This window comes from Trichoplusia ni, chromosome 2, assembly GCF_003590095.1.
Source record: "Trichoplusia ni isolate ovarian cell line Hi5 chromosome 2, tn1, whole genome shotgun sequence".
Taxonomy (NCBI): Eukaryota; Metazoa; Arthropoda; class Insecta; order Lepidoptera; family Noctuidae; genus Trichoplusia; species Trichoplusia ni.
In genome coordinates this window covers 7,919,635-7,980,582 of record NC_039479.1, presented here as the reverse complement: position 1 = coordinate 7,980,582, position 60,948 = coordinate 7,919,635, and the positions used below count along the sequence as shown (strand labels likewise).

The following is a 60,948-nucleotide window of genomic DNA, read 5'->3' as shown; positions in this document are numbered from 1 at the left end:
CCTTATTTTAAAATACCAAGTAGTGCATAAAGCTTAAAAATAACTTAAACGTTGGATCTAGTTATATTCAGGGGCGATGAAAACCAGAATGGGTTTCCGATTCGACGCTGGGTTTATATGATAAATTATTTAATGTTATGGTTTATTTGTGGGCACTAGTATAAAAAACTAAATAAGAATCCAAAGACACGATTGTCGCGATCAGCATCTATTGAATTTTATTTATGTGGCAAGCAACACTTATCAACCGCTACGCGAAGTCGCGATTCGGCGCGCCGGGCTGTGTCGGCCATTACTTTGTGCTTTATGATGCTGTAGCGTGGCGTGGGTATATACCTTCAGTTCTTTTACTTAGTATTTGATCTGAACTGTGAGAAGTGTAATAAAATCATTTGTGGATAAAATGGGTGACCGTAAGTAGTATTTTCTACGCGTTTCAAGCCATGAATACATTGCAGCGATAAAAAAAAATACAATACTTATTTTTTTCATCAGCGGGTGATTATAGCAGTGGTTACTCAGCTCAATATTCCGTGCCACCTCCTGCTATGGCTTCTGGTGACAATAGTTACTCTGGTTCCGGACAAGGATACCAAAGCAGTTATTCTGCTGGCCAAAATCAAGATTGGAATCAACAGAGCTCTGGTGAGGTTATATCTTTTGATACCGCTCTAAGGGATGCTTTATAAAGTATGTACAGCTCTTTTATTTGGCATTAACGAGATGTTGTCAGCTTTAACGTCGTTTATTTAATGTCTTTTATTATGAGCGAATTATTTCCATGTCAGGCGGTGGTAACTCATATGGAGGTAGCCAACAAGGGGGCAATTATGGCCAGAGCTATGATTCGAACTATGGCAGTAGTGGTTACGATCGTAGCAACAGCAGTAATTACAATGTGAGTGGCGGCGATCGTGGAAGCAGTTACTATGGAGGTGGTGATCGCGGCAGTTCCAACTACGGTGGAGACAGAGACCGTGGTGACAGACAAGGCTATTCCGGCGGAGGCAACGGTGACCGGGGAGGGTATGGAGGAGGTGATAGAAGCTACAATAGAGATGGGGGTACGAGAGACGGGGGATATGGGTGAGTTTCATCACTTTTGTTTGTTATGTATGGTAATACTGAAGAATCCACACAACTTAAGCCTTCCCACTTTGAACAAGGCATTTGTGGGTGTAATTAACGTAAACAAAAAGAAATATTTGAATCTGAGCAAGTTGGGTATCAGGACATATTTGTATACTTTCACTTATTTATTCTGTTGTGGTATTTTAGTTTTAGTTTATGAAGCTTATAATAATAATAATTAATTTATGCACAATGTAGATTTTTATATGCTATTTCATGAAGGCTATATTTTAAAGTAGGCAAGGGACATAAAAATATAAGTTACAAAGTGATAAAAATGTATCATTATTTCTGTCATCCACTTATGGTGGATCAAATAAGTCCTAAATGTTAATTTCATGATATTATTTATGTTACATTTTGTTTTGTAGTATTGAAGGGTATTGTGTTTTTATAACAAAGCAAAGGTTACACTTTTTCAGAACTTCTAGGTTTGCTTATAAAAGATGACTGAAGACATTTTCCGTGTTTAGTATCCACACATTTAAGTAATTTTAGTTGTTCATGACCTACAAACACAAATCCACAAGCCATGCATCATTTCATTATCTATATTTATTTATAGCAAGAATTACAGAACTGTAATATTGTATGAGTAATTTTCCCCTCTAACATTGCAGGCTTACAATTTACTCACTAAAGATGCAAACTAATAACTTTATTTTGTGCCAAAGTACTGATCTCTCCTGACTTTCAACACATAATTTGTTTTGTTAAATTGTGCATCAGTATTTTAAAGTGATTCACTCAACTTGCTTGGATACAAATGTATGATACAAAAAATATGTGATATCAGGTATTAGTGGATAACTACCTGCTTAGGTATTTGATCTAGTAAACATCTGGTAATTTAACTGCAAGTTTTGACCTACTGCTTGAAGTTTTATTTTTAAACATTGTTATCATCATCAGCCTGAGTCTTCTTGTTACTGGATGTAAGTCTACTTGAAGTTGCACTGCACTTGGTCCCATCGTATGGTGAGCAATATTATATTCTACAAAAAAGTGGTAGCCATTTCCATGCAATAAATAAAAAACCATTGGTTTAATATATTTGGTGTGAATCAGACATGTAATTTATACAAGGAGGTACAACAAAATAAACATTCAGGATGAAGAAAAACAATCTAACAATATTTACTTTAGTGAGAATGAATTAAGTTAATTCAAAGTGACTGAATGTATAACGATACATACATTCATATAGAAGCATTATGAATGTGTATATTCTTATTAAAAAGCATTCAAGTACATACAGCAAGAGTATGACAGTCTGTACAATTACTGCACTTTTCACCTTCATTAAAATGGTTTAGATCCCGGATATCAGCATGGTGTGTTTAATAAACAACATATTTAATTGCGGGCAAAGGTTTTGAAAAGAAACTTGGTTGTTGTGCGTTCAGGTTGTTAATATCTTTGTTTCTTCAGTCACGTCATTTGAGTACAAAGTTTTTGGTGATGTATTGATTAGAAAATGTTTAATCTGTAGGTGTATGTATTTCTTTATAAATAGGGGCTAAATTTGTGATCTAATTACTTTTGCATTATACTTGCCATATTATGTGATGTCAAGTGTTATTAATTTTCATATATCAATTATGTGATTTTTCATAAAAAATATAAAATAATGCTACAAATAATTAATTAAACATGGATCATAATATATTATGTCACATAATTAAAAGTATTGTGTATTATGTAAGCATCATGATTATTTGTTAAAATAAAACACTGAAGTTGTAGTGGTCTATGAGAATTGGGTTTTTGAACTCAGAATATCTATTTGTTACACACTATAACATCTTAAATATTGTTAAATTGTGGTCTTGATGCGAGATCCTTTAGAATTGTTGATTCCATCTCCTTCAGCTTGTGTAATGAGTCACATCACCTTTAGTCTAATAGGTGATAACACTCATGGTAAGATGCTTATCAACCTTAATGTTTTAAAAACCCAACAAAGTTGTAGACAATTGCACTCATTTTTATTGGTTTATGAAATAATTATTTGGATACTCATATTTCACTCCCACAAAAATCTGGCCATCTACATTGTAGTCATTCAATATAATTAAAAATGTTGGATATATCTCTGGGTAGCTAGCCAACATTTTTTATTGTATGGCTAACTGCCCTGGACTATTGCTTCTATTGTAATATGTATATTATTTATATAATTGTAAGTCAACGTAAATAATTTAAAAGTAACTAGTGTCATAATAATTTCGGATCAGATGTCGCTACTAACCACCTGTTCCACCTTCACCTTGTTAAATGAAGGAAAATTTGAATGAGACATTAGAAGCGCCATCTGGATACGAAGCAAACACTGCATTATAATAATAGGTTTTAGGATATACAAAAAAAAATTAAAGGGAAATTATTTTTACGTGATCTCATTTACAACACTATTTACTTCGAAATTGGTTTACGTATTTAAGCTATCCTTTTATAATTTGTATTAAAGGTGCTAGCATGCATGTGTCGACAATTCTTGTTAAATAATAACATCATCAACAATGTTCTAAGATTTTTAAGGTATTAAACATTATGGTAAAGAAAAGGATGCAACACATGGACTAAGGGTGGACACTTTATAGTGTTCCTAGGTGTCAATCAATCTTCGCGGCCGTACAGTGTGTCCCCAGCCTGCCCAGTGTACTAAACGCTGTTCTTATTGTTTTAGTGGCGGCGGCAGGGGGGGTGGTTATAATAAAGGTAAAGCTCCTCGCGATGAGCGAGCGGTGCTGTTAACATTTTATTAATTTGTAATTATCTAAGGGCTGCCAAACCTGGTATTCTATTGGTTCGCTGGTAAATAAAACCTGTGGTTGCGTGCGTTAAACAAAAACTGCGTCTTCAGCGTTTTATATTTAAGGAATAAAACTAATTTAAGGGTTACAAATACAAAGTCTTACAAATCTGATGGTTCTTTTTGATTTGTAATTGTCTACGCTATACCCTCCTTTGGTAAAATTGACAAGTGTTTGAAAAGTATCTACTCATTCATAACATACCCACGGACTTAGCTCATAAATCTTCGGATTCTAGGCGCCCATTGCAATTATACTCAACAAAAAATAAAGATCAACAGTTGATTGAGTCGTCAGCGCATTAACTCAATGTATTAGATGTGGTCATAACTATTATGTGTTTTCGTGTACGTTTGCGAGGTAATCTAAATTACGCAATTAGGATTTTGGTTATATCTGCATGTTCTCCTGGTGAAACACAATTGACGTTACGTGTTGTTTCATTAACACAGCTGGTGTAATTATCTAAGATCTGCGGAATGTATTAAGTTTTATGGTCAACATAACACACCAGAAACATGTTTATCGTTTTGGCAGCCCTAACTGAAATTTGAATCAATGTGTTATTTGGAGTGGTTTCTACACACAGTGGTTTACTTTACCGATGCGAATATAAAGAATTATATGCTGTTGTGACGAGCTGATAATCTCACATTAGCACATAATCTTCAACACGTTATGATGTGGTCGTCAGATCAATATATATCCTATTTTCATGTGTACACAGGTTGCAATTTTGATCGTATTAATGGTTTAAAGGGATTGTGTGAAAACGAACTGTTTACGATTTATAATATTTCCTCAACAAAATCACGTCGTTTTTGGGTTAAAATATACAAACATATGAGCGCGGTAATTTTGAGAGTATAATAAATTGGTTTGTGTTAGATAAACACGGTATAGGCCACAAGAAACTTACGTAATGGTATGACAGGAACTAACTCAATTTTCACCTGCAGGTGGTGGCGGTGGATTTGGTGGTGATCGGGGAGGAGGCGATATGGTAACACAAGAAGACACCATATTTATTCAAGGCATGAACCCATCAACAACGGAAGATGAATTATGTCAACATTTTGGATCTATTGGGATAATCAAGGTATTACACAGTTTTTGTTTAAAAGCGGCATTTACATTTATGTGCTTATTGATACTAATTTTTCACTTTCATTAATTTATGTTACAGACGGATAAGAAAACTCAAAGACCAAAGGTGTGGATGTACAAAGATAAAGTATCCGGACAACCAAAAGGAGAAGCTACAGTCACTTATGAGGATTCTAATGCTGCATCTTCGGCAATTCAATGGTTTGACGGAAAAGATTTCAATGGAGCTACCATCAAGGTTTCACTCGCACAACGCCAGAATACTTGGGGTGGTAACAAAGGTGGTGGCGGTGGCGGCGGCTTCCGCGGAGGTCGTGGTGGCGGCGGCGGTGGCCGTGGCGGCGCTGGCGGCGGCGGACCTCGCGGAGGAGGCGGCGGAGGTGGAGCCAGTAGCGGAGGCGGCGGCGGCCCACCTTCAGGAAATAGAGCTGGAGACTGGAGATGCCCAAACCCCAGTTGTGGGAATACTAACTTTTCGTGGAGAAAAGCATGTAACAGGTGCAATGAAGAGAAACCCGAAGGTGCTGGAGGTGGTGGCGGACCACCCTCTGGCGGAAACGGACGTGGTGGTGGCGGCGGCGGCCCGCCTGGCCGCGGTGGGCGCGGCGGCGGCGGCGGCAGAGGCGGTGGCGGCTGGGGAGGCGGCGGTCGCGGAGGCGATCGTGGCGGAGATCGCGGTGGTGACCGCCGCAGCTATGGAAGCGGCGGCGGCAGCGGCGGCGGGGACCGCAGTGGGGGCGGCGCCATGAGGGGAGATGGCGGGTAATTATATCAATTTAGATAAGAAGCTTTTTTTCTTAAACTATATAATTAAGAACTATTAAAATGTTGACAGTGTGAGTAGTGATTATTTTGGGATATCTTTACATGTGACCTAAATTTATTAAAACATATTGTTGTTTCAGCAGCAGAGACCGTCAGAGACCATACTAAGAAGACATAGAATATTTCTTAATATTATGTCGGTTGTGTAATGAAGTGTTATTTTGACTAATGTTTACTGATCTACACTCATTCCGAGCTAAATTTTTAAATGATTTAACGACGTTACAAAGTATAAAGATAAGAAGTTATTGTCAATTGTTCGTAAACATACAGTAAATTTGCAATTTTATGCAAATATTCTTAAACACAAGGCGTATCAACAAAACAATATTATTTTTCTCAATGTAGCCCCTTAGTTGTTCAAATAAATCTCACTAATTTCACAATTGTGTTTTTAGGTAAGTCAGAATTTACAGATTAGTAAGAGGATTATTTTGACTGGTGGATAAGATTCTTTATTATTACGACGGTTAAGATATATTACAAAATATGTAAAAAATAGTATTATGTATTATAACATTTCATTCATTAAATAAGTTAATAATAGTTAAAAATGTGTTCTTTTTTTTTCTAACTTCAAAAGATTCTAAAAACACCCACAGTTAGTATAGTTTCCAATTTAACTATTAAGAAGTGCAAAGAGAACCACTGTGGCTAACCATGGATATTAAGTAAAAAATCGCAATCTTGGTGTTTACATACAAGAAAATACTAGTGTTAAAAGGAGATAGAATTTGTTCGTAAATAGGGGCTAAGATCTGAAAGTAATGAGCCAATTTACAAAAATCTTCACTGGCTGCAAAATTAGAGATACTAGAGCGGCCGCCCGCGGCTTCGCTCGTGTGGTATATCTGTGTAGAGCATAATCCTTTTTTTAAGTTCTAACAAACCTTGTGTTACTTCTAATCCCTCCTTGAATATGTGTGCCAAGTTTTATGAAAATCGCTTATTTATTTTTCGCGTGGAAGTGTATAGAACATATTAAATCTGATCGCGAATGAAGAATTATAACCACACGAATTGGTTGGACACCAAGATCGTTTACCTTTTTTAAGTACATAAACACGGAGTTTAAAAGTTAAACAGCAAACAAAAAAAACGAAAAATTTTTTGCAGAAACCTAACAGCAATCTATCGGAATTGCAACTTACTAATGTTTCGAATATTTATTTTCTTTTCAAAAAGCTAAAAGGTATAGGTAATGGTTAGATTTAATATTGATGAACAAAATTTATTTGTATTATTCGAACCAATCCTCCGACGTCATAAGTTTCATATCGTGGATAATGGATTGAGGGATTCCAGTTTAGTTTTAAGTGAATTATGAGGAAGTGTTGCAAGTCAGCAAAATTGCGGAATGCCTACTCTGTCTGAAAGGCGAACAAACAGACACTCATATAATGTTATAACATTAGTATGGATTCTTAATGCATAGAAATAAGGCCAACAAATCATCGACAACTGCTAATAAAAGTTAAATGGCCTTTTCAATTGTACCTTTGGCATAGGGTAGTACAGGAGACAGCATTAACTACCCTATACATGTAAGTTTTAATGAAAGCTTGATGTGCAATTAAATGTTTTATTTACAACTGAAAACAAAATATACGTATTCGTATTCAAGGATTTATCTTTGGTCTAAGTATAAATAATTTTCTCATGTAATTCAATACTATTTTTAATACATAACATTATTTATGTACAATAAATAAAAATTAGCTGCAGCGGTATTTCACTAACTAACGTTTCTGAAAGCTAAACATCTTAATAAGGACGAGACCAACGACAGTGGCAGCCGCAACTCCAATTCCCGCTTTCCACCATGACGAGTTGTCCCCCGTAAGGCTCGCAAAGTGCTTCAAATGTCTGAAAAACGAATTGTTAATGTAGGTATTATACATCTAATGTAAATGCAGCTTTTCTCAAAAGTAAGCTGCTTTTGTTATTACAAAAATAATTTTGACTTACTTGTGCTTGCTGAACAAAATCCAAGCAGCTTGAAATTGACTGACAAAGACAATTAAAATAACAGTATGGAATATCAAGCAATTGTCAAATTGTTATCAGAGACTTTAAGTCGGAGAAATTTTAGTCGCAATATAGTTCTGGAGGTGACTTCAGATTGTGTAACATCTACTGTACTTTATCCAAATTTTCAGAATTATACTAGTGTAATATTACATCATGAAAAATAATTTGGAGTGCATAAGCTTAACTCTTATTAACAATAAGTGTTTACTTACGGAAATGCAGCCATTGTAGCAAGTTTGACGAACACATCATGTTTATTTTCTCTGATGTTGAACAACTGTGGTGGCAGTAGTTGGTATTTATTGCAGAACACATCTGGCTGTAAAATGTACTCTTGTCTTGCAATCATTGCATCACCTTTTGTTCCAACTATTAACACGGGAATATGACTTTCTGCAAAATATTTCTGCAATAAAGAGATTGTATTAGAACCGTTCTATACAAATAAAACAAAAGAAGCAGTATAATCGTGTTAAGCACAGTACTAACAATGTATATCCTGGCGATATATTCAAAGGATCGACTGGCAGCAACATCATACACAAGACAAGCAACATCACAATTGACTTCATGAGGCTGAAGTGGATCTGAGACACGTGTAATTGGTATCTCTTTTAATACTAAGTACTTTTCTTGACCATATACCAACACAGTATTTATACAACAATTCTCTGATAAATTGCTGTCACCTCGTTCATTGGCGTGTGGCTTTATTTTCTGGAAAGAAACATGGTACCAAGTTAGAGAATAAGAACCATTATGGCTAGCTGTACATTTATGATGCCAAAAATGTCGTGGTTTAAGTTAATCAAGTTCTCTTTCCGTTTTTGAAAGAGCTGAAAGTTTCGACTTACCTTATGTGCTATGCCAAGAAAGCTTCGACATATGGAGGTTTTACCGCATGACCTTGGACCGATAACGTGGCATTGGTAGACATTACGACTCGATTGCTTTTTGGCAATATCGACTTTCTTTTCCCGAGTTACTGAAAAAGAAAGCCTGTCATATTAGTAACAGTTGCTTGGCTCGTGATCCAAGATTCAGGGTTGTTCCTAACTTGGTTTAATAGTAGCACAAAAGGATCACTTACTATGAATGGCACTTTTTTGAGTATCATTTTCTAGAAAATTAAAGCCTAAATAAGCAAGGTAGGCACTAGTATTCTGTAAATCAAGTAATGTCATTAGAGTCCAGCGACACATCCATCCTTGTAAAGTTAAGTAACCCTGTAAAACAGAAGAAATGTTTAAAACCAAGAAGCTTTTAACACATCAACTCATCCATAATCATTACAATAAATACATTTATATGTCAAGGCTGTTTATTGATAGTGTTTTATTCCAAGTAAATATTTTTATTACCTTGTCATTTGTAGGAACAGTATATCTCAAATTATGCCATGGTATTCTAGGGCAGCAAGAGAAAACATTTTTAAGTTCAGTGGGATTCAACATGCCATCTTTATCTTTGTCATACTTCTCAAACAATTGTGTTAAAAATTGTTGACCTTTGTATGATAGTTCAGATGTGCAGCCTACTGGTATCTTAATACTGAAACAATAAAATCACGACAAACATAATATTTTGGCATTTTGTTCAATTAAAAATTAATTATAATTAGGATCACTTACTTAGCGTACAAATAACTGTGAGTTAACTCCAAGCTCTCCTCATAGCCAAACTTACGAAGCACTGTCCATGTGGTTTCATTTCTACCTCTTTGAATAAATAAGCAATGCAAGAATATAAATCCTTTTATTGTTATACAATCATTTTCTATTCCACCGGCAATGTTCTGAGCAATAACTGATTTTACTTCATCTAAAACCTGAAAAGTAAAATATAATTCAGTAGTGTTATTGTATATGACATACTTTCATTTTTACAACATAATTAAGTAGGTGTAGCAATTGACTGCCATCAACCTTGAATACATTGCATATTTAATACCTGTAATTGCAAAGGTGAATCAAAACATTTCCTTTGAAACATTGTAACTTCATAATCATCTAGAACACCATCACCATCTAAATCGCAGATCTTAAATATTCTTGTTAAAGCTCTTTTGCACTTTTCTGTTAGCTGAAATAATATAGAAAATATAAATATTTTTTAGCCTTTCCTTAAATACAACTGAGACAGGGTTCAAAACTTAAATAAAAAAACATAAATTGGCAATAGTTACTTCTTGTTCTTCAATACAATAAATAGGATTAATTGGATGCAAGACAGCCTTTTGGGCATTGTAGAACATCTCAGAGACGTTTATCAGTGATTTTGCAGAACATTCAATACATCTGTCAACCTCAGGATATTCTTCTGCTATATCCCAAATATTCTGTAACAAGAATGTAAAATATATGTAAATAATGAGACATATGTTATTTACTTGTGTTGTTCCACATAAAATATAATGAATTAAACTTACATCAATTACAGAATAGTCAATTAGATCAATCTTGTTGCCAACAAGAATAACAGGCTTCCTGTATTCATCAGAGCAATTTTCTCGAACAAATGGCAACCAATAAGAAGCTACTTTGTTCAGTGTGTCTTGCCTATCCACTGAAAAAACTATGCATATTACATGAGCCCTCTCTATTTCTTCTGCCACTTGCTCAATTGTTTGTTCAGCAACTGAAATTATTAAATGCTATTAAATTATAATGGATCAAATTGTTGAATAATTTTGATATTTCGGTTGGCAAATCAGACAATATACAAAAAATACATTGTTTTTCTTAGATATTAGTCTTTCAATCAGGATCATCTCCACATTCTGTTTAGATCCTAGCTTCCTCTAATTCATTTTAGCAGTATTGCAGTGGCATACACACTGACAGTAAAATAAAATATTATGCCTCACAATAAATGTCAACACAGCTGGTTATGTAATCATTTGTTGTGTTTTGAAAGATTACAATAAGAGTACATCAGTAAAAAAACAATGTTGACAATAAACTTAATAAGTATGTGAAAAAATACAATGGAACTGCAAGATGCAATTGCACCAACAGATGCAATTACTGCATTTGTTTTGATAAAAAAAATGTACATCGTGCAAATAAGCACAAAAAGCACAGGACAAATAAATTTGGCATAGCTATGGTTCAATTAATAAGAAATATTACCGCATATATCTATAATGTTGGTTGGTACTTGCTCCGGCGTAACGTCTGCAGGAATTGTAATTTCCTCAGCCTTCGGCGGCACATGTTCAGTAAATTCTTCAGTCACTAAGGAGAGTATAAGTGATGTTTTACCCACTCCGGGTTCGCCTAATAGAAGAATCCGAACTGTACGAGGTATAGACTCGTAGACCATTTTGATGTTTATTTCCGAAAAGTGTTATATTACGTATAGAGACATTTCCTTGAAAGAAAAATATTAATAAGCTTAATTTTGTGTCTTTTAATTGTTGGTCACAGTAAACGTAGCCGGAATTTCGAAATTGATTTTGATGATCATATCTTCATTTTTTTATCAAGTCACAGAGTTCGAGCCTTAGGAGAATAAGACAATTACTGTCATTGTCACTGTCATTTTTCACACTTTTTGTTTTATTTATGTGATTGCCAGTGTACAAAATGTCAATGATCTATGAATAAAATCATAGCATAAATACGCATAAAACTGTTCGTAACGTACTCTTCTAGAATTAATTAATTAAAAGGTAAATATTTTTTTAATTTCATTCTATTGCATTTTTTTATGTTAAATTAGATTTGTTGTAAATAAATTAAGCAAAAAAGTTTAAAATTTAATAGAACTGTTATTTCACATTCCAGAGCAAAGATATCGGTTTGTTTCTCTGTCTACGTATAATAATATTCCACAATTTTTTACGGTAAAATACTTGGAAAGTTATACTGATTTGAAAAATTAAACCGATAATTTGGTATTTTATCTTTTGAACTCCCGCTCTCGCGTCGTTGGATGCAGGTGGCAATGAACCGGTCGCGCTGGAGAACGTATGGAGAGGCCTATGTCCAGCTGTGGACAGCTATAGGCTGAGAATGATGATAATGATGATGAAATCCCGCGCCTGACGCTCCTCTATAAAATACCTACCTGTCACAGCTGTCATGTCACGTAATAGCACTAATAGCTGATATAGCTGTCAAGTGTCATTCCTTAGAGCATGTGTTGCCGGTTTTGTTCGTTTGTTGTGGTAAAACGGTGATGTGGTTATGTTCTTCGTTTTAAAGAAAATTAACCATAGGCTTACTCATACTGTTGTCAATAATATAAGCTATGGTCTTTGTTCTTTTATAATAAGAGTTCTTTGACCATGGGAGAGATCAACAAAAGGCAGAATGATTGGGATTCTGCTTCAAAGGGTTCGCGAGATCCCGTCAAAACTCTAGAGGTACAAACACTCTATCACATCTTTATACTATATAATTATTTAATTGGAACTAATGAGCACACCAGTCTCAAATCAAAATCACCATGCAAGATAAAATAAGACAGTAAAGTTTCAAAGTTTTTTTTGTAGAAAATTATACAGGCAACTGAACTGCCGAAATATCTAATCTAATATATAAAGTGACCTAATTTGTACGTGTTTTCTTTTAGGATAAATGGAAATTGGTTCCATCCTTTTTACAAGTCAAAGGCTTAGTGAAGCAACACATTGACTCCTTCAACTATTTTATCAATGTGGAAATTAAGAAAATAGTCCAAGCTAATGAGAAAGTGTTTTGTGATTCTGACCCTTTGTTTTACATAAAATATTTAAATGCTTATGTTGGGACTCCAGATTTAGAAGAAGGTTATAATGTGACCAAGCCAACTACTCCTCATGAGTGTAGGCTTAGAGATATGACCTATTCAGCACCCATCACTGTGGATATAGAGTATATAAGGGGCAATCAAAGAGTAATTAAGAATAAACAACTCATTGGAAGGTAACTGCTTGCATATAATTTAATTTAGTAAAGATCCACTTAATGCATTTGTTTACTGATTGTTTTGTTATGTACTGATCTCATCATACAATTTGTAGGATGCCGTTGATGTTACGTTCATCAAATTGTGTGCTAACTAACAAGTCCGATTTTGAGCTAGCACAGCTAAATGAATGTCCACATGACCCAGGCGGTTATTTTATTATTAGAGGTAATATGCATATCTTATTTTTATTTTATTTTAAGTTCTAGACTGTACTGCACTATCTCACTTCTTCAAATCTAATTCTCAATGTTGTAACATTAAGAGGTGGTGATAGGCTAATTATTCTATTCTTAATTTACATCATATTTAAACAGTACTCATTACTTAACCATTTCACATTCACTCAGGTCAAGAGAAAGTTATATTAATTCAAGAACAGTTGTCAAGGAATCGGATGATTGTTGATGAATTTAAAGGAGCCATACAATGCCAAGTAACTAGTTCCACTCACGAGAAGAAAACTAGAACCAATGTTATTGTGAAAAACAGCAAATATGTTTTAAGACACAATGCTTTGTCTGATGTAAGTTTATCCAAATATGAACAGTTACCTTCCCAGAATATGAATGTGCATATTATTTTATGAATTCCTAATTACAATTATTTCATTTTTGAATTATATATCTACAGGACATTCCTATTGCAGTAGCCTTTAAAGCTATGGGTATATGTAGTGACCAAGAGATCATGCAGCTTATTGGAACTGATGACACATCTTTGAAAAAGATGGCACCCTGCATCATGGATTGTCACAATCTGAAAATATTCACTCAGAATCAAGCTCTAGCATATATTGGAACTAAACTTAAAGTCAAAAGGTAAAACTCCTTAGTATTCGAATATTGGCATTTACCTCAATATAATATTTATTGTAATGTTTAATAATAATATAGACACTGTTATTTTTTAGTTTGATAGCTGTTAGTATACATAATATTATTTTTGCTTATTGAATTGTAGGTTTCAGTCAGGTGGTGCTAAAGTTCGAACTCCCGTCGATGAGGCTCGCGACCTTCTGGCTACAACAATCCTTGCTCATGTTGTAGTTGAAAACTATAACTTCTATGTGAAAGCAATTTATTTAGCTATTATGGTGAAAAGAGTCATTGAAGCTGAGACCAACAAAGCTGCCATAGATGACCCTGACTACTATGGAAATAAGCGACTTGAATTAGCAGGCTCTTTGCTTGCTTTGATGTTCGAAGATCTCTTTAAAAGGTTCAATTGGGAATTAAAATCGATAGCCGATAAAATAATACCAAAAGTTAAAGCAGCACCTTTTGATGTTGTGAAGCACATGAGGCCGGATTTAATAGCTAACGGGCTGTTTGCCGCCATTTCTTCCGTAAGTAATTCTACCATTTCATCAGATTGTTCAATATAATAAATATACTTACATAATGTTATAAATGTTACCTTTGTAGGGAAATTGGACTATCAAAAGATTTAAAATGGAAAGGCATGGGGTCACACAAGTTTTAAGTCGTCTTAGTTATATTTCCGCTTTGGGTATGATGACTCGTGTGAACTCTCAGTTTGAAAAGACTAGAAAAGTATCCGGGCCTCGGTCCCTACAGCCTTCGCAGTGGGGCATGCTGTGTCCGTCCGACACCCCTGAAGGTGAAGCTTGCGGTCTCGTAAAGAACCTTGCGCTCATGACACATATTACTACGGAGTGTTCGGAAGAACCTATAGCGAGGCTGGCACGTAATGCTGGCGTTGAAGATGTAAGACTTTTGGGTGGCGAGGAAATTAATCATCCTGCTGTTTACGTCGTATTTCTTAATGGTAAGGCACTTTATACTCAACCATATTTATTGTCAATGAAAACTTAAATGTACAAGTAAATTAAAATGATAATATGATTATTTTAGGTAACATACTGGGGGTTTCGAGGCAGTACAAAAGGCTTATAAAAGTGTTCCGGATGTTCAGGCGCCGCGGTCTTATATCGTCTTTTGTATCAATTTACCCAAATCATAATCAGAGGACAGTTTACATTTGCAGCGACGGTGGTCGACTCTGTAGACCGTATATTATTGTAGAAAAAGGCTACCCATTAGTACAACAGTTTCATATCAATGAACTCAATAGAGGATTAAGAAAATTTCAAGATTTCTTATGTGACGGTCTTATCGAATATTTAGATGTAAATGAGGAAAATGACAGTCATATTGCTACTCTTGAAACTGAAATAGATCCCTATGTAACCACTCACTTGGAAATCGAACCTTTCACTATTTTGGGCGTTTGTGCCGGGCTGGTCCCGTACCCCCATCATAACCAGAGTCCTAGGAACACCTACCAATGTGCTATGGGTAAACAAGCTATGGGTGAGTAACTGTAAATCAATGTTTATATTTTAAAACAAGTTATGCAACTGTTTACATTTTATGATCTCTACATTTCAGGCACTATTGGATATAACCAAAAAAATAGAATAGATACACTTATGTATAATTTAGTTTACCCTCAATGTCCAATGGTGAAAACGCGCACCATAGAATTAACGAATTTTGATAAACTGCCAGCTGGACAAAACGCTACAGTTGCAGTTATGAGCTACAGCGGTTACGATATTGAAGATGCTTTGATCCTCAACCGAGCATCTATCGACCGAGGATATGGCCGATGTCTCGTTTACAAAAGTGCAAAAACAACAATGAAGAGATATAGTAACCAAACTTCAGACAGAATCTTGGGGCCTTCAAAAGATGCTGCCACTGGTAAAGTTATAAAACCGCACGACATTCTTGACACGGACGGTATAGCTGCTCCCGGGGAGATGGTTGAGAATAGACAAGTATTAATTAACAAACAAATGCCACCTGCTACCTTGAACCCTGTCACCCAAGGCCAACCGCAACAAGTGGACTACAAGGACGTCCCTATTACGTATAAGGGTCCTGTTGAATCTTACATTGAGAAAGTTATGGTGTCATCGAACTCTGAAGACGCATTTCTTATCAAAATATTGCTGCGACAAACAAGAATTCCCGAGATCGGTGACAAGTTTAGTTCACGACACGGCCAGAAAGGTGTAACCGGCTTGATTGTACAGCAAGAAGATATGCCATTTAATGATCGAGGTATCTGTCCTGATATGATTATGAACCCACACGGATTTCCTTCAAGAATGACAGTTGGGAAAACGATCGAACTGTTAGCAGGAAAAGCTGGCCTTATGGAAGGAAAATTTCACTATGGTGTGTAAAATATCCTGTGTGTTGAATATCTATGACCTCTTCATTTTTGCTTATTTACCTCTTGTTTGTTATTGATAGGTACTGCATTTGGCGGTTCCAAGGTCCGAGATGTATGCGCAGAGTTAGAAAAACATGGATATAACTATCATGGCAAGGATATTTTTTACTCGGGTATAACTGGAGAGCCTCTGGAAGCGTATATTTATTCTGGTCCAGTAAGTATCTAAATATTTTCCCATTTAGCATCTCAATGAAAACCTTTACCCACTCTTTGGAAATCCTTGTCTTTTGTAGTGGGAATCTACTATAAGACAAAGATAATATAAAAAAATATAAATGTTACCTCATAATTTTCTAAAAATAAACAGCATTTTGGTATTTTAAACAAAATTTGAATTCCAGGTATATTATCAAAAACTTAAACATATGGTTCAAGACAAAATGCACGCTCGTGCTAGAGGACCCCGAGCTGTCCTCACTCGGCAGCCAACTGAAGGCCGATCGCGAGATGGTGGCTTGCGACTCGGAGAGATGGAACGAGATTGTCTCATTGGATATGGCGCAAGGTACGTAAATGAAAACAGCCTAATTTATAAATTGAACTAGTGTAAAATAACACTTCTAACGCATCTACAAACCACTCGTATATACCTATACTTTGAGCTTCACGTTGAATACTTTAACTAAGTTATTAAAACATTCAGCGGTTTATTCACGCGTATTTATCGGGCTAGTCCGACTAGATTCAGATCCAACCGGAGTACTTAATCATGAACGGACGAGGCGGGTCTCGAGTCAAAATGCACCTTGCATCACTTAATAGGGATCATTCTCACGATAGTAAGACGTATTCAACTAAGTTGTCAACAATGTGTTTATCCTTGTCCTTTTTTACCCTTTTCGTTGCACATTGAACTGCCTAAACAAACATTGCTATTTATTTGAATTATAGTATGCTGCTGATGGAGCGTTTGATGCTGGCGTCGGACGCTTTCAGTGCAGACATCTGCGGCGCATGCGGTCGGCTGGCGAGCCGCGCCTGGTGCCACGCCTGCCACTCGTCTGCCGCTGTCGCCAGCGTCGAGATGCCCTACGCCTGCAAACTGCTCTTCCAAGAACTAGCCTCCATGAACATTGTCCCCAAGCTCACTCTTAACTCTTTGCCAGTCTTGTCAGCTAAGTAAATTGATATTATGCTCCATCCGTTGAGGCACTTAACAAAGTTAATCTCGGTATGTCTTTTATACAAACACATTAAATAAACAAACGAATGGGCTATTTCATTTCAGTTGTGTATTTGATTTAGTAATAAGGTTGTTTTACAATCGTTATAGTCGAGTTGTCTTGTTTCATTTAAAATTTTAGACAAGTTACACACTATGATCATAACCTTTTTCAAATGTGTAAATACATGGGGTTAATACACAGATTGTACGGTAAATGTCCCTCATAAATAATGCAACTGTTACAGAGCAGATACTCATAAGATAGAAGTAGCTTGCTTACAGATGTTTTGTTTTTGTAATGGAATTGATAAGCTTAATATTAAACTGTATTATTTACCATTATAATTCTGAATTATATTCGTAAGTACGGAACTCCTTCAATTTTTTTAAATTCTTTATGTATTCATTTGTATCTGTGAAAAGTTAAACAATTGTTTCATTGTTGTAGTAAAACTAAAAAGCCGGTTTAGTGAATATAGTGGGATTGCATCTACAAACTTAAGTATTTTGCGTCAAAACTCGCGTCACTAAAATAAAATTCAATAAACCATACAAAAATATTTTATTCAATTTTAGAATAAAGTATAAAAATTATGAAATTCTTGATTTAAATTAATCTTAACATTTTAAAACTAGCCTTTGTGAAGACGTACGACAGCCACAATACAGCTAAGACAAATATATAAAAAAATCCGCTGTAGGAAAATAACTTGAACATGATGTAGCCTAAGGTGAGCCATACAACAAAGGCATGGGATCCGAGACGCCGCAGCGACAGTCGAGCGGGAAGTTCTTGAGTCACGATATTCTGATGATTGGTCACATCTTTTACGTAAGTCTGGATCACGCAGGGGCTTTGTAGAATCTCGCGAGTCACGAATCCTAACAAGTCGGATCGATTCCAAAGGCTGTTGAACTGATACCCATACTGAAAAGGAGGTTTTCTAAGTAAGTGTCATGTGGTAGATAGTAAACACAGGATACAGTCTTTTTTTATTACTTAGTGGCAAGCAATAATAATGATACTTACTACTTCATTGAGTCTTGTAGCTATCTGGTACAACATTCTCACTAATATTGTGCTCTCATAAGTCGTAATTGGCATTAAATCTGGATCACCCATGTAGTGTATTTTGGTAGTTTTGCTGCGCAACTGCAAATGATAAAAATGCATTATTTTGTAAAAATGTACATTTCAATCTGTATAAATATTTTAGTTTATAATGCAAAAATATGAGATCATTATTTTAAAGATATTACCTTATTGGTGATAGAAAGAGGAAAACTTGTTGAGTTGACAAAAGACGAATGTTCCAAGGAATTATCTTCAATAATCGGCTCTGGTGGCAGAAGGGTGTTTTCATTCAACTGAAAAATAACATTATGTTATAGCAAATATCTGCCAAAAAGTAAGTTGTTTTAGTAAAGATTATAATAATTAGTTATAATTACCCCAAATATTGTAGAAAAATGATGAATACTTATTGATAAATAATTAGGAACTTTTTTAGATTCTTCTAGTAAAGCTACTTCTTCATGTTCATTTTCAATCATCAAAAATATTTTTATGGCAGACCAAAGACCTATAACCATACACAAATAAAGTTTAAATAAGTAATATTTATAAGTTAACATGCAACGTAATTTATAAGTGAAGTGCGATATTCTTTTTAATGGTCTTTAAAAATATTTTTATTTAGAGACAAATAGATTATTAAATTTTGACAGAATTAAAACAGTTACGATAAGCCATAGTGATGAAATAAAAAACTTTCACAACATTTTTGAATCGTTGTTAAATTAGTGAATAGAAATTTTAAATATGCTTTAAAATTGAATTATTTAAAGTCATAAGTTAAAATATTAAAATTTTCGTTTAAAACTCTAGTAAAAAATGTTGAACAACAGTCGGCGAACTTAAAACCAAGGAATTTTGCAAGTGTGGGACGTGTCCTTAAAATGATTCAAAAATGTTACAGCCTAAAATCGAACTTTAATCTTTGTCACTTCACTTGTTCACTTTGACTAAAAAAATAGTCAGTCAGGACTCAGTCCAGACACGTTTCACAGAACTAAACAGTTTTTTTTTGCGCCAGAGTTTAAGGGACATTCGTACAAAACATAAATAGTGACTTTATGTATTCACTAAAACTAGACAAAAATTACAATACGACATTAAATGTTACCTTGATTACGGAGCCGCAACCTCCTGTTGAACTCTTGTACATTGTTTTCTGCAGTTTGCTTTGCAGAGATAATCTTTTTTACCAACTCCGACGCAAACATCCGCATGCTGTCGCTCCAAATAGGTTCATACTCGAAGTTGGCAGATAAATTGAATTCGGATATAGCTTGTTTTGCAATAGTTACCCATTTATGTAACGACACGCCGTTGTACGTATAGCTGTAGATTAGGAATAAGTCATAGTATTTTGTCTCAAAAATATATAAAAGAAAAAACAGTAACAATGTTTACATATATAAGTTACCTTTGTTCAATTCCAGAATTATTGTAACTGGTATCTGGACTAAGGTTTAACCCAGAGCCACAGTCCAAAATTGCTTGTTCCAGATTCCATAATATTGGACCTAGATGTTGTTGTGAAAATACCTAAAAGAACGAATTGAGTTATTATGGGTTTTAGTTTATTTAAGTCCGTAATTTGTTTTTAACTTACTTTGCCTAATCTGAACAGCATTACGGCATTTTTATAAGCAGTTAAGTCCAGTCTCATAAATCGTGGTAGAACTAGTTGAAAGATGCATGTGTAAGACGGAAAATTTTCTGCAATGAATTGAGTGAAACTAGCATCTAAAGTATTGGTGGGGCCACCTTCCTCTTGATTATTGTTTGCAATCGGAAAACTGAAAATAACAAACAAATCAATATTAATAAAAATAAATGACGAATTTGTTTTTTGTTATTTTTTGTTGGATAAAAAACAACTCCCGCACTAAGGAATTTAATCCTTGTGTCGCGGGGGGTTCCACAAACATACAAATCACATGCACAATGACACCCAGACTCAGAACAAGCATTCGTGGATCGTATAAATGCTTGTCCTACGCGGGGATCGAACCCACGACACGATGCGTGCAGTGGGTTTGGCTTGGTGACCTCAACCACTCGGCTATCCGTGCAGTCGAATAAAAGTAGTCTTTTATACTAACAAGCTTATGTCATTAAATTAAGACCAAAGCCCTATTTGTTCTTACCGATCTTGAGATATAGTATTATTGACATATCTCCAAGGTTGTATAAGACTAAGCCACAGTTCCATAACAAGCCTAAAAGACGCGTCCAGCGGCCATGTTGCAACCAAATGTTTAATGTAATGGTACGCACGAACACACATTATCTGGCGCGCATATTTTCTGAGCGCTGATGATCGAACCGCCGGATCCGACATATGTTTTGCAGAAAACGAGTGCAAATGTTTCACAAGTACTCGCACTGTTCTCACGCGCTCCGGGCTCGAAGAGACGAGAGTGTAATTTCGTTGAAAAGACTGTAATTTGATAAATATTTCTGATTAAGCAGTCAAACATTTGGTTTTATTTGTTGGAGTATCAAATAGCAATAAAAATTGAATATTTTATGATGTGATCAAAACTGGGATTTAAAGATCTATGGGAAAACAGTTCATTATCTTTTACATAAAACTAAACGGGAAATTCTACAAAAGTTTTCCATTTAAAAAATGACAATTCGTGTAGGTTACAAGTTAAAAAAAAAATGTTTACTTCAACATTCCGAGCACTAAATTGCTCAACACTCATCCATATATCTATGAAGACTTGCAAAACTGTTTCGGATCTCCACACTTCATTCCTTGACTGGTTCTGAGTTGAGTGCTGATTAGCCATGCTGGAACCTGACAGATCAGGTATTAGAAGCAGAGATGGAGAGTACAGTGGCCTAAAAAGAGATAGAATAATATTTAATGTACTCTATATCACAATTTCATAACATGAATTATATGAAAATATAGCTATGAAACCATTTTATTTAACCATAACAATTAACTATGGTGCCTCCTCCTGGAGGCACCATATCCCCTCGTCTTCTCTTCTACATTATTTGTTTGTGGAAAGACAGGCTTAACTATTTCTAAAAAAAAGTTACAGGGATTTAAAAAAAAAAACGAGACTAATTAAACATGGACGTAATAAATTATCATTTACCTATTAGCTGTTTGTAGAGGAGCAGCCATGGGCACTTTCCCAGTATAGTTGGGTATGTGCGGCATGACAGACACATTGGGGTCGGCTGGCAGAAAGTGCATGAGGTAATCACATGCTAGGGCAAAGTACACACTGCTCCAGTTCTCCCAAGAACTCTTCTGTTGACTGTTGCTAACAAGGTGCAAGGCAAAGTTGAAGATGTAGTAGTCAAATGGATCTGAATTAAATAGATATAAGGAAATCAATGTTTTTCAGAATGAAAATTTTATATTTGTGGTATTAGAAAATCAGTTTTTTCTCCTTGTACACTATAAACCCTGAAATTAAATACATTTACAGAAAGGCATTCAATTCAACAAGTATTGCCAATAATTGCCATAAAATCTTGTTTCTACATAGTTTTAAAAGGATACTCAGTGCCAAAGCAACTACATTGAGTGACTGTGAGTCAGTGACAAGCATGTCCGAGTAGAACTGTGGACATCTACCTCTTTCCAGGGTCATCTGCAGGTCTATCTGGAATGAAACAGTATAGATTATAATTGTTATTGAAAATATAGGTAGAAACAACATTTTTTCTTCTAAACAGAATATTTGATACAAAATCAAATCAGTTTCTAAAACTATAGTAGGTCATAAAATAAGAAAATTAAAGCATATTTGCCATGTGAATTATGAATTTTATACAAACATTTCAGTGCTCAAGTTTCTGCAGAACAATTTTGTATGAGCATTCTTGTAAAGTTCACCAGAAAAAGTACATAAATTGTAATTTAGTTCAAATACAATAAAAATATTCTATACTTACAGGTAAATCTGTTAAAGGCAAGTTGTATTTCAATTGGGGTTCCGATAGTAGTTTGTAGCACAACCTAAACATGGGCCCCATGGGTTCAAAGAAGCTTATTAAACCTTCAAATGCATACTTGTTAGTATCAACAGTTACTGTTCTTAATCCCCAGCCATTGTTAAAAGATGACGAGAATATATTGCTTATTAATTGTGGAAATAAAGCTTGCAAATCTTTACTTGGAGTTGACTGATCTATTATTCTTGTTAATTCCATGAGTTTCTCCTGGAGCGGTAAGTTGAGGCTTGTGTAAAACTGACTCTGTAATGAAATAGCCTTTCAATGTGCATAATTTATGTGCAGACAGTTCATGAAACAACAATAATTTTCCTTTATAGATAATAATTACCATGATATCGTGTGCCATTTCTATAAGTAAGGTTTAATGCTAAAACAGCAAAAGCAATAAAAACAAAGTTAATGTTGGAGAAGATTTGTAATATTGTTTCCTCACATCGGGGTTATATACTTTATATTAATTCTAGTGTATATTGTGAATACAGTATAATACGTATTAAGGTTTATAAAGAAACATTTAGAACACAAAATTTGAGTTACGATCAGACCGGCGCGGCCGCGGTTAACTTGGGAGTTCAACTGTCATTTTCACATGACAGTCGATGACATTCTGTGTCAGTTTCTTTTAATGCATAGATGGCTGTAGAGCTGCTGTAGTAGGTAAGTTAAGTATATCAATACTTTATTAAAACATAAAGGCGTAACCTCATGGTCGCTCGTCGCTCGTGATCTGTTCATGTGACCCCATTTTCAAATTTTCCGCGTCTCGAAAATGCGACAAAATATAGTCGCAGGAAAGGTAGCGACAAAGCTGAAAATGTTGAGCTACGGCCTTTGCAGTCGCTCGTTTACAGCGACAAATCTGGTCATGTGATATGTAGCGATAAAGCTCAAAATGTTGAACTTTGTCGCTGGGAAAAAAAAGATCATATAGGTAATTAATACACTATAGAATAGAGAAAAGAAAAGAAAAAATTAAGCGGTCAAGACAAGACGATGTAAATTATATAAAAGTGGTGCTGCAAACGGTCCCTAAAATAATTGCCGTAAATAATGGAATTGGACAAGGTAAATACTTTAAAACATTTCATAAAATTAGTAAAGTATGGACACAATGTACGTTTAAACCATAATTTTGTTTCTTTGCGGGTCGCTGGACATTTAAAATGAGGTCACATGATCATATTTGTCGCTCGAAACGAGGGACGAGCGATTCCATGAGGCCACGCCAGGTATCGAGCGACGAGCGACTGCATGAAGCAGAGACTTTTCGAGTCGCGGGAAATTTAAAAAATGGAGTCACTTGATTGTGTTTGTCGCTGTAAACGAGCGACGAGACGAGCGATTGTGTGCGGTTACGCCTTGATAATTTAATTTAATTCAAATATTTATTTCTTTCATATATGGACCAATATCAATCTTCATCATCTTCTTCTTCTCTTATATATATAAATAAAATTGCTGTTCGTTAGTCTCGCTAAAACTCGAGCATGGCCGAACCGATTTGGCTAATTTTAGTCTTGAAATATTCATACCAGTCCAGGGAAGGTTTAAACGGTGAGAAAATATTGAAAAAATACGGCAAAGACAAAATACTACGCGGGCGAAACCGCAGGAAACAGCTAGTTAAATATAAATTAAAGCCCCACAAAACCGTTTACAAGGTTTGATTGCGATAGCAAGTGTCACAGTGTAATTGAAACTGTGTCTTAAAATTTCCTTTAAAACTTTTAGACTTTTGAGTAATATGCTCGATAAGTTGTCGATATTTACTGTGACGGCCATTGTACTATGAGTTTGTTTTATTGAGAAAGGTTTGTTTTATTTAATTTATTCTTTACCCAAAAGGCCAGCCTAGCTTTTTGGAACTTTGACGTCTTTGACAGTGACAATTTTATCATCAGTCATCACATTTCACTGGTGTGACTAGTGTCAACCGTCAAGTCTCTACTTTCGTACTTCGTAGTTTTTCACATGTAAAGTACCTTATGCCAGTTCCTAAGGTATTTATATAAATCTGACATATATATTGAGTTATTGGTGACTAATTAAATGCTAGATAGTATTTTTTTTTGGTTCCTGCTTTTATAGCAAATTATATTATTGTTGTGATTGAAAAGTGAGGTTGGGAAGACTACACTATGTCTTATGATTGGTATGAAAGCATTGGGCGACCACAATTCGTGGTAGCTCCTATGGTCGATGCCAGTGAACTAGCTTGGCGGCTTCTATGTCGCCGACATGGTGCTACATTGTGCTATACTCCAATGTTTCACAGTAATGTTTTCACTAAAGATCCCAAGTATAGAAAGGAAAACATGGTGACATGCGACGAAGATCGCCCTCTGATCGTACAGGTATGCTGCTATTTATAAACATATCTACTAAATTGGTCAAATTATTGTTAAATTTTTGTAAGTTACTATGAGCATATGGATTCTCTCATTCAATCTTAATCACTCCTTTGTAGTATGGTTTCTAATAAAATGTACGTTACGTATTTCAGTTCTGTGGAAATAACCCTGAAATAATGGCAGCAGCTGCTAAAATGGTGGAGGGACAATGTGATGCCATAGATATAAATCTTGGTTGTCCACAATCAATTGCTAAACGAGGCAGATATGGATCATTTTTACAAGATGAGTGGGAATTATTGAAGAAAATTGGTAAGATCTTTATCAATGCACTTAGCAAGTATATATATTTTTTTCCCATAAATAGCCATAATATGTAACATAAAAATGTTAAGTAAATCTGACAAACTACCTTATAACTAATGTTAAAATGACAAAAACTGTGATGAGTATGTAATAGTGTGTTCCTCCATTTGCAGGAGGTCATGGCTTTTACTTATCAACTTAACAAATAAAACATGCAGGAGTTGTAAAATAACATTTTTGGTATTCATAGTTGACACAAACAAAACAACCATAAATAAAATGAATTACAATAAGGTAAAAAAGGCTTTGATACTAAAAATCAACAACTACTTTATCAATATAATTCATTTTTATTTTGTATGAAAGTTTGTATTTCTATTACCATTTGTTTTAGTAAAGGCGATGTCAGAAGCAGTATCAATACCTATTACTTGCAAAGTGAGGATATTTGAAAGTATTGAAAAATCTGTAGAATATGCACTGATGCTACAAAATGCAGGATGCAAGATGCTGACTGTACATGGGAGAACAAGAGAGCAAAAAGGACCATTAACTGGCATTGCTAGTTGGAAACATATAAAAGCAGTTAGGTGATTACTTTTAAGTAGTTTAAAAACCATTTTATCACAATACAAATCAAGATATAAAAATAACCTTGGTTTATTTATTGATTGGGATATTTTGTGATAATAATATATCTTTGCAATCTCAGAGATAGATAAACAAGTATTTTTAAATTAAGGTATAGCTGAACAATCTCTGTTAATATTTTTTTTTATAAAAAGAATCTGTAATCTTTATAGGTACTTCAAGGGTAGTTGAATAATGTCATTAAAATGTTTTTGTCTTCCATAGGGAAGCCACATCAATACCAATGCTGGCAAATGGTAACATTCAAAGTGTGGAGGATGTTTACCGCTGCTTAGACTACACTAAAGTGGATGGTGTTATGAGTGCAGAGGGTGTTCTCACCAATCCTGCACTATATGAAGGCATCAACCCAGTGTCTTGGGAAATTGTTGAAGAATACCTTGATTTAGTACAACAGTACCCCTGTCCAACCTCATATGTAAGAGGACATTTATTCAAAATGTTTCATAAAATGTAAGTTATTCTATTTGGTTTTTATTAAGTAGATTCTTTTTAGATGTTTTATATATATCTTCTTCATAGATGTTTTACATAAATAATAAATTATCTCTATTTTAAAGATTTACACTTGAAGAAAACAATGATGACAGACAAATATTAGCAACAGCACAAAATTTAGATGACTTTAGAAAAGTTTGTTCAAGTGTTAAAGACAAATATTTACCATATCATGAAGGTAAAATCGTTTATGAAAATGACGAAAATATATTAAGAAAAGGTTATGACCTGTTACTGCCACCTTGGATATGCCAGCCATATGTAAGAATGTCACCAGAAGAACATACTCAAAAAATGGAAAAGTTGAATACAAATGAGGTAAAAAAAAATGTTTATTTTTTTATATCACAATGAAATATATCTTGTATAAAATATGCGTATTACAATTTAACCAAGCATTCAGGGAGTTCGTAAAAAATGACCTACATATAACTTTTTTTATTCTTTAGTAAATGTGTAAATATTTCATCAGATACTGTTTGCAGTATAGTGTTGCCGCCAAAAGAACACTTGAGGAATTTTCTGGGGCTACCATATCAAGAAAGAAAATGAAAAAGCTAAAGAGGATTATGAGGAGACCAGGGTATCAAGACACAAATCAAAATAACAGTAGAAATGGAGAAATATGTGTGAATGAAAATTGCCCCAATCCGCTTGTGAGTATGAACATAATTTTTCTACAAACAGAATATTCTTCTTGTTTCATAAATAAACGAAAAATTTTGATTTTTAGGGTGGGAAATGTTTGTACCAGCTGTGCAAGAAATGTTGCAAAAATAAATGCTTTGAAGAGGATTTAGATTGTGCTGGCCACAGGATACTTGTACACACAAGACGTGAAATGGCTAAAAAGTATTCGAATAATATTGACAAAACCACTGTAACAGTAACAAATTAAATTGTAAATAAAGTAAGTCTACTGTTTTGTAATTATGAATTGAAAATATATATAAGTATTTTTCAAATCTGTTTTATAATTACCGTTTATGTAAAAAAAAGTAAGTATTGTTTGAGTAACGAACCCCTGCCGCAAAAATCACCACTACCTATATTGGGTATAAGTTCGCACACCTTACAGTGCGAAGGCGAGAACTCGGAATATAATTTATTACAATCATCATCATCATAACAGTTAGTCGTATACGTCGTCTACATGTGTACCGATTTGTATAACATTATTAAAGTGTCGATGATCAATATTATATGATACTAGCTGTCCCGGCGAAATACTTACCGCCTAACAGTCGAAGATCCCGGTGGAGGCAAAATATTAAGGGTGGAAGACCCTTATCACTTAGGGTTATGAAAAATAGATAGTAGCCAATTCTCAGACCTACTGAATACGCATTTAAAATTTGGTAAAATTCGGTAAAGCCGTTTCGGAGGAGTACGGTAACTAACATCGTGACACAGGAATTTTATATCTATACTTCTATACTAATATATAAAACTAAAGAGTTTGTTTGTTTGAACGCGCTAATCTCAGGAAGTACTGGTCCAAATTGAAAAATTATTTTTGTGTTAAATAGACCATTCATCGAGGAGGGCTTTAGGCTAGAAACCATCACGCTGCGACTAATAGGAGCAAAAATACAATGGAAAATGCGAAAAATCAGGGCAGGTATAAATCATAACTTATATCTTCTACCCACGGGAACGAAGTCGCGGGCAACAGTTAGTAATTAGATATATTTGTATTCCTTTTTAATATTAGTGGTTTAAATTAATTTAGATGTAATAAGCTTAAATGATAAATATTCTTTTCATTTTTTTTTTACTTTTATTTATGTTTCCGTCGGATCATTTGCGGTTATATTGGTGGAGGAGGAAAAGGTTAGAGGTTTATGATATATGTAGCGTGCAGCGTGCTGGCACTTGGGGAACAGCTAGTTCAAATATTTTCATGTGCACGACACCCTAAAATCCGGGAAACCTACTGTCTCAAATGTTGTACATACTTGTAACGCTAACGATTTTTATGTATAGATGAGAGTTTTTTAGTCTGACAATCACGTATTCCCATGAACAAAAATACATAATGTTTGTTGTGTTATTTAGTTACCCTGGAAACTAATTGTACTCATTACGGTAAACTCAGAATCAAGGTATACCTACTAAACATGGCATTCAAGAATAAGTAGGTGCTTCATTTAATATCAAATTACATTAGCTTTTATTCAAAAGGGAGTGTTAGTTGGCGTCTAAAAAGCTTTTAGGGAATGCCTAACGATGCCGACCGCTAAAATCGTTAACCGATAGTTAGCTAGAAATACGATGCGCGCGCATTGTATGGGCTTGTCCAGCGAATAAATACCGAGTGTATTGACTGTGACTAAGCTTTTGGTCAATCTAAGTGATTGTTCTATTCTAGTACACCTAACATACAATACTAAAACCATCGAATTTGAACTTTTGTGTTTTTAAAACTAACTATGGTGAACGTGTATGTGAACGTAAATAAGCATGAAACTTAATACCAGAACCTAAATAGAGCTTAAGCTCTCAACAACATTTGTTTACATACATGTGTATGTCAATAACTAACAGACCCAATGGACAAATGTTGTGCCACACATCAGTCACCAAGACCCCAAAGAAGACTGCACGGATTGCAGCTGCCATTAAATTATCAACAAGTTATTGGTTGGTTAGTCTTCATAGCGACTGGGTCATTAAACTTCTTCATTCTGATCGAAATACAAAAAGACACCTTGAGGACAATCATTTTAGTGATATTCATTGTGCTTTATATACTCCATGTTTCATCGCATCTCACTGCGTCACTTATAGACCCAAGTGAAGAAGAACTGAGAAGCTTAGAAGTTAACAATGTTCCAGAGTTCAATCGGGATGTCCACGCCCACGTCATTGAGAATGGAAGGTGTCATCTATGTAATATCAACACAAGCAGTACAAGAACGAAACATTGTAGCATTTGTAACAAATGTGTGGACAACTTTGACCATCACTGCAAGTGGCTTAATAACTGCGTCGGTCGAAGAAACTATGTAGCGTTTATTGCATGCGTCACTACGGCCCTAATGATAACCACAATTACGGCAGTGCTATGTGTATCGGACATCGTTATGTTATTAATAAATCCAAAATATCTAAGTATTGAAGCACAAAACTTTATGAATTGTAGCTCTTCATACAACTCGTCATCAACTTTCTGTAACAATTCATTGCCTATAATAACGTTCCTGGTTTTGTTCTTTTCAACAGCATCAGCCATCGGGTGTGCTTTATTACATTTGTGCTGTTTTCACATTTATATTACCTTGTTAGGGGTGACTACTTATGAATATGTAGTAAGAAGTGATGAATCAAGAGCTTCGCCTTATAGTAATTGTATGAGTATTTGTATATTATGTAGGTGTTGTCGAAATATTTCGAAAAATGTATACACTGCCAGAAAAAGCAAAGACATGTCACAAGTTCAGGAAAATCCCGACAGTGGATCCGTAGTAGGCAAATTAGACGTTTCTCATTCAAGTTCTGGTATTCAGAATGGTGAGGCAAATGTTATGAATTTTATTAATATATTAATTAACAGCGAACTAGGTAAAGCTAAGAAAATATTTATGTATGACAAGAATAAAGTGCATCCACATGAGGAAAGTGGTAGTTAGCACAAAGTATCGAAAAGGGTCCTTAATTTGAGAAAGGACCCCATGTTGAAAGAAGATTAGAATTAATTAGAACCGCGGGAAATAATTGATCCATCCTGCGAGTGTGTATAATTATATACTTAATTTTACAATGACGTCGCACATCTATTAACAAGTTACGGCAATAAGCTAATAGGTAAGTCATTATTTTTTAATTATGTTATCACTGTGGAAGCTCTGAAAGGCGTTTAATATATAATCAAACGCAATTAATGAAGACTAGGTAACATGCATTATTGGTAACTATTTTAGTCATAATTACAAATAGCTAATGACCAATTTTTTGGAAAATGATTTGCCTTTTAGATTAGTAATGCCTTAATAATAAGGCGTTAGATGTACGAGCAGCCTTCAATAAAACTGCCCTGATTTAAGGTTGATGTAAATATTTAAATTAAATACACAGGTATATACTACGCTGACATGTTGTTTTGCTATTTATAAAATAAATCTCTGTATGTAATAAGTTTTTATTGATGTTGACTTTATCGACAAAAGAATAAATGTGATATTTCGTTACGAACTTGGCTTTTCAATACTTTTAGAACCTTTAATTAAACTAAGTGTACAAGTCCACCAACATGAAATGAAAATTGTAGGCAGTTTATATTAAGTTTGACTCACAGCTTGATGCCCATATAAAAAAAACTAACTTTGATCTTGTTTTAGTAGAAAGTAAAGCTAGTTATATATATGGAAAAGAAAACGCACATTTAGGTTCCAATCAGTTATATCATTTATTAAACTTGTAAATTTCTTAAATATTATATAGTTAATAAAATTATATAAATAAAACAATATTTAGAGGAATCCCCCCAAAGTATGAGTAGATATCCTTGCCTTCGCGAAACTTAACTTCATCATTGCGTCAGAAATTGATGACTAATGTATACAACTCACACGTAAGTGTATACGTAAATGCTTGGTAACATGGTTAAGTCTTGCGTAAATAAGGAAATTGCTATTATTAGCAATGTTTAATCACGTTTGCGGCGGCGATTCTGTTCCTCCTGTAAATAAAAACATATAATTTGAGAACTTGTAAAAATTAAAAAAATATATATATATATATTCAGCATTAAATACGAACCTTCTGGGACAAGATAATTAGCAGTCTCCTGAACATTCCGATGAAGTCAATGAACAGTTCTAAGGCGTGTTGCACGAAGTCCTTGCTTCCCATACGGCGCTTCTCAATGATAAGTTGGGTGTCGAACAGAACGAAGCCACACATGAGCATGAGTCCCAAGTACAGATGAGCCTAAAATATAATAAAAGGTAACAAAAATATTAGCTATATATATACTTACTTTCATAGTGTTTCAATGAGATTATTGGGTACAACAATTTGCCTGGCTTCATAGCCAAATAACAGTAAGTATTGCATACAAAGTTGTTTACATGCTTATTTTTGAATATTTACCTTTCAAAGACTTATTTTGTGTCAAAACTTGTTTTGACAATAAATATTTATACTCATTATGTTGGAATTATATTCCATTATGATGAAACATTGAACTTTGTACAGTGACTGGCTTTTATTCTAACCTACTACTGCTATGTTTGTTGTAATTTATCAATACATTATGTATTAAAAATGCTGACTTACTTGATACAGGAGATGAGACTGCATAAAGATGTTGACTAAGGTCATGAGTGACATAGACGTAAGTAAGGTCATCAGTGTGCCTCCCAGAAACAGCCAGCTTCCACGTTCAGCAAGCATGGCAGCAATAGAGAAGCAGACAAACACCAGTGTGGTGCCCAAGAGAGCTGTCACTATGATAGATGGATCAACAAAGCTGACATACTCCAGCAATGGCCCCAAGCTCATACCTGAAAAAGAGGATGGAAGGTCAAGGTTACATATTTGTAAGCATAATATTTATGAAACCGAAAGTAAAATCCCACAACCCTGTCATAAATACAGCATGTTTGTACTCTACTGTACTATAAATGTTTAACTAGAGCATGAAAACACAAAGCAATTTGTTTTTGCCGATTACAATATACTTGTTTTTTAAATCATCACATTTATTTGATAGCTTCCAGCATAGCATAACACCTTTACAATGATATCATTTAAATCTTGTTGTATGACCATCAACTCTTGAAGGCCGCTTTTGATATCTGATCTTAGAAATTGTTCTTCCTGTTATTGTGATTTTTAAAAGAAGTACTTGAAAAGTTTATGAGAGATGCTTGTTGATGAAGTTGATAACACATTATTTTTTTTACCTGAAGTAAGGCCAAAACCAAGCAAGTATCCCAGACGGAGGTTAGTGTTCTTGCCATTGTCAGGGGTTGCAATGAGCATAAGCATAAGACCAGCTCCAGCAATAGCAGATAAGATTCCAGCTTGGAACCAGGTGTACATATCAACATACACTCCAGCTAAGGCTGAGCCACATGTCATCATCAGGGTTCCATATACATTCTTTAAATGCTGGCGCACAGGAGGTTCTCTAAAACAAAAATAATGTTACACACTCTTTCATCAGACTGATACAATTTCATTTACTCAATTTATTCAATTCAATTACATAAACAACTACATTTATTCAGTTTATAGTGGTACTAGCTAATTATTCGAATTATAATAAATATATATGGTGGGTGTATACTGCAGTCAACTTGCCTAGTAGCAGGTTTTTCATTGGGTTTCTAATAACTTTGATATATCCGAAGTAGTAGAAACATCATAAGTTAAAGAGTAAGCAACAAAATAATCTACACTAATATCACGAAAACAAACAAATGGTATGTCACAGAATTGATAGAATGGACCTTGTACCACTGTAATGTTCTAGAATGATGTTCTCATTAAAAATTTAACCTAGTTAATCATTTGTTATATTAAAACAAGGCAGGTTAATGCATGATATGGATAAAGCACAACAAGCAACGTAATATTATGAACTTACAGGCGATTTTGAAAACTATTGACGAAAGTTTGAAGATTAGGAGTCATGATGAAGAAATCTAAAAATAAATTGTTTTGATAGATTCTTTTCAATGAAATCTCAAAACCACTATTAATTATTTGGTATAACAGCTTATTGCTCAGTACAAAGGTAGCAACTGATTATTTATAGAATGCGCACAATACACGAACTGTTTTACTGTTCAGAAACAATGGTGATTTTGGTGAAATTTTGATTGCCATAATGAAAAAAGTTGCATTGACGTCATCAACTGATCAACGCTGACATTCTATACAGGTGCACTAATAACCTGATTTAGAAAAATATTAAGTTTGAAGTTCTTAGGGATGGAATAATGTAATTCAGGCAGTGCTTCAGCTTTACATGAGATGCTTTTAAATTGTTTTCCATATAAAAAGCGAAACTAGAACACTTGGACTCTTTTTCTAAACCCAATCATTTAAATTAAATATGAAGTACCGAAGTTAAATTAACTTTGTATGAGGAAAACCTATTTTAACAGGAGAGATGGTTGTTGAAATTTGCGACAGACTGCAACATTTTTTAGCTTTAAAAATTCCATAAAAATTCTATTTGGCTGATTTACTTTAGCCAATGGAAGATCAACACATTTTCATCAGAATGACGTCATGAGACATCCCGTTATGAGTGACCGACGTCATAGAATAACAAAGTTGCTACCCACAAAATTTTGAAAGAAAAAGTTTTTAATTCTCATTGAAAACTAATAGTACATTTTATATTACAAAGCAGAAGAGTTGGAAAAATTCTTAAGTTGTTTTAATTTACCTATTTATTGAGGAAGGCTTGGAATAAAATCGGGGATTCTTAGACTCATACCTAAAATATGTGAAAGCTATTTTATTTTTAATATAATTTAAGTGTTAATTGTTGTCGTATTTAAGTTGATCGTCATTTTAATTTGAATTATAATTTTGGTACCACAGAGTACATTACATATTTTAGTACGATGTCAAAAACAAACGTGTGACAGCTTCACTCTCATAACCTTAAAATGAAAATGGTTGTACATGTGTAGTTGTAAACACGTTATAGTTATTTATTTATAGTTGTGGTCCTCGTCTTCTCTCAAGATGGGGAAAAAAACTAAAGTAGGAAAACAGCGAAAAGATAAATATTATCAACTAGCGAAAGAAACAGGTAAATTAGAGTTTAAATTCCTAAAAATTGATGTGTTATTTACTGTGTTATATTTACGTTAATTAATATATGAGGTGATTTTAGGTTATAGGTCTCGAGCCGCATTCAAATTAATTCAATTAAACCGTAAATTTGGGTTTCTTCAAAAGTCTCGAGTATGTATCGACTTATGTGCTGCGCCTGGTGGGTGGATGCAGGTAGCGCACCAGAACATGCCACTTTCCAGTGTGGTCATCGGTGTCGACTTGTTTCCAATCAAACCAGTTCCAGGCTGTATCGGGCTCACTGAGGACATTACCACAGAAAAATGTAAAACAGCCATAAAAAAAGAAATAAAAACATGGAAGGCTGACGTCGTGCTAAACGATGGTGCTCCAAATGTTGGTCTTAACTGGATTCATGACGCGTATCAGCAAGCTTGTCTTACACTTAGTGCCCTGAAATTAGCCACACATTTCTTAAGAGAAGGGGGATGGTTTGTGACCAAAGTTTTTAGGTCAAAAGACTACCATGCATTGCTGTGGGTGTTAAAACAGTTTTTCAAGAAAGTTCATGCAACAAAGCCGCAGGCGTCCCGTAATGAGTCATCTGAAATATTTGTGGTGTGTCAGGGCTATATTGCTCCTGATACCATTGATCCAAAGTTTCTTGATCCCAAGAGTGTGTTTGAAGATTTGGATATTGTGAAGAAGCAGCATTTGAATATTATGCATCCTGAGAAACAAAAGAAGGCTAAGGCCGAAGGGTATCTGGAAAATGATTACACCACTCACCATAAAGTTTTACTTTCACAATTCTTGAAACCAGATCAGGATCCTATAGATTTACTGCAAGGATGCTCTGAGGTATGTTGTAATCTTATCCCCTTTGTTTATAAACTTTTACTTGCTTGTATTATGTTCTTCTAATGACTTATTTCATTCCAGATTGTTATAGATGATAAATCTATTTTAGAAAATCCTAAGACCACTGAGGAAATTAAGGAGTGCTGTAAAGATATCAAAGTTCTTGGTAGAAAGGATCTGAAAGCTTTGCTCACCTGGTTCAAGCAAATGAAGGAGTTGAAGGCTTCACAGGTAAAATAATACAACCTTAATTAGGTTCGGGTAGTATGATTTTAATTGTGCAATGTTTACATATTATAGTGCAAGAAGTAGTTTTTTTATTATCAATATGTTTTTATTCAAAATCAAAATCCATTTATTCAAAATAGGCTACAAAGTAGCACTTATTGAATGTCAAAAATACACAAACAGCTCCCTGTATCGCCCACCCTTCACCGCTTCCTAAGTGCTCTAGCTGTGAAGAAGAAACGGCGCAACAAACTCCACAACATAGCACTTCATCTTCTTAACAAATGTTTATGAATGAAGTTGGGTACTTTATTATAACAATATAGATTATTTTCTTGATTCTCAATCAATAAATGTAAATAAAATATGTGGTATGGATTTTCAGGAAGAGAAAACAGAAGAAAAAGAAGATGGCAATGAAGAAACAAAGGAAGATGCAGATGATGAGAAAGATGGAGAAGATGATGTTGATGCTGAGATTGCTGGATTACAGGTATATGTATATTATATAAGAAAGATGTTTTACTCACACCATTTTTAGCTCAAGAATGGCTGAACTGACACAGGCTACTTTTTAGAGACACACATAACCTGGTAGGAATAAACAAAGATTGTAACCATCCATAGCAACCGTTAAAATGCTGTTGTTTTGGTGATATTACATTCTGATGTTAATATGAAAAGGTATTTGTCCCTCTAGCAAGTGACTAAAATAGCTTGTAGACAGATGGTGTCAGTCAGTTTAGTGCATAACTGGCTTTTTATTTCGAAATTTTATTGTGTCATCCACTTATTGAATCTTTCAACAAATTTTTAGGTCTAGCTTGAATGGCCCATATGGTTTATGTTATTTTAAGAAATATTTTTAATTTAAAGCTTTTTTTTATGAATATTAATCGGGGAATATATTTTATATTGAACATTAATGACATAATATAATAACTAATTTACTAAACCTGAATCATCTGCTTGCTGTTTTCCAAGTTTCATCAGTTGGTTGTAGGTAACCAACTAATTTAGACTCATCTCATGTAGGATAGGAAATAGTTTTTTGTACATAATATAAATGCTTCATTCCATATAGATTCCTCTGCCATAATGTGGCCCAAGCTGTAAGGTTTAATACAATAAGATTGAATGAACAGAAATGATAAGGCTGTCAGTAATAAGGGCCTTTTTTTCCATACCTTGCTGATTTCTGAAAGCTAGAACAGTTTGTAAGTCACGTAAGACATATATAAATACATGCGTTTCTAAAGATATTCGACTGCACGGATAGCCGAGTGGTTGAGGTCACCACGCCAAACCCACTGTGCGCGTCGTGTCGCGGGTTCAATCCCCGCGTAGGACAAGCATTTGTGTGATCCACTAATGCTTGTTCTGGGTCTGGGTGTCATTGTGCATGTGAGTTGTAAGTTTGTAAACCTGTTTAAAAAAAACCCATAGGGCAAAAAGCTTTAAAAATATTATAATTATTTTAATCGTTTAACTGTTAAAAATATTATAAATTAATTGTGACTACTTGTGCCATTCCAAAAAATAGCTAACCATTAATTACAATTATTTGGTATTTCATTGTGTGGTTTGAATACGAGATATTCGTTACTGTTTAGGATGAAGAAAGACGCCAATCAAAACGCAAGAGAAAACAACTTAATAAACAGAGACAAAAGCTAGCAGAGAAAATGAATCTGAAAATGGTACTCAAAGGAGATGGTGGGCCTATTCTTGAGAGCAATGATATGTTCCAGCTATCTGACATTAAAAATGCTGAGGTAAGTAACAATGAAATATATGTAAAGATAATTTTTCAATAGAAGTAAAAGAGTTCTCTTGAAAAAAATGACAAGAAGTCCTTTTAACCAAAGAAATTACGTGATTTAGGAACTGGCGCGCATGGTAGACCAGCAACCTGACATAGTTGCAGAACAAAGTGAAGATTCAGATGACGAATTCAAAGTAAAACAGAAATACATGAAATATGACACAGAGTCATCTAAACTGGATTCATCAGGAGCATATTACAAGGACTCAGACAGCGAACTGGAAATGGAATCGGATTCTGATAATGAACAAGATAAGGAGACACTAGGTAAGTCTATTTTTGTCTAAATCTTGGTACTAATGCTAATTTTAACCAATCCAATCATCTTTTGTACTTTATTTATTCTAATTATGATATTTGCTTTCCAGCATTTTCTGATTCGGATACTGAAAATAAGAAAATCGCCAAACTTACAAAACTCAACACTCTGCAAAATGCTAAGGTTCCTAAATCTAAGGCTATTCCCAAGAATCACCCACTTTTGACTGACTTGGATAATACTGACTCAGTCTCCAGACGCTCTTTGAAAGCAGATCTATGGTTCCAGAAAGATAGTTTCAAAGATATTGATGAAGATGATGACGAAGGCGTAGATTTAGATAAATTAGCAGAAACTTATGTAGAGAAAGGTAAAAAAGTTGCTGAGGAAGGCAAACCAGCTAACTTGAAAAATGGATTGAAAAGGAAACTGGATGAAGAGAGCTCTGATGATGATTCTTCGGACAGTGATTACGACGTCGAGAACAATGTAGCTCCCAGCACCGGAAAAGCTGGCGCTAAGTCCAACAAGAAAGATGGGTTTGAAGTAGTTCCAGAAGACCCTGGTGTGTATCAATATTTTAGATATAATTTTATTTAAAAAACTTTTATGCATGATTTTAGTTATGTATCAAGCATATAGACTGTTTAGTAATCCATTTATGTATTTTCTTGACAAAAAATTCTTTAATTCATATTTCATGTTTCTATAGAGTTAAAAAGGCTGAAGAAAACTCTCAAAATGGACGCGGAGACACTTGCATTAGGGACAATGATAGCTACTTCAAAGAAGTTCAAAAGGGACTTGATTGACGATGGCTGGAATCGTTATGCCTTTAATGACAAAAATTTGCCAGACTGGTTTGTGGAAGATGAGAAAAAGCACATGAAAAAGGAAATCATTGTACCAGAGGTAAGCGAGATTAAAGGTATTAGTACGCACAATGGGCTGACATGGAGCCTACGTGCGGGAAAGGGAGCCCATCACCAGGGTGTTATTGATTAACAGTTTTATTTTATGTTTTGTTTTCACTCTTTCAGAAATACACAGAAGAATATAAAACCAAACTACAAGACATCAATGCTAGGCCGATAAAGAAAGTGATAGAAGCTAAAGCAAGAAAGAAGAAGCGTACTATTAAAAAAATGGAGCGTGCCAAGAAGAAGGTTGAGGCTGTTATGGAAAACGCTGACATGTCAGAGAGAGAGAAAGCGCAACAAATCAAACATTTGTACAAGAAGGCGCAGACAGATGGAAAAAAGAAAGTCACTTATGTAGTTGCCAAGAAACATACAAGTGCTAAGAGGATGAAGAGACCTCAAGGAGTTAAGGGTCATTACAAAGTGGTCGATTCTCGTATGAAGAAAGATTTGCGCGCACAAAAAGCCAAGGAAAAGACAAAAGGGCGAGGCAAGAAAGGAAAACCGAAGACCCACAAACCTCCTCCCAAAAAGAAAGGAAAGAAGGCTAAATAACTAAGTTTAATGTGATGTTAAATATATTCTATAAAACTCCCAATGGATGTTTTTGTTGTCATTGAATATTTGAGTGTTACGTTAGTTTTATAATTTTGGCAACCTAACTGCAAAATAAAGCTGTGAAAGATAATACGAACGCGAATTATGTACTTACATATTCTGCCAGTACATCTACCATGATCATTTATCCATGAAGTCTACCTTCTTATATTTCCATACCAAATGGGTAAAACAGCGCTGTAATCATGTGAACGTTACGTCAAATCTATCATAGATATGGTTATTACACAATCTTACTCAATTATGGATATCACACAGGTATCATAAAAAAATATATTGTAATGCTATTTAGCAGTACGAAGTAGTTTCTTTTTCCAGGTTACTTTTTGTCGTATCGGGCGAGCCTAATAAAACCGTGGTCCGATGGACACAGAAAATCAAGGGGAATTTTGAGGAAACAAGATTTGAAAATATGGTTTTCTAGAATCTCGAATTTACTGAAAGATTACTGGACGTATTTGTAGATTGTTTATCACCATTTTCTTCTCACTTGTGTGTCTGACTTGTCAAATTTGTTCTAATCATGACCCCTGGTATTATTAGTGTGGAAAGTTGTTCCATTAGCTGGCATTACGAAGATTATTTTTACGACTAAGGTCAGGGTGATATTTGAATCCACGTGCGTCATTCGCCGGAGTTCAGGGACAGACACGCCATATAAATGATATCACTTCGCTTGGTGGCCTTGGTGTCTAATTCTGATTCGCTCTAACTACGCCGTCTGCCTACTAAGTACCACTGAGCGACTTTATGCCCAGTTTGCAGAATAAATATTCTGCGCCGTTGTGTTTCTGTCCTCCAAGCTACGTATAACTATAATTTCTCATACTTAATAGGTGTTATTTAGTTTCAATACAACAATTACGTGCTTACATTTAATCACAAATCAACCTTGGATGTATAATAATCAAGATGTTGCATACCCTTATTGATGCATGTGTAACTTCTTACAAAGTACCTATTAATATAAAAAATAACAGTCTCTAAGCAATGGTATCTATTTCTGATGTATTGCCTGTGCATCTCTCTCGTATATGAGATACCTATAGGTAACTGAAAAGATTAAGATACTCGGAAGAGAATAAAATATGGTGTGAGGTGTAGGGAGGAAATGATGGTACGTGGGAGGTAGGTGGTAGGCGCTAGGCGGGGCGCTCGGCCGGGCTATATCGAGCGCGCGATCACGGCCAAGGCCGCGCAGCGCCGTCATCGCTCTCAACTCCGGTCGTCCGTACCCTGTACCCGCAAATCGTGTCCATATCTAACAACGTGTTCACAACACTAACCTTATTGCGTAGTTTGGCGCTCGTAAATTTTGACCCGATATGCAAAATCTAATTGTTGTTTTGCTGTATTACCGACAAAAACGAGGATAATTCAGCTAGCAAGGGTTGAGATGCGGATTTAAATAACAAAATATCATCTCATGTGATAATTCTGAAAGTTCTTCAAGTAAGAAGCTTTTGCTTTTAATTGCGAACCTTTGAGGCCCATGTTTGGGTAGGTTCTTGCTTTCTCTAGGGTAGGTACTTACTGTAACCAGAGCGGTGAAGGTTCTCTAAATTTGGTGGCACTGTTCGCAGTGACGTCCGCGGAGGCGCAGGTAGAAGCTGCCTAGGGTGTAGGGAGGGTGGGTGGTATGACCTCGCTCTGACAAGGTCGCTGGTTCCATTCCACTTGGCCACGCCACTCATGCCTCCCTATAGTAATCTTCTATAATGATTCTCGCCTCTTCATACTTTATCATAATAAAGTGTTTGATTTGCTGTTTATATTTTCATATTTTTTTTGATTGATTCTTCAATATTATGTCATTAGCTTGTGGCAGAGTTAACAACATGGCCTGGCCGTTAACGTTTATTTGTAGCTACTTTCATAATCTATGTCGTATACCGGATCCAAGGATGCTTGTATCTGCACTTTTGTACAATGTAGAGCCAGTTATAACGAGAGTTTTGTCCACAGCTTACTAATTTGCTATTAATGTTGTATCTACACTTTTTCAGACTTATGTGGGGTAAGTTACAATCTCACATTTCTACTTAGGGCGAAACTGCTACGCAATACGTCACAAATGCATAATGTTAAAATGAACCAACATGTATATTATATACCTATTCTAAGGCAACATTTCGACGTAGTTAATCCAGACCGTAATGATATTTATGTTTGTGCGAAAAGGACTGTCATAAAAGATGAATAGTTGTACTTTGAACGCCCACTACCAATCACCAAAGGTCACGATCGAATTTATCCCGACAATCCAAACGTATGAATAACTGTTTGGTAGGAATCACTACTAGTGTGCCAATCTTAAAGCATAATAGTGGTACAGGGTTTGTTTGGGTTCAAACAAACCCTGTTCCCTGGGTTTGGGACGCATTCCCTTAACTTTGTGTACCAAATTATACATTCTTACATAACGTACATCCACTTTCAGTCTGTAAGACTGAAATAGAATTCCCTGGTTTGTGCTATTGTGTTAAGTGTTTATGAACATATTCTTAATAATATAAAAAATAGTGAGAGTGGTTTAAAATAATGTTCTAAAACTTCATTACTCGTACAGTTGCATTTAAAATTACTGTTAATTAATGTCATACATTACATACAAAAATATTTCAAGCTATTTTTAATTTTTTAGAACTCCTTTTCAGTAGGTTAGGTTGCATAGCGCAGTTTTTGTTTTGGCTTTACAGGTAGGGATGACTCGAAAGGATCGATCTTGATAACATTGCATAAATTATATTTATTTTTGGCAATATTTCGGACTTGATTCTGATCTTTTGGTTGTGTTGTATTTATTCGCAAAAGTAAAATATTTTCTTATCAAAGGTGTCACTGTAGAGATGCTAACTAAGACGAAAATACTCATAATCTACCATGATGAATTTTAGTTTATACATTTTACATACTAATATTTACTAGCAGATTTGCTGTTTCACGATCATTTTTGGGACTTTCGAACATAACTAACTGCGCGGATTTTCATGTATCTTATTTTTACCATAAAAATACAAAATCGTAATGATTATCTACGTTTTCATGTCATTCGACACATGGTGCAAAAAGATGCAGAGGAGGTCCAGCTGTAATAAAAATAAAATATAATGTGTACATAAAGTGGACACGTGTAAATAAATAATTTAAATATTTATAAACACCTGTAGAGTATGCAGATGGAACTTAGGTACTTAATAAACAGGTGATTCAACAACAACAACATTATGAACTAGACTCGAGGATTTATCACGTTATAAAGATTAAAGGTGACAGACCTCATTAAAGTTTAAATAACCAGAATTACGGTTTAGGTCACAAAGGTTTGTGACTCAATTTCAGTATTCCGTTTCGTTTCCTTTATGTCAGTGAGGAGGGACATCAATTGCGGATGGATTGTCGGTTGTGGAGATTGTTACACAAATCTTGCGGACAGGTGGCCGCCCCCGCCCTATAAAGTTCACAAGTTTAGTGCGCGGAGAGCGGGTGAGCGACCACGTTCACGGTCAGTGTCGCAAAACCCCTACCTACCGACAATGACAAAGCCGCTGTCACACATCGCCATCGCGACGACAGTTATCCGCAGGTGGACCACGATTAACCTCTCGCCAGACGGTCGTTAGCCGAAATGGCTACTTAAATGGGTCTGAAAGTTGATGCCATTCTGGTTACAAATAACATTTGGACATTTTACGGTAACATTCAGACAATAAAACCTGTGACGAACTGCAGACGTGGTATGTCCTCATGTACAGCTCGCATGTCGCTATTTTTATAAATTTGGTTTTATTTTCGGATTCATTTTGGTGTTTCAAAATTAAACCATAGGTACTAACTGTACATTAATATAAATGAAAATAAAACTAGGTACGATTAGGTACGCAGTTATCTTGAACAGCAATTCAGGATAAAGTAAGTGTATCGAAACTCCTTGCGGCAAAATTGCGATTCACGGCATACACGACTGCCCAAACAAAGAAGTTTTTGACGAATCGTGTTAAAAATAAAGATCTGTGATACGCAGCAAGGAAGGAAGAATTGTCTAGTTGTTTGATTTAGTAACTAATTTTTGTACAATACTTACACACGCATTCAGAACAGAAGTATGGTTGTTGTAAGACTATAAAAATATATTTCTTTTTATAGTTATTTGTATTTTTTTTTCTAAACATTAGATATTTTATGATGATGTAAAAATCCTTAGATTTTGTTCAACTTTTATTTCCTAGGGTGTGGTGTTCTAAATTCTAAATTATAATATTTCCTGGATTGGACCGTCCGCCTCGCGAGTAGACTATACGCAGCTTTTCCCCGAAAATAGAAACAGCTTCGTCTTCGTCATATCAGCACTCTAACCGATTCAGTTCAGCAAAGTCTCTTAGTACCAATTTCCTAATACTGTCATTCAATGAGCATTCTGGCTACTCTGTTTCCAAACTATTTTGTTAATGGGATTCAATTTTGCGGAACATTTTGTATACTACACACTGTTATATGGTGTATGAAATCTGTATGAAAAATAATCTCCTTTCCTCGGGTCAACTTAACTTCTATTATCGGTCAAGACTTACGGCTTACACTTATTAGTCACAAGCCACTCCCTGCTTTTGTGAGTGATAGATAGATCAGAGAAGTTGAAAACAATAACGAGTTTGTACTATCATACAATGAACTATTCGTACACACACTTTTACAACTATAGAAATTAGTTAGTTATCGCCTATTTATTGTTACTTTGTCGTGAATTCGTGATATATCTGTACAAAATGTCACCAAATTCCGTTAACCGTAATGGCCTACCGAATTAATTATACGCAGATAAGATATGAACTGATGAGGTGATCTCGAAACAGCTATAAACTTAGTATTTAATCGCTATCAGCAGTGTTTTGTTTTCAATTTAAAGTAAAGAAATCGGACGTAGACCTTGATTGATAAATTGCAGGTATTTAGTTTTCAATTAATTTGTAGCAATACAGGTTGTTGAGTCAGTGTGCGAGCGTTATGGGCGCGCGGGTTCGTCGACCAGCCGTGGCAGGCCGCGGCTCCGCTCGCCCCGCACGCACTGCACGCCACGTATTTGACCGATTACCCACCTATTGCAACTTCAATACTCAATGAAAACTTACAATTCATGCTCGTACGCGCGTGTTAGTAAACATACACGCAATGTGTTGTTAGATAAAATAAGTCACTAACATTTTATATACTTTAATATCTGTAAGAGCCTATGTAATTGCTCAATCCGTTATATCCGTAAGAAATAGAAGGATGCACGCGTAGTCTAATAATTCAATAATCATATTTAATATTCGAATAAAATGTACATACCTATATGTATATTTACTGGTAGGTTAGATTTAGTTTACTGTTTCATTTAAATCAGTTGCCCCTGGATCCTAAAACGTCAGTTTCAACAAAAAAAATAATGTTAATCGTTTTTCAAAGCCAAAGCAAGTATTACCATAAATATGAAGTCCCATATAGTAGACTATTGATTAACCAATCACTATCGTAGCTTGTGGAAGCCGTTAAAAAAGGAGTTTTAGCTAAAAATCTCTTTCAACTTTCGGCAACCAAGCCTCAAACTCATGGTTTCCGTCATGACTATAATGACATATTGCTAAGATAATAAATATTTCTTAAACGACAATACAAAGTATTACAATACTGAAAGATAAATATACAGTTAACCAGATGTTACTTAGAGCCACATTTAATGAATTGTAAAGCGGCCTGCCAATTTAGTGTGTATTGTGGTAGAGGAAAAGGGGCCGCGGGCCGCGTGCGGTCGTCGACCGAGGCCCTTGACTTGCGCGCGGTTCAGCGACACCGGCTGACACGGCGCCACCGCCGCGCTCCTCGCCGCGCGCCGCTACTCGCTCGCGCTCTACTCTAGCGCCCGATCCGCTCAACTATTCGTTGGATCATTTCTCATTTAAATGTCATGTTAAACTAATTATTTCGCTGTCTTATACAAAAGGATCTACAAGCTGTCAAGATGTCGCAGGTAATATGGAAGAGCAATCTTTATTAGCTGAAATTCAGACAGACAGTAAACTTTAGATGTATTCCATTTACATTGAAACAAAATAAATTGGAGCATAAATGTTTAAAATACATGTGATAAATTAAATATATTTAGATAATTTACTATTGTTTACTTTTAAGTGTTTTGTTTACCTAAATACATGTTTTGTCAAAGACAAAATGTCTTGTCTTTTTAAATTTGATTAGAAAGAAAACATTACATATAAATACGTAGTTATCAATTATTGTTATTAATGACTGTTTACGTATTTACTCTAACATTATTTGTATTTTTCCAACGACAAGATTAGGATATATCGTCGGTTTATCGACCGGCGCAAGTCGTAAGCAGCAGGACAATCACCTTTAACTCCTAGTTTTTATAGTTTGGCACTTGTTTGCTTGTAGTTCTGTACGACGTGTTAGTGTCGGGCTAGTGTTATGTACGTTGCTTATGTAAGCACGTGCACAACATGCAACATGCACAAAACATCTGCGTAACATGTATGCGTTTACATACATAATTGACTTGTCTGGGTTTCCTCAAAGGTAATAGAAACAATTTGTTCAAGAGAATTCGAAGTCGGTGAAAGGTGTGTAACTAGAGATCCGTTGTTCGGAGGCTAAAAAAATTAAAACTTATCTCTAAGAGTAACCTACTTACTATTTGTAGTGATTTCGCTAGCGGCTTCATAGGATAATTATTTAATAATGGCTTAATAGATCAAAATCAAATACGTCAGGCGTAACAAGTAACAAGGTACTGTTAACATACCTTTAGCTCCTATCGTATGTCTATCAATAGCAGTTATTGTAAAAACAAACACAAGACATTATATAAATTTATTTTAAATGATAATACTTTCCCTTTAAATTAAAAAAGGTTAAATAGCCAATTTAAGAAAAACAAAAAATATCGTAGCCTATTAATCACACAATTGATTATAATAATAGTATTTTCGCGTCTATTTAGGTGTGTTATTTGGTTGGGGCCGACGCAGGAAAGAAAGTTTGTCTTAAATAATAAAACACATTTGATTAAGAATGTACCTAATGTAATTATTACAAAATACTTAAATAGCATATTTGCTAACAAGTCATTAATAAAGTAAGTAATGAAGCTAAATAATTTGCAATAATATTTACCACACATAGATCAAAAATTGCATATCAGTAAATAAACTAATGCGTTGTGCACTGATTTATTTGCACAGTTTTGTCAACACTATGTAAGTAGGTCTTGCAGTAAACATTAACACACAGTTTCCTAATCGTCAATGTCAAATCGGAAATAGTAAACATTTCGTAATCGTGAAAGTACTTTCTTATATTTGTCTTGTGTTGCGCGTGTGTATCAAATTTCGCGCGGCATAGGGCACGAGAGGTGGCGTCGCCTGCGCCTGCGCCGCTCCGCACCAGTGAAAGTGGGTTGAATGCAGCGCCATTACTTTCAGTTTCTCTTGCGCGCACGCCCGATCGTGGGCTCGTTACAATAAACATCACATCCCGTCGATTTCTCGCTCTGCAAAATTTCACCTTTTCCACAGTACTAGCGCAGTGTAGTTTGACCTGTTGCGATTTGGTAGAAAGCTATATCGGTTTTACACTAAATTAGGTTACTGGAACTCATTAGAATGGATAATAAACGAACGTTTCTAACGTGGTATTGTTTCAAATTATATGCATTGACGATCTAAGTACCTTTCTGTAAAGTTAGAACTGACATTACAAGTCACTAAATACTAATATCGTAACGTCTGTTTACGTCTTTATAACTTACTTTCCTTTTGAGATTTACTTTTAGATAATACATGTGTAGAATGTAGAATATCAAATCTTACACCACTGCATTAATAATAATGCATTTAAAAGTGCTTTATAAGTTTACTGGATTTTGTTTCTAATCGTAGCACAACATTGCAAACAACATGCCTACGCTTAATTGTAAATATTTAAACTTTTTCTTACTAATTATTCAAGCTTTTACTATTAATTGGCGGTGGTGGATTTATACATATTAGAAAACTCATCCATTATAAAAATGCGTGATTAGCGTGACGGTGAATAGTGGCCTAGAAAGCTCCGTCATTGTGCGCTGATCTTATGACTAAAATCCGGTTCACTTTTGGAAACATCCCAATAGAGACACTTTGCATGTTTAATAGACCTCGTAAAAATAAATGAGATCTTGATCAGAAACCTTATGTAACTTTTAGTTTGCGAATGATCTTAAACTAGGTTGCTAGATCCTGTAATCTAATTCAATCTAAACAAACAACTTATGTTATCACAGCAGTCCCCGCCAAAAGCTGCCCGCATCCAGCATCAATAATTTACTTAATGTAATCCTACGAGTATTAGCTTATATTTCATTTAAATTACATGCAAAATTACCATTAAGTTCTACTAATAAGTGTGCAAAGAAAGGAGGTAATGGATACGTGCTAAGCAGCACGGCAAATGTTTGCCGCGTTGCATCCGAAAAGAAATGAACGAAAATGAAAGTGTCCTAGTTCCCCGCCCCCTTACCCCGCTCGCTTTCTCGCACTTTTTTCTATCTAATCTATTAGTTACAGTTGTTTGTTTGCTTACATCCGGAAGCATTTCTAAAATATTCACATTATTGGAATCGGAAGCAGAGGCAGTGATTTGTCTTTTTATATGCACATGACCTGTTCTGATCATAACAACGCGTTCTATAAGTTTAGAAATACAACATTCTCTATTATATATTGCATGTCGTACGCTCTCGATATCCGTCCACAAAGGTGAAACTGGAGTTCATCTCACACGATTTCTTTAGTGTGCCATAACGACTTTTACATATTTACTCTGTGATTTAAATGCACGTAAGAATCGAAAGCCGAATAGATCTGTCAATGGTCTACAAATTCATGTTAGTAAAGTCTTTGTTTATTATACTAAGTGCAATTGAATCGAATGGTAATATTGCGACCAGTGAAAGTATTGCCTTTCAGAGCAGCTGTAGGAGAGAGTTTAGCACAGATTTAAATCTCTTCGTCCATCAAATGTGTAATACTCATGTTTAATGAAACTTTGTTGTAAAGAAATCAATAAAGAATTTCTAATACTCCGTAATTTGAGACTAAATGGTCTCGGAGAAAGTTAGTGTTTTGTGCCATAACAGTTGCATACGTTATGTATCACATTTGTGAATGTGGATTTTAATGAGTTTATAGAAAAATCAATTAGTGGACGTTCATATTGAATATGTTTATTTATATGTTGAATGATGTCGAGTAAGAGTGCTGATACAACAGTAGAAAGTGGGCAAGTGCGGCGCGATGCTGCCCGCCACCGTCTGCCACTGTCACTGCCGAGAAAGTTACCTTCTTTTATTTTAAGAACATCTTTAATGACCTCCTAGATATAAAATCTGGTATTTAGCTTATCTAATCAATTGCCAGTCAAGTTTCAGTGGCTTTTACCAAGCTGCATCTGCATTTTATGAAAGTTAGTTTGCTATTTGTATTAGTTTTCACTATTTTTGGCCTGAATAACCATTTAGATAAGGATGAATGTTAAATGAATCCATGAAGTGTTGCATGCATGAAGCATTATATTATAAGCATAATTGCATCTTAAAGAGTTTTAAGGTAATAGACCGTCTTATTATTTTACTTTTTTAGCGGTCGTTCTATTTTTAAAACGTGTATTTTTATGTCCGTGAATTTATTTTTGCTTCTGTCATTCAGACAGCAATATTACTTGACCTACACACTAAGTAACTGGCCTACTGACCTAGTTACATATAAACAAACGTCAAAATATAGCTTCTGAAGGTTCGCCGCGGCCACACATACTGAGCGTATCAATCAATCACAACGCTGAATCAGCGTTAAAGACCTAGTATTTAGAGAATTGCTACATCACAAGCCTTCCTATATTGAGGACGTTGCTCTTTATTACTTTTGAAAGTCAAGTATGTACATCCATACTTGACGCAGGTTGTCTGTATCTATCTATACCAAAATCTGTTACATTTGCAGCTTGTTCACTTGTTTGTTCGCTACAGATCAGTGGAAGTTGTACTCGACATGAAACTATCAAGTTTATGTTGTACGTTTGTGGGTGATATGCGGTCGTGAGCTGTTTACTATCACTTTGATGATTAGCGCTCCGTGTTAGTGTTTGTGAAGGCCAACTTTGTATGCAATGCAGAAGGCGTTCCTTCAACTGGGGTCCATTCCATCAGTTTCTACTGAAATTTAGAGAAATTCATATTCTCGATAATTCAGATCATGATCGATGATTCCGAAGATTATATGATCAAATACATATAGTAAAAAAAAAACTATATTTAAGTAAATTAAAAAAAAATGTTTACATGTCGATCTTACGTATAATAAATGCAATTAAGTGAAATATGTGGATGTAGCAAAGCTTACCTTTCTAGATACACTAATTTTAATAAATAACTGAAATCGATATATAAAGCCACTAAATATCAATCATGCTCAATGATGCTAAACTCAAAAAACCTGACTGTTCAAAATAAAAGTTAGGGGATTATAATTTACAGTTATTGCGTATCAGTGCGTCATAGGTACTTAGCACATTTCCGCAAGCCTTTGGCTGTAAACATGCAGTATTTATGTTAAGGTGGTAATACACTTGTACAGTGACATGGAACAGGAAGTTAATGACCAGCACATCATAAGTGGAGAACGAGCGATCCTGTTTGCATAGTAGTGCGTAAATAACTTGCGAGAAACGTTGAATGTTGCTTAGATAAGGGATTTTCCCACGGTCAACACTCTACTCGTTTGATCTTTATGCGGAATAAGGAAACCGTTATTCACAATACGTTATTAACTTTATGTCTCCTCATTTGTAACGGAATTATTAGTGAGTGACAAATAACTGGCGCGTGTCAATTGGACTTAAAATGCGATTGCATATTCAATACAAAAGATAAGCTTCTTAATAGTTAAAGGCTACATTTTTATCAAAATCTTTATTTAATATTGATCTTATTTTCAATAACAGGTAACGCGAGCTTTTAATGAATACTTGAGTTTAAAACTAGGAGTTCATCTCATTATAGTGAAGACACAAAGTCGCATCATTACGCCTACACTATGTGGAAGAACATAAAGTTGATGAATGAAATGAACCGTATTATTTCCCGTTTTGAACACAGTAGGCACGTACCTTCATTTCAACCTTTGCGAGATACAAAAGAACTGTAGAACCAGGTCGACAACCTCGAGGACGTTACACGACACGGCTCTTGACATGAAAATAATAACCAAAACGTACGCGTTTTCGAAAGAAAGACAATCGCGACAATCTAATCATTTGTTACTTCTTATTTCTTAACAATATTCGTTGTCACTCTTTTGTTTTTGTAGATACCTTTTCCTCAGCATACTTCTCTGTGTAGTACGGAGATATTCACCGATCTTATCTAAGTTAAAAGGACTATTCGTTAACGAAAGAATTCATGTCACGCAACTATGTTGATGCAATTAAGATGTCGGTGACGCAGATGTTTCGAGCGTCCAGTCAATTGTATTTAGCAGCTTAGTGATGCAGCACATGTGTGGTGTGTGTGCGCAATTATGCGCGTGCGACTAGCGGCCGCGCTAGAGATAGCTGCAGGTCAGCGACCGCCGCGAGGCCGACGCCCGCTGACGTAACGTTACGCGAATTCCGACGCCCCCCGCACCGCCACGCCGCCCGCACCCTCCCGCCACGCGCATCGACCCAATTCCTTCGAAGCCACTTCATTTGTGCATCGCTAATTATATAAAACGTCGTTGCACCGCGCACTGCCAAACACGTTCTATTTCTAATTTAATCGACGATTTATTTTTGGTTAACTATTTAAAAAACTTAATTGAACCGTTTAATTATATTCAGCGTAAACAACAAGAGGTTACCTAACGGTAGTGTGAAACTACACCGATTCCTGTGACGACATCGTGGCGATGCGTTCGGATTAGCCAGGGCTTGGCCCACGCTTGTTGTTGCGTCAATTAATGTATTTGTTGGGAACAATTAAACTACTGTTAATTATATATATTATTTGACAGTTGGGTAATAATATGGTTGCGAATGATAATTCGATGATTATTTATTGCCCGACGGCAAAGAGTTTTTTCTAACAAGAAAGATAGACCATAGTCTATGTAAGGTCCATGTGTAATATTAATTTAAGATTTTATCAATATGCAATACAATTCGCAAACTTTGGACTCTTTTAGTCGGGGTTTAGCAACATGGACCAACCTTATTACCGGTATGAATCTTAGTACCCAAAATTCTAACTATGAAACAAAATTTGGTCTGTGTCAGTTAAATTACATGTCCATCCGTCCATCTCTACAAAATCACTTTAACTATAAAAGGTTCGTGGTGAAAACAAACAGATAAAGGTTCAAATAATTGCGTTTGTAATACTTGTTAGTTGTTAGTATTTATTATTGTGACTGAAACAACATGATAAAACAAAATGTACACAAACATGTTATTTATTTGTTTAGCCGTTAACACGTAAATTACATGGATGACTAACTTTTAATAACCTAAATAAATAACAGATTATAACACACTGATTCATTCATAAAATTAATTTGAGTTATATACCTATTTGAAACAAAGGTACGTATGTGAAGGTAGTTGTTCAATCTGTAACGTCAATGACCGCCATTTGTCAAATCCACTCTTAAAAAGTTTCCGTGGAGATTGTAGATAATAGACGAAGATTCTATGCCCACAATGATGTTCGCTTTAAGATCTCTACCTCTCAAAAACGTTTCCCAATAATATGGATAAATAAGGACTATGAAGGTCGCACGTGTCCTCCGCCTCAATTACTCAGAACTGCTCGGCTTTGAACAGATTTGAGAGATCGGATCGATAGTCTAACAGGTTCCTGGAAAACGAGATCGTCCAGGTATAAATTGATTTCCTACCACGGGTAAAAAACGCTACCTCAGAGCAATGAAGTTTATTAAAAGATTAATTAATCTTTTAATAAACCTAATTAATAAAGCAAGGATAGTATTAGTAACCTTTACATACTCTTTTTATAACTACTTTAAAGTTTCTCCCATAATCCATGATGGGAATCATGGATTATGGGAGAAACTTTGAAGTCTGAAGCAGGATTCAGTGGAATTCTAATCCACAGTAATACGAGTATGTTAAAAGGGCGCCTGTGTACTAAAAGGTTGCACTTGTATTGAAATATCCTGACACGTGTTTTTACGGGAAAAGTTTTCACAAGCATTCTTCCTTAAAAAAACAAAACAAAAAGAAGCACTTTTCCTTGACTTCTAGCATTTATAATAAATAGGTTCCTCATGAAAAGTACTGGCAAAGTTAATATAAATTTTATTAAGTTTTGCCGCGGACCCGGACGGTATGAAAACGACTTTAACCTGCAGCCTCGTGCCCGGGTCGCATCCCACCTGCACTCCTCATTGGCACGTGTAAGCAACCTGTATTGCTGTTGCTGTATATACCTATTTGTTATTCGATAAATGCATATCGGAGGATTGACGCCCCTAGATAATTTAAATGTTTATCTTGAATTTATGAACTGGATAAGGTTGTGGAATGGTATATTCCTATGTGGAATGGTATATCTATCTATAAAATAATAAGTGATCTGAGTTTTGATCGAGCTTATTTTAATAACACGAGATGTCAAATTTGACATTATTCAGAATGATTTAGATATGTTTATATCTTAACATAGATTATATGTATCGCTTTAGATTTGCACACATACTGAACATGCTACTAAAACAAGTAAACAATATCCAGTAGATGATGTTAAGAGTGTATTTCATTAAATTAATTAGCTTACTTTGAGTGAAATTAAGCGACAAAATAGCCCTGAAGTATTATGTTACTGTTTTCGCCGAAATATCATCGGATCGAGAGTGCGCTTGTCACCTGTTGGCCACGCTTTCAGAACCCGAAGCGTCAAAGCCATCTCTCATGTAGTGAGTGACGTGTGGTGGAGCGAACATGCTATACTGACACACTTTACAGCTTTTAAACCAAAGAGTCTTAACGTAATATAATTTAAAATTAATAAAAAAGGTTCTCGGATGTTTATAACTAGCTTTTGTCAGTATGGCCATCGGTACCAGCAGCGGAGCAATATTCTTGCGTTCGATTTAAAGTTTTCATGCCTTCTAAGTTGGTGACATAATTCGTTGTTTTTTTACCGAATGGACGAGTCAATGCGTCTTGTAAAATATGTACCCACTTGGCTTTAAAACAGTTTGTCACTTCTACAACTCATAGTCATATCCAGAACAATTACCAAATGCATTCTGATTGGTTGTCGGATTAAAATCTTTTCTGGAGAATTTTTGTTTTTTAAATTAGTACTAGCTTAAAGAATACATCCTCACGATTTATATGTGCTTCATCCCGCAGCTTGGCTCGCATCGATGTTAGTTAGCACTTATCGCTGCACCGAGTAGTCTATGTGTTATTTCAGCATGTTAGCTGCCTTTTTGACATCCAACATTAAAAAAAAAGTAATAATAGTAAGTAGGATTATAAGTAAAAACCTGCCTCTTGAATCAATCTATTAAGAAAAATACTCTCACCTGACACGTTTCGTAGTTTTAAAGAGAGTCAAACAGCGGGAGCGACTTCATTTTTTTATAAAAAACAAATGAAGTCGCTCCCGCTTTTAATATGTCCTGACTGAAAAGGAGTGTCAAAGCGCATATTACATCTTTATTATTGAGTACCTAGTACCTATCCTAATTTCTAGGTAAAATCACCTATGTCATTAACCTGATAGGCTTAAAGCTATACTTGTATGGCCTGTTCCACTGACGCAAGTAGGCTTTAACCACAGTGCTTTGGTGATGAGTCAGATGTGTGTGCGTATGACAAAGACATTCATCAATAGCTATTGGCAATACGTAATACAATGATGGCCTTGGTTATATTAATCAGTAAGAAAACATTTGTTATAACATATGATTGTACACCTGACAACGTAGAAAGGATACGTATGAATGATGTTCATGTTCAGTCGCCCGACTTGCCCGGGAAAAATACTAAGAAAACGAGAGCTGCTCATCTTCAGACATACTTTGGTTTTCGAGTTATCAGAAAATACGTTCATTCCAGTGGCTTTTTTACACAATCGTAAACGCGCACCTGTACAGTTTTACTATTTGAACTGTCACAAAGTAGAATTTTGCACAAAAGGGACAAGTTGAGGTGGTACAGTTTAGTACACCAGATAGCCGAAGATCGTAAGAGCTGATTTGTTGGACATATAAAATGATTTTATAAAAGAAAAAACGAAACCCTTTTAGTATTTTATGTTGCCTGTTCTTCTGTCTAGCTATCTATCAAGGCCCTTTTTTTGGCAGAGTTAAGGTATATGGCACAATTATATGAAATGTTCAGGTCTAAATATCCCCTAAAGCTATAGAAAATTAAAACTTCTGGACCAATTCAACAAATGTTATACATACAGATTTGTACGGAACCGGTATGTGAGTCCTACTAACACTCGGACTCACAATATGTGTTACTAACACTAACCATCAGACTTATCTTGTAACGTTGTGATAAAGGTACCCGTGCTTTTCTCATAACGTGTCAAAGGACACATTTAGCCTTATTGGCTGTTCTAATAATTATCGTTTAAAACCGTAGTTATGCCTTAGTTTGTTTATTAATGAAACCGTAAGCACGTCATAAAACCAATGACGTACTTCAATCACGTAAATATAACACACGTGTTCGTATTTGGAATTAACAATTGAAAATCGGTGGCTTATCCTATATCAAAAACAGCATGAGTCCTTCCCGTGGCTTGTACTCAGTAAGTGAAAACCCTGTTTATATCACAATAAAATCATATGCGAAACGTAACAAACATTAAGATATTATAAACTAATTCATAAACACGCAAACAAAATCGAATACCTACTCAATACTCATGTACTCATAAATTAATTACTTGCCTAATTTAATTTGAACTTGACTTGTTATTTACTCCACGCGGTCGAAGTTGCGGGCAAAGATGTTAGTACATTACACAAAAACATGTTATAATATATACGTAGAACATCATTGAGATAACCCTCGGAAAAACTGCGAGTCTTTGTTCTCGAAATGTTTTCAGTTTAGTACTGAGAACCAATATTCGGCGCAGTATGCAAGGTCGAATCGAACGTTCCAATTGCTGTTTTGCTTAAGGTAATTTATGATAACAAAGTCACTTGTAAGATAGAATGTTGACTGCTTTTATTAGAAACATGAAAAAGTTTACACGCACTTACGTTTGGTATGTTCCTGATACTTCAGCACTTAATTAAATTACTGAAAAGCTTTGAAATAAACCTGTTAGGAAACTTGATTGAAACTTAGTAACTGTGCATTATTTATTAATGAATATAAGTCAACGTTTTTAACGTTATGACTATGAAAATTCATAGAAATAAATCCTCTGTGGATTAGAAACATAATCTAGCACTAAAACTGTAAGTGGCAACGTGGCTAATAAATAGAAATAAACTCAACGATACAATTAAACTCGACCTTGTAATAACAGACGTTTTGCGTCACCGTATCATCAAATAGTTGTATAAAAACTCTGCGGTCACACAATGTCACCCCCCATCCGGCAAGACGCGCCGTCCGCGCCGCAGCCGCCGGTCACATTCAACATAACAAAACGTCAATTGACACGTCGACCTACCTGCCCCGACCTTTCCAAGTCATCTTAACTTACGTTAAACTACATCATAAATAAATAATATACCTAGTCTCTTAATACTACGTCGATTAATTTTATATCTCTTAATTGAATGAGCTTTATTTTTACTCTTAGGCTCATATTTCGCACGGAAAATTACTATTCAGCCAACCACAGTTATACAATCGGATCGGAAAATGCAGGAAACAATTCTCAAGGTGCATAATAAAACAGATTTACGCAGTTATTTATGTTTTCGCCTTCAGTTACATGTGTTCATTCATAATTTTAAATTAAGAGCTTTGTTTTAGATTTTACGAATATTATAATAATGTAAATTATATCTAATAACCTCCTTATTATTGCTGTCTGGTTATGGGGAAATACAGCAAGAATTAAACAGGAACGTGGTAGCATGAGTGATGTTAGTACATATATCTAAAGACAAATCATGAACATCTTTAAGTGAAACCAACATTATTTATTTTTAAAGGGTTATTTTATGGCTACTATAAGTATTTCATATTATGCCTATTTAAATCTATACAATGTTTGCTTTCCAAATTGTAGAACTAAAAGTCAGAGTAACTGTTGGGTGCATATACATATAGAAAATACTATTGTAAATTGATGAGGTTGTATTTACCTAATTGACTATCAATTAAACAACTACGCAAAGTAAAATTAGGTTTTGATGAAATAAACTGTTGCCTGTGAGTAGAAAAGTAGAGTAAGGCTCTCTCAGGATACGAGCGTGTGTCACTTAGGAGACGACAATCGGCCTTTGTTCTTGTCTATTTTAATTTTCCAGATACAATTAGCTATTCTGTATTTTTAACGCAATAAAAATAATAGAGGATATCTATGCCATTGTGGTTTCCACTGCTCAATGTGTAGGCAATATGTGACATGTGCGTGGCGCTCATATGCATTTCAGGGACTTTCCGAGTATACAGAGAATACGCTACTGCGTCAAACAAAAGTGTGTAATAATAATAAAATGTTGCAGCTAAAGTTAGATTTTTTACAAGAAGTATTGAATCTTATAAACCCAATACAATACACTTCTCAGTAGTTGTGTGACGGCCTTCATAATAATGGATTTTCAAATATCCCAGCAATAATACGATCTGCTCAAGGGCAGGGCGGTGGAGAAGCACCATGGGTGTTGATTCCACCCCCGATTTTCTGCTCGAGTTAAATTAACGGTTTCTCAGAATGTTTTCCTTGGGGAACTCGGTTTTATAGTGGCTAAGAAGCTTTATTGCTTCGAGAGATACAGCCTTGCGGCGTAGCGGCGTGACGGTTGATACACATTATAAACGAGGTGCTGTCGGTGTGTATAGTGCTGATGGTTTCTGATATTTAAGAAAAAAAAAATGATGTGAATTTCTTATATCAGAACAATATGTAACGTATATTTTTAACGACCGTTGTTTCGAGCACTCTACTTATCCGATTTGTAACAACTTTTGCGCAACAAGTTAAGAACGGTTTTTACAATTTGACGACTATGGCCTTTTTTATTCGTCTGTCCGTCATTATGCATCAAAGTAAATAGATTTAATCTAAAGTGGGCGTTCACCAGCTCAGATAATACGTGATGAGTCCAAAGTGTTTGTCACATTCACTGCTCTACAGATGTTTATATTCAGAACGATGAATAATTGGTGACATCCGGCGAACAAATATTTAGCCGAAGTCTAAGCGTAGTCTATCTAGTAGCTACAATAATAGAAACGTCGGAACAGTGTGTTGTAAAGATTTAATATGCAACCGTACAATGAGTAGTAAATGTAGAGTACGTACTAGTACGTAGTAGGAGGTTCTTGATCTAATGTAAATTTATAGAGATTATTGTTTGCAGTGATGTGTTATTGACACGTGTAAAGTTTATTGCGGTGCAGGGTGCACGCGTGACCTTGCCGCATGCGCTTGCGCAGCGTGGGGGAGGGGGCGCGGGGGCGCGGCGTGCGGGCGCGAGAAATGCGCGCCCGCAGTGGTGACGTGCTCAGCGTTATCAGCGGATGCCGCTTATCGCAAGGTTGCAGCGTCCACGTGTTGCTGACCATTATATACGTTGCTTATGCCTTCTTTCTTGCTACCTTAACTACGTTTTAACTGAACGGCACATGTATGTAAAATAAGAAACATGTTACGCAGTTCACCATTCTACATAAATCCGATGCATATTGAATTGTTGATCAAACACAAAGTATTGGTATCAATGTTGTATTATAATAAAGCCATCATTAAGTGTTTACAATAAAATCATGAATGCTCTTTAAAAATACTAACTAAGAGAGTCATTTATTAATTAGCGTCTTCGACTAACGTGTAGCTATTCGTTATAACGTCTTATAATTTATTATTATTTAAATTATATCGAGCGTAGTCCTATATGAACTTGTGATTACTACTACGTCAACAATATGCTAAGTATAATGAACCCAAATAGATATGGTGCGCCTTAACCCAAGGATCATTGATTTGATATTCCAAATTTATCGTTACCAAACCTGTCGCTTGTATTTGCTTTTTATTTTAGAAAGAAAGAACCATTTATTTGTTAGAATGTAGTAGTTACAATAGGTGTTTTATGGTTAGTAGAGTATCATACATTTTACCGAATCGGTGTACAAATATTAACTAGTCAATATAAGTCTGTAGCAAAAATTAATTAGAGGATTCCCGGTAGAATATCATCATTTGAGTCATTCGTACATATGTCTCAAATGGCAGATGTTGCTACACGGGGGATTACACAGAAGTTTAGCGCTCTCTTGTACCAGATAAGCAAATTATAAAGTGATCGTGCAACATCATGAGGATTAGTCATTGTATTCCGCTTATTACATTTGCCAACTTTTGATAAAAACCTAAAGTTAGCAAGACCTTTTTTATTCGTCACTAGTTTTTATATGAACAGACAAGAAGGATTTAAATGTTTTTTTAATCCTTGTATTGGAAGTGTGGCATTGGTTATTTATCCTGCAAAAATAGCTGCTTTAAGAAACCCTATTCCAATCTCCCGGAGGTAGAGCTTTTAATAAGCTAAGTTGTAGCGTCCCATATTCTGATATTTTACTAACACAAACTAATTTTGATGTTTTACTTATATGCCGTATAATTTTCAAATTGTAATCTTTTCTATTTCATATCGACATGTTTATTTTCTGTTGTTGTTTGATTAGTTACTAATGTAACATTGGACAGTTGTAGGTAGAGGAAATTAGTCTATAGGCGGTGACCATGACCTTACGTAACGCAGGTAGTTAATAATGAACAACCTTTTGCTAGTTAAGAGTCTTGTCCTCACTCGCTTCTGTCCACTTTGAGAGCTTTTGCAATTACCGACTGTTTTCAGTCTCAATACTGCTACATTGAAAGGAATGTTATGATACGAGCTCTTAAATCCTGTTTGTATAATTACATTTCTTAACTTTTCTATAATTCTAGTATTACGTACATGTAGTATAATGAACATAAACTAGTCCCTAAGTAACGTTGCATTTGCAATATTGCAACACTGGAGGTCCTGTGTAATAGGCCAAAGAAAAACCACCTAGAAATTCGATTTAGTAACATTTTCTTAGTTTAATTTCGACCAGATGATATCATTTGAGACTATTTAATAAGATGTATGAAATCTTCTTGTTATTATTCTTCATCTGTTTTTCGGATGTATAAGAGTATTTCCACGTGCTCAAAGGTTTTCCATCACGAACCCACATTAAAGCAATTTAACTTAGCATTAGGCTGATGTAGTCACGTCAATATATTTCAAAAGGAATTCGTTTACTTTATTTAGGGTAATGTATTCCAGTGGCCTTATAAAGTGGAACTCCTCAGACGACTTGGCATTGAATATTGTAAAGGTCCCGGGATCGCGAGTGTGGATGTGTGCGTTCGTATTAAATTCAATGTAAATATGTGCATGTGTGTATATTGTTCGCAAGTACTAAGTTTAAATCGTATGCAACAGAAGTACGTAACTTTAAATTTAAAATTACATATTAGTTTTCTTGTTAAAGCAGCTGAAATGAGGTGATGATTTTGTATCTAAAAAACAACTATAGATGTAGAATGACACGATTTCAAGATCTTAGCATGTTTAGTGAGACTCATTCAATTTCCTATTGTTTTGTAGCGTTTTGAAAGCTCTGTGTGTAGGTTGTTGATTCAAAAATTAATGGACGATATCCATCGTGAATAATAAAGATAAAACTAACGTACGATAAAAATATGCTCGAGATAGTCATCAAAAAGTTCCGAGAAGCGAACCTGGGTACATAATGATTCATGTGGAACAGTTTTTTTGTTTTTGCATTTCCACAAGTAATTAGTTATGTTTATTGTGTTGATATAGTTAGCAACCGGAGCAGGAGTCGTTAGTTCGCATAGCGGCGAGGGCGGGCGCGCTGCCGCGGTCGTCTCAAGATCAAGGTCGTGTGGCAGACGCGCGGCAAGGTCACCTGGCTCCCCCCCCCTGCCCCGCGCGCCCCGAGCTCCTCGCCCCGCGCGCTTGCCTCTCGTGCCTCTCACGCGCGCAAATATTTGCGACCGTCTGTCCTCCGCGACCGATACGCCGAGGTCAGCCCGTCAACAGACCTTGAAGTAATATTATCCGACCTCTCCAGCTTGAAAGACGAGAACGTATTTTTATCGGTCAGTTAAATTAATCCATATATTATGCCAGGTGTGAGCTACCTTTGTATCTGTTGTAACTACCGCAACAGACTGCAGTCAATGCTGGGAATAAGCCAAGCTTGTAATTTATATACCAGATCGGAATACCCTGGAATAAGACAAAACACTATTTTCATATTAAGCGGATCATTTTAAAATAATATGTCTGCAGTTTAGCAGTATTCGTTGAACCTAAGGTTATTACAAATACATTAAAATCTCCTGTCCGTATGTCACTAAATATCAATTAGTATTATTTTCCCGTATCAAAATTACATACTTTAATCGAAATTACATTCCCTACATTTGCTCACGAAACTGCAGCATACATTATTTATTAAACAAATCACATCCCAAGTTCAACCGGGCAGTAAACAGGAGTCAATGAAACGGTGACATTCATTCACTCAGTAATGAACGATAAAGATCGAATGATTGAACTTAAAATGAAGGCACTCCTGCGGCCTTAATACATAGGTACGTTGCACAAGCAAAACAACAGCAAAATTATATTGCTTTTCATACGTTATTTTTTTTAATAGGTACAAATGCGGAATACGTATTATGAATAAGTTATTTCACACACCAAAAAAAAACTAGTATGTACATGCGTAATTACAGTAAAAATAGTTTAAAGTTTAATCTTATTATTAGATAATTTTAAATTATTTATAAGAACCTATTTATCCAAAATAATTTTATAATATGTACTTACATATTTTTATGTGTCATTGCTATTGGAAGACACATAATAGTGTAATACTGCTATGGGTTGCTTGCCGCGCCTTATTCTGCGATATTGCTGGTATCAAGAATTGAAACAATTAACAATAGCATTTTAAAAATGTTATTTGTATATTGTTATAATTTTAAATAAGTATGA

General features: G+C 35.2%; 8 protein-coding genes across 11 annotated transcripts; 5 read left to right on the top strand and 3 right to left on the bottom strand.

Annotated features, from left to right (window-relative positions):
- The first annotated feature begins 261 nt into the window (after positions 1-261).
- Positions 262-6,367, top strand: LOC113506083 (RNA-binding protein cabeza). Of its 2 annotated transcripts, none has more exons than XM_026888948.1 (7): positions 262-413; positions 496-645; positions 789-1,086; positions 3,821-3,852; positions 4,907-5,046; positions 5,134-5,816; positions 5,963-6,367. In XM_026888948.1, the coding sequence occupies exons 1-7, from the start codon at positions 404-406 to the stop codon at positions 5,985-5,987; spliced, it is 1,338 nt and encodes a 445-aa protein (XP_026744749.1). In that variant the 5' UTR covers positions 262-403; the 3' UTR covers positions 5,988-6,367. The 2 variants fall into 2 exon arrangements, with proteins under 2 accessions (XP_026744749.1, XP_026744744.1); XM_026888943.1 differs by having other exon boundaries at positions 5,960-6,367.
- A 1,080-nt stretch (positions 6,368-7,447) lies between these two features.
- LOC113506075 (mitochondrial Rho GTPase) lies at positions 7,448-11,444 on the bottom strand. The gene is made up of 11 exons (XM_026888937.1): positions 11,042-11,444; positions 10,339-10,547; positions 10,096-10,248; positions 9,861-9,992; positions 9,542-9,738; positions 9,272-9,461; positions 9,001-9,136; positions 8,765-8,895; positions 8,400-8,627; positions 8,123-8,316; positions 7,448-7,745 (listed from the first exon to the last, which is right to left on the bottom strand). The coding sequence occupies exons 1-11, from the start codon at positions 11,232-11,234 to the stop codon at positions 7,619-7,621; spliced, it is 1,890 nt and encodes a 629-aa protein (XP_026744738.1). The 5' UTR covers positions 11,235-11,444; the 3' UTR covers positions 7,448-7,618.
- A 567-nt stretch (positions 11,445-12,011) lies between these two features.
- On the top strand, positions 12,012-17,670 carry LOC113506057 (DNA-directed RNA polymerase III subunit RPC2). Its single transcript, XM_026888917.1, has 12 exons — positions 12,012-12,279; positions 12,489-12,820; positions 12,919-13,031; positions 13,214-13,389; positions 13,497-13,684; positions 13,827-14,211; positions 14,291-14,654; positions 14,741-15,199; positions 15,278-16,072; positions 16,151-16,287; positions 16,475-16,638; positions 17,025-17,670. The coding sequence occupies exons 1-12, from the start codon at positions 12,202-12,204 to the stop codon at positions 17,254-17,256; spliced, it is 3,423 nt and encodes a 1,140-aa protein (XP_026744718.1). The 5' UTR covers positions 12,012-12,201; the 3' UTR covers positions 17,257-17,670.
- A 213-nt stretch (positions 17,671-17,883) lies between these two features.
- Positions 17,884-22,963, bottom strand: LOC113506064 (sphingomyelin phosphodiesterase 4). Of its 2 annotated transcripts, none has more exons than XM_026888924.1 (13): positions 22,683-22,963; positions 22,292-22,609; positions 21,897-21,999; positions 21,484-21,700; positions 21,043-21,217; positions 20,515-20,807; positions 19,977-20,163; positions 19,788-19,909; positions 19,485-19,702; positions 18,751-18,881; positions 18,559-18,666; positions 18,329-18,451; positions 17,884-18,226 (listed from the first exon to the last, which is right to left on the bottom strand). In XM_026888924.1, the coding sequence occupies exons 1-13, from the start codon at positions 22,698-22,700 to the stop codon at positions 17,906-17,908; spliced, it is 2,334 nt and encodes a 777-aa protein (XP_026744725.1). In that variant the 5' UTR covers positions 22,701-22,963; the 3' UTR covers positions 17,884-17,905. The 2 variants fall into 2 exon arrangements, with proteins under 2 accessions (XP_026744725.1, XP_026744732.1); XM_026888931.1 differs by having other exon boundaries at positions 17,885-18,226; positions 22,292-22,594; positions 22,683-22,961.
- Positions 22,964-24,276: 1,313 nt separating this feature from the next.
- On the top strand, positions 24,277-29,077 carry LOC113506029 (tRNA-dihydrouridine(16/17) synthase [NAD(P)(+)]-like). 2 transcript variants are annotated; one of them, XM_026888897.1, is made up of 8 exons: positions 24,277-24,708; positions 24,858-25,017; positions 25,406-25,601; positions 25,867-26,115; positions 26,223-26,478; positions 26,646-26,816; positions 26,894-27,070; positions 28,999-29,077. In XM_026888897.1, the coding sequence occupies exons 1-7, from the start codon at positions 24,493-24,495 to the stop codon at positions 27,056-27,058; spliced, it is 1,413 nt and encodes a 470-aa protein (XP_026744698.1). In that variant the 5' UTR covers positions 24,277-24,492; the 3' UTR covers positions 27,059-27,070; positions 28,999-29,077. The 2 variants fall into 2 exon arrangements, with proteins under 2 accessions (XP_026744698.1, XP_026744695.1); XM_026888894.1 differs by lacking the exon at positions 28,999-29,077 and having other exon boundaries at positions 26,894-27,108.
- On the top strand, positions 27,899-30,354 carry LOC113506039 (probable palmitoyltransferase ZDHHC11B). The gene has a single exon (XM_026888902.1). It carries the CDS (start codon positions 28,713-28,715, stop codon positions 29,790-29,792), a length of 1,080 nt encoding a protein of 359 aa, XP_026744703.1. The 5' UTR covers positions 27,899-28,712; the 3' UTR covers positions 29,793-30,354.
- Positions 30,355-30,667: 313 nt separating this feature from the next.
- Positions 30,668-32,992, bottom strand: LOC113506047 (bax inhibitor 1-like). Its single transcript, XM_026888910.1, has 5 exons — positions 32,756-32,992; positions 32,070-32,296; positions 31,441-31,667; positions 30,922-31,092; positions 30,668-30,841 (listed from the first exon to the last, which is right to left on the bottom strand). Exons 1-5 carry the CDS (start codon positions 32,800-32,802, stop codon positions 30,809-30,811), a joined length of 705 nt encoding a protein of 234 aa, XP_026744711.1. The 5' UTR covers positions 32,803-32,992; the 3' UTR covers positions 30,668-30,808.
- A 769-nt stretch (positions 32,993-33,761) lies between these two features.
- Positions 33,762-38,616, top strand: LOC113506023 (pre-rRNA processing protein FTSJ3-like). The gene is made up of 9 exons (XM_026888889.1): positions 33,762-33,937; positions 34,022-34,782; positions 34,864-35,013; positions 35,396-35,503; positions 36,624-36,785; positions 36,895-37,102; positions 37,204-37,659; positions 37,807-38,006; positions 38,135-38,616. The coding sequence occupies exons 1-9, from the start codon at positions 33,871-33,873 to the stop codon at positions 38,567-38,569; spliced, it is 2,547 nt and encodes an 848-aa protein (XP_026744690.1). The 5' UTR covers positions 33,762-33,870; the 3' UTR covers positions 38,570-38,616.
- Positions 38,617-60,948: the final 22,332 nt, after the last annotated feature.

Coding starts and splice junctions, on each gene's coding strand:
- LOC113506064 (XM_026888924.1), bottom strand. Junction 18,882..19,484: donor GTTGCGGCTCCGTAATCAAG/GTAACATTTAAT, acceptor GTATGGTTATAG/GTCTTTGGTCTGCCATAAAA. Junction 18,452..18,558: donor CTCTTTCTATCACCAATAAG/GTAATATCTTTA, acceptor TATCATTTGCAG/TTGCGCAGCAAAACTACCAA.
- LOC113506047 (XM_026888910.1), bottom strand. CDS start 32,802: ATGACTCCTAATCTTCAAACTTTCGTCAATAGTTTTCAAAATCGCCT. Junction 31,668..32,069: donor TGGTTTTGGCCTTACTTCAG/GTAAAAAAAATA, acceptor CCTCTTTTTCAG/GTATGAGCTTGGGGCCATTG. Junction 31,093..31,440: donor AGTCTCATCTCCTGTATCAA/GTAAGTCAGCAT, acceptor ATTATATTTTAG/GCTCATCTGTACTTGGGACT.
- LOC113506057 (XM_026888917.1), top strand. CDS start 12,202: ATGGGAGAGATCAACAAAAGGCAGAATGATTGGGATTCTGCTTCAAAG. Junction 15,200..15,277: donor TATGGGTAAACAAGCTATGG/GTGAGTAACTGT, acceptor TCTACATTTCAG/GCACTATTGGATATAACCAA. Junction 16,073..16,150: donor GGAAGGAAAATTTCACTATG/GTGTGTAAAATA, acceptor TGTTATTGATAG/GTACTGCATTTGGCGGTTCC.
- LOC113506039 (XM_026888902.1), top strand. CDS start 28,713: ATGGACAAATGTTGTGCCACACATCAGTCACCAAGACCCCAAAGAAGA.
- LOC113506075 (XM_026888937.1), bottom strand. CDS start 11,234: ATGGTCTACGAGTCTATACCTCGTACAGTTCGGATTCTTCTATTAGGC. Junction 9,462..9,541: donor CACAGTTATTTGTACGCTAA/GTAAGTGATCCT, acceptor TTATTGTTTCAG/TATTAAGATACCAGTAGGCT. Junction 9,137..9,271: donor CTGTTCCTACAAATGACAAG/GTAATAAAAATA, acceptor TCTGTTTTACAG/GGTTACTTAACTTTACAAGG.
- LOC113506083 (XM_026888943.1), top strand. Junction 1,087..3,820: donor ACGAGAGACGGGGGATATGG/GTGAGTTTCATC, acceptor TTATTGTTTTAG/TGGCGGCGGCAGGGGGGGTG. Junction 3,853..4,906: donor GGGGGGTGGTTATAATAAAG/GTAAAGCTCCTC, acceptor TTTCACCTGCAG/GTGGTGGCGGTGGATTTGGT.
- LOC113506023 (XM_026888889.1), top strand. CDS start 33,871: ATGGGGAAAAAAACTAAAGTAGGAAAACAGCGAAAAGATAAATATTAT. Junction 37,103..37,203: donor ACAAGATAAGGAGACACTAG/GTAAGTCTATTT, acceptor TTTGCTTTCCAG/CATTTTCTGATTCGGATACT. Junction 38,007..38,134: donor AGGAAATCATTGTACCAGAG/GTAAGCGAGATT, acceptor TCACTCTTTCAG/AAATACACAGAAGAATATAA.
- LOC113506029 (XM_026888897.1), top strand. CDS start 24,493: ATGTCTTATGATTGGTATGAAAGCATTGGGCGACCACAATTCGTGGTA. Junction 25,602..25,866: donor AAACATATAAAAGCAGTTAG/GTGATTACTTTT, acceptor TGTCTTCCATAG/GGAAGCCACATCAATACCAA. Junction 26,817..26,893: donor AAAATTGCCCCAATCCGCTT/GTGAGTATGAAC, acceptor TTTGATTTTTAG/GGTGGGAAATGTTTGTACCA.